This window comes from Grampus griseus (assembly GCF_964374135.1).
Source record: "Grampus griseus genome assembly, chromosome: 6".
In the NCBI taxonomy this organism is placed as follows: domain Eukaryota; kingdom Metazoa; phylum Chordata; class Mammalia; order Artiodactyla; family Delphinidae; genus Grampus; species Grampus griseus.
This window is the reverse complement of record NC_139000.1, coordinates 37,407,978-37,480,066: the sequence shown is the minus strand read 5'-3', so window position 1 is coordinate 37,480,066 and position 72,089 is coordinate 37,407,978. Positions and strand designations below refer to the sequence as shown.

The following is a 72,089-nucleotide window of genomic DNA, read 5'->3' as shown; positions in this document are numbered from 1 at the left end:
TAAAAAGGTCTCAAAATGTTTGGTGTGTGCTCATTTAGGTTCTCAAAATTAGAAGATTAAAAGGCAAACTATGAGAGAATATAAAGCATTCTTCCTTTTGAAAATTTACATCACCTAATGACTCTGAAATTGTAAAAAGAAAAAAAATAAAGGTACAAAATTATTGTGATGTTGCAGTAGAGAGACTAATAGCCCACCAAAGTACTAATCCACAGAAACCGTAACATGTTACCTTATTGGCAAAAGGATCACATCTCTGCAGATGTGATTAACAATCTTGAGATGCAGCGGGTGTCCTGGATTATTCAGGTCATCTCAACAAAATCACACGGGTCCTTACAAGGGAAAGAGCAAGGGAGGAGAGTCAGAACCAGAGAAAGAGATATGAATGCAGAAAAGGAACTTGGAATGATGTCACTGCTGGAGGGCATGGGGGAATGATGTCATGTCATGAGCCAAAGAGTGCAGGCAGCCTCTAAGGAGCTGGAAAAGACAAGGAATGGATTCTCCCTACAGTCTCTAGAAGAAATTCCATCCTGCTGAAACCTTGATTTTAGTCCATGAGACCTATTTTGTACTTGTGGCCTCCAAAACTGTAAAATAATAAGTTTATGTTGCTTTAAGTCATAGAGTTTGTGGTAATTCGTCAGATCAGGAAGAAAAACAAGACAGAATACATAGACTAATTATCTGGGGTTTTGATGTCGAAATTAAGAGATGTTACATGTAAACAAACTAGAAACATTAATGGATTTACAGTCTTTTTTGAGTCTTAGCAGAAAATAATCTTATCTACAGGCTTTGGGTAACTCACAGAATCAGTGAGAAGGCTTAAGAACCCAGTGCAGATTACAGATTATAAGCAGAAACCAAGCAAGGGAAGCTCATCTCAGGGGAATTCAACTACATCAATGCCCCAGAAGGTCTGTGATCCAACCAAGATATTGCCACTGTAGCACCCCCTCTACCATCACTGTGGTGTGAGTGATTTAATAACTACTTTTAAGTCTGTATCACTCCCTTAGAGATAGGTGCTAAGTCTAGGTTATACACATAAACTGGGGTTTTAGGGGATGGGGAGAGAAAATATTTGTTCCTTTAAGTTTCTCTCAGGATCTGTGGCATTCTCCTTCCCACTAACATTCATGGTGTGGGATTCCCTCTAAAGAAGAAGGGTACTCAGATGCTGGTAGAAAAGAAAGTGACAAATGGCTATCAGAGGGTCTGATAACCTGAATTATCCAGCGTAGTATTTAATCAAGAACTTTAAAATACTATTGTGAAGACCCATTTGTCTACAGTTATGAAAAACATAGGCAAGTGATTAAAATTTTTTTGAATGAAATTCAAATATTTAAATTAGAGAATGTTTGAAAATTGTGTTCCATATAACACTAATCTTCCTCTTCCCTCCCTTTTATTTCTTTCCTTCCTTCCTTCCTTCCTTCTTTCCTTCCTCTTATTTCTTTCCTTCCTTCCTTCCTTCCTTCCTTCCTTCCTCCCTCCCTTCCTTCCTTCCTTCCTCCCTCCCTTCCTTCCTCCCTTCCTTCCTTCCTTCCATCCCTCCCTCTCTCCTTCCTTCTGGGCACATCAGTTGAAAATCCAATGAGTAACTCTCTGGAAACAAGGCTTACCAGAGATGGGCAATCTGGGAGGATCTAGTGTGAGCTGGGTACAGGATGTCTGTGGTAATATAAGAATGAACTTTTTTCTCTCTCTCTCTCTCTCTCTCTCTCTTTCTCCCCCTTCCTCCGTCCCTCTCTTGTTTTATAGTTTGACACAGCCTCCCACCAAGAGGTAGGGAAAGAATATTCCAGTGAGGCAGAATGAACAGCTAATCCAAACAGCATGAAGGGAAGGAAGCAGGAACTTCATCAGCACGTGGAGGCAAGGACAGGAGAGCACAGATGAGAACTAGGGTCAGGCTCACTGCAGCATTCTGTCCTCAGATAAAAAGATGCTATAATGGCACTTGGTGATTTTTTTAATGGACTTTTTATTCTTTTTTGTAATTCTTTTTTTTCCTTTCAGTATTACTGAGATACAATTGACATACATCACTGTATAGTTTTAAGGTGCACAGCATAATGATTTGACTTACATGCATCATGAAAGGATTATCACGGTAAGTTTAGTGAACATCTATCATCTCATTTAGATACAAAATTAAAGAAACAGAAAAAAATTTTTCTTGTGATGAGAACTTTTAGGGTTTACTCTCTTAACAATTTTCATGTATAACATTCAGCAGTGTTCGCTATATTTAGATGACAGCTTTCTTAAGTCACACTGTTCCAATCAGGACCAGTATCCTTCTGCAACTGCAAAGTCTCTCATCCTGGGCTCTCCCTTCAGTGTCTCTCTGGGACTTGAACTTCATACGATTCCTGTGCTGAATCTCTTATTTCCTATATTCCATGTCACTTACTCTTCCTTTGTTGGAACAAGTTCTCCAAGAGCTTCTTTTAAAAGTGCATAGAGTATATGAAAGAGAAGGTTTTTGGAGACCTTGAATATCTTGAAAATGTCATTATTATTGACATTTTCTTGATAGTTTGGCTAGGTACAGAATTAAAGCTTAGAAAGAATTTTCCTTCAGAAGTTTGAAAGTTTTGCTTCATTGCCTTTTGCTTCTAGTGTTTCTGCTGAAATGTGCACAGCCATTCTAATTCTTGTTTCCTGATTTTCTTGCTTCTTCTCTCTGGAAACTTGGACAATTTTTTCCCTAGACACAGGGTCCTAATGACGGTATACTCTATTTTCATCCATTCTTCTGGGTTCTAGATAGGCTCTTTCAATCTAGCAACTCATGTCTTTCAGCCCTGGAAATTTGTCTTATTTTGTCATCCTGCTTTCTCTGTTGTTGCCTTCCAGAACAGCTATTCTTGGATGTTGGCCTTCCTTCCTCTCCTGGTTTCTTTCTTTGTGCTTTTCTTTCTGGAAGACTCCTCAAATCTGTCTTCCAAACTCTGTATTGTTTACTTTTTTAACTTTGCTGTCATATTTTCCTTTTTTTTTAATAGATCTTTACTGGAGTATAATTGCTTCATAATACTGTTAGTTTCTGTTGTACACCAAAGTGAATCAGCCATATGCATACACATATCCCCATATCCCCTCCCTCTTAAGCCTCCCTCCCATCCTCCCTATCCCACCACACTAGGTCATCGCAAAGCACCAAGATGATCTCCCTGTGCTGTGCTGCTGCTTCCCACTAGGTTAACTATTTTACATTCGGTAGTGTATATATGTCCATGCTACTGTCACTTCGCCCCAGATTCCCCCTCCCAGCCCATGTCCTCAGGTCCATTCTCTATGTCTACATCTTTATTCCTGCCCCAAAACAAGGTTCATCAGTACCATTTTTATTTTTTTAAGATTCCATATATGTGTGTTAGAATACAGTATTTGTTTTTCTCTTTCTGACTTACTTTACTCTGTATGACAGACTCTAGGTCCATCCACCTCACTACAAATAACTCAATTTCTTTCCTTTAATGGCTGAGTAATATGGCATTGTATATATGTGCCACATCTTCTTTATCCATTCACCTGTCGATGGACACTTAGGTTGCTTCCACATCCCGGCTATTGTAAACAGTGCTGCAATGAACATTGTGGTACATGACTCTTTTTGAATTATGGTTTTCTCAGGGTATATGCCCAGTAGTGGGATTGCTGGGTCATATGGTAGTTCTATTTTTAGTGTTTTAAGGAAGCTCCATACTGTTCTCCATAGTGGTTATATCAATTTACATTCCCACCAACAGTGCAGGAGGATTCCCTTTTCACCACACCCTTTCCAGCATTGTTTCTAGATTTTTTGATAATAGCCATTCTGACCGGCATGAGGTGATACCCCATTGTAGTTCTGATTTGCATTTCTCTAATAATTAGTGATGTTGAGCATCTTTTCATGTGCCTCTTGGCCATGTGTATGTCTTCCTTGGTGAAATGTCTATTTAGGTGTTCCACCCATTTTTGGATTGGGTTATTTGTTTTTTTGATATTGAGTTCCATGAGCTGTTTGTATATTTTGGAGATTAATCCTTTGTCTGTTGTTTCATTTGCAAATATTTTCTCCCATTCTAAGGGCTGTCTTTTGTCTTGTTTATGGTTTCCTTTGCTGTGCAAAAGCTTTTAAGTCCCATTTGTTTTTGTTTTTATTTCCGTTACTCCAGGAGGTGGATAAAAAAAGATCTTGTTGTGGTTTATGTCAAAGAGTGTTTTTCCTAAGTATTCCTCTAAGAGTTTTATAGTGTCTGGTCTTACATTTAGGTCTTTAATCCACTTGTAGTTTATTTTTGTGTATGGTGTTAGGTAGTGTTCTAATTTCATTCTTTTACATGTAGCTGTCCAGTTTTCCCAGCACCACTTATTGAAGAGGCTGTCCTTTCTCCATTGTATGTTCTTGCCTCCCTGGTCGTAAACTAGGTGACCATATGTGCGTGGGGTTATCTCTGGGCATTCTAGACTGTACTGTGGATCTATATTTCTGTTTCTGTGCCAGTACCATACTGTCTTGATAACTGTAGCTTTGTGGTTAGTTTGAAGTCGGGGAGCCTGATCCTCCAACTCCGTTTTTCTTCCTTAAGATCACTTTGGTTATTTGGGGTCGTTTGTGTTTCCATACAAATTGTAAAATTTTTTGTTCTAATTCTGTGAAGAATGCCATTGGTAGTTTGATAGAGATTGCATTGAATCTGTAGATTGCTTTGGGTAGTATAGTGATTTTCACAATATTGATTCTTCCAATCCAAGAACATGGTATATTTCTCAATCTGTTTATGTCATCTTTGATTTCTTTCATCAATGTTTTATAGTTTTCTGAGTACAAGTCTTTCACCTCCTTAGGCAGGTTTATTCCTTGGTATTTTATTCTTTTTGTTGCAATGGTAAATGGGATTGTTTCCTTAATTTCTCTTTCTGATTTTTCATTGTTGGTGTATAGGAATGCAAGAGATTTCTCTGCATTAATTTTGTATCCTGCAACCTTACCAAGTTCACTGATTAGTAGTTTTCTGGTGGCATCTATAGGGTTTTCTATGTATAGTATCATGTCATCCACAAAGAGTGACAGTTTTACTTCTTCTTTTCCAATTCGTATTCCTTTGCCTCTCTGACTGCCATGGCTAGGACTTCCAAAACTATGTTGAATAAGAGTGGCGAGAGTGGACATCCTTGTCTTGTTCCTGATCTTAGTGGAAACGTTATCAGTTTTTCACCATTGAGTATGATGCTTGCTGTGGGTTTGTCATAAACGGCCTTTATTATGTTGAAGTAGCTTCCCTCTATGTGCATTTTCTGCAGAGTTTTTATCATAAATGGGTGTTGAATTTTGTCAAAAGCTTTTTCTGCATCTATTGAGATAATCATATGGTTTTTATTCCTTAATTTCTTAATGTGGTGTATCACATCGATGGATTTGCATATATTGAAGAATCCTTGCATCCTTGGGATAAATCCCACTTGATTATGGTGTATGATCCTTTTAATGTTTGCTGGATTCTGTTTGCTAGTATTTTGTTCAGGATTTTTGCATCTATGTTCATCAGTGATATTGGTCTATAATTTTCTTTTTTTGTGCTATCTTTTTCTGATTTTGGTATCAGGGTTATGGTGGCTTTGTAGAATGAAGTTAGGAGTGTTTCTCCCTCTGCAATTTTTTGGAAGAATTTGAGAAGGATAGGTGTTAGCTCTTCTCTAAATGTTTGATAGAATTCACCTGTGAAGCCATCTAGTCCTGGACTTTTGTTTGTTTGAAGATTTTTTTTTTTTTTTTTTTTTTTTTGCGGTATGCGGGCTTCCCACTGTTGTGGCTTCTCCCGTTGCGGAGCACAGGCTCCGGATGCGCAGGCTCAGCGGCTATGGCTCCCGGGCCCAGTCGCTCTGCGGCATGTGGGATCTTCCCGGACCGGAGCACGAACCCGTGTCCCCTGCATCGGCAGGCGGACTCTCAACAACTGCGCCACCAGGGAAGCCCGAAGATTTTTTAATCACAGTTTCAATTTCATTACTTGTGATAGGTCTGTTTATATTTTCTAATTCTTCCTGGTTCTTGGAAAATTGTACCTTTCCAACAATTTGTCCATTTCTTCGTGGTTGTCCATTTTATTGGCATATAGTTGTTTGTAGTAGTCTCTTATTATCCTTTGTATTTCTGTGTCAGTTGTGATTTCTCCTTTTTCATTTCTAATTTTATTGATTTGCATCCTCTCCCTTTTTTTTCTTGATGAGTCTGGCTAAGGGTTTATCAATTTTGTTTATCTTCTCAAAGAACCAGCTTTTAGTTTTATTGATCTTTACTATGTTTTCTTCGTTTCTATTTCATTTATTTCTGCTCTGATTTTTATGATTTCTTTCCTTCTACTGACTTTGGGTTTTCTTTGTTCTTCTTTCTCTAGTTGTTTTAAGTGTAGGGTTAGATTGTTTATTTGAAATTTTTCTTGTTTCTTGAGGTGATATTGAATTGCTATAAACTTCCCTCTTAGAACTGCTTTTGCTGCATCCCATAGGTTTTGGGTCATCATGTTTTCATTGTCATTTCTTTCGATGTATTTTTTAAATTTCTTCTTCGATTTCTTCAGTGATCTCTTGGTTATTTAGTAGCCCACTGTCTAGCCTCCATGTATTTGTGTTTTTTACCGTTTTTTTCTTGTAATTGATTTCCAATCTCATAGTGCTGTGGTCAGAAAAGATGCTTGATATGATTTCAATTTTCTTAAATTTTCTGAGGCTTGATTTGTGACCCAAGACATGATCTATCCTGGAGAATGTTCTGTATGCATTTGAGAAGAAAGTGTATTCTGCCACTTTTGGGTGGAATGTTCTATAAATATCAATTAAATCTATCTGGTCTATTGTGTCATTTAAAGCTCGTGTTTCCTTATTTATTTTCTGTTTGGATGATCTGTCCATTGGTGTAAGTGGCGTGTTAATCTCCCCTACTATGATTGTGTTACTGTCAATTTCCCCTTTTATGGCTGTTATCATTTGCCTTATGTATTGAGGTGCTCCTATGTTGGGTGCATAAACGTTTATAATTGTTATATCTTCTTCTGATTGATCCTTTGATCATTAGGTAGTGTCCTTCTTTGTCTCTTGTAATAGTCTTTATTTTAAAGTCTATTTTATCAGGTACGAGTATTGCTACTCCAGCTTTCTTTTGAGTTCCATTTGCATGGAATATCTTTCTATCCCTTCACCTTCAGTCTGTATGTGTCCCTAGGTCTGAAGTGGGTCTCTTGTAGACAGCATATATATGGGTCTTGTTTTTGTATACATTCAGCCAGTCTGTGTCTTTTGGTTGGGGCATTTAATCCATTTACATTCAAGGTTATTATTGATATGTATGTTCCTATTACCATTTTCTTAATTGTTTTGGGTTTGTTTTTGTGGGTCTTGTTCTTCTCTTGTGTTTCCCACCTAGAGAAGTTTGTTTAGCATTTGTTGTAAAGCTGGTTTGGTGGTACTGAATTCTCTTAGCTTTTGCTTGTCTGAAAAGCTTTTGATTTTTCCATCGAATCTGAATGAGATCTTTGCTGGGTAATCTTGGTTGTAGGGTTTTCTCTTTCATCACTTCAAGTATATCCTGCCACTCCCTTCTGGCCTGCAGAGTTTCTGCTGAAAAATCAGCTGATAACCTTATGGAGATTCCTTTATATGTTATTTTTTGTTTTTCCCTTGCTGCTCTTTTTTCTTTGAATTTAATTTTTGTTAGTTTGATTAATATGTGTCTTGGTGTGTTATTCCTAGGGTTTATCCTGTATGGGACTTTCTATGCTTCCTGGACTTGGGTGACTATTTCCTTTCCCATGTTAGGGAAGTTTTCCACTATAATCTCTTCAAATATTTTCTCAGATCCTTATTTTTCTCTTCTTCTTCTGGGACCCCTGTAATTCAAATGTTGCTGTGTTTAGTGTTATCCCAGAGGTCTCTGAGATTGTCTTCAATTCTTTTCTCTTTATTCTGCTCCTCGGCAGTTATTTCCATCATTTTGTCTTCCAGCTCACTTATTCGTTCTTCTGTCTCAGTTATCCTGTTATTGATTCCTTCTCGCGTATTTTTCATTTCAGTTATTGTGCTGTTCATCTCTGTTTGTTCTTTAGTTCTTCTAGATCTTTTTTAAACATTTCTTGTATTTTCTCAATCTGTGCCTCCATTCTATTTCTGAGATTCTGGATCATCTTTACGATCATTACGCTGAATTCTTTTTTAGGTAGATTGCCTATTTCCTCTTATTTGGTATTGTAGGTTTTTACCCTGCTCCTTCATCTGTGACATATTTTCTTGCCATTTTTTTTTTTTAAATGAGTGGGATTGTCTTCCTGTCTTACTGGTTGTTTGGCCTGAGGCTTCCAACACTGGAGTTTGTAGGCTGTTGGGTAGAGCTGGGTCTTGAGGCTGAGATGAGGACCTCCGTGAGACCTCACTCCGATGAATATTCCCTGGGGTCTGAGGTTCTCTGTTAAGTCCAGTGGTTCCAACAGAGAGCCCCCACCACAGGAGCTTCAGCCCAACCCCCGGTGGTTCACTTGGGGGTTCATCCCGTCTCTTTGGGCGTCAGGGTCCCTCACCAGTGGCCGGCAGGTGCCCTAGTTGTAGGGAGACGTTAACTCGGTGTCTTTCCACACGACCATCTTGACTCTGCCCCCTGTTTTTAATTTCTAAGAGCTTATTTTTTGCTCTGTGAATGTTCCTTATTGATAGTACCTTGTTCTTGTTTCATGGCTGTGATAGTTTTGTCTACCTCTCTAAATATATTAATGATAGCTTTTTTTTCCCTCCATAAGCTCTATTCCCCCCACATTGATATTTTTCTGTTTATTTGGTCTCCATTTTCCACGTTAGAGCCTTCCACAAAAATCCAGTGATCCTTCGATTGTTCAGGGGAGCTAAAATCCTGATTGAAAGCTCTGAGTGATGGGAGCAACTTGGCAACTTTACTGTAGGGTGATGTGGGCAGGGTGCATTTCTTAGGGAGAGGTCTTACCTCTTAGCTGGTTAGTACTCCAGGGAAAAGTCTTTCAATCTCTGGAAGATAAAGGCAACAGTATACTGAAAGCCGAGTGGGTATTATTAGCTTTTAGCACTGAGCACTCAGATGTTGTTACTTAATTTCCCTGCTTTTTGAATAGTACCAGTATACTCAACTGTGTCCAGCATAGCCCCCAATCTAGCATCCCTCTCTTTCACTCCAGAAAATACATCTCCAGACTTTGGTCAGAGTAATAGTGGCACAGCCTGGGAGAACAATACTTAAGGATAGAGCTGCTTCTCAAAATGCTTTTCCCCCACCTTCCCTTATACCCCCAGTTCCAGAGGTACCTGCTTCCACCAATTCCTGAGCCTTCTGGAAAATCTTCAGTGTAAATCTAGATTCCTCTCATCTTTCCCCCACTACTGGCTTAGGATTCAGCTTTCTTAGGTTGTTAACTCATTTCCAAATTTTTCATCTGCTCTCCAGTTTCATAATTTTGTTGCTATTGTCTTCTGTCTTTGTGGGTTTGTACCTTTAAAAGAAATATCCATTTGACTCTAGTTTCAATGGAGTTTTAGATAGAAGAAAAATGATATACTGTCTCATCCCAGAAAACATTCAATATTTCTGATTCTTAACCCAATTTTCCTCAGTCTTTGTACCTTCCTTACTTCCTCAGCCCATGTTCATGGCTATAAGAGGGATGATTAAATCAGGCTAGTTTCAGAGCTGCAGTTATAAGATTATAACACATTCCTGCAAAGGTCACATTTTATTCTTAAACTTCAGCACACTTGATGGTCTTGAACTATTGGCCACATACATCTTTTTCTTCTGTGAGATTTAGCTTGCCAGCATATAAAATAGCATCTATGGTTTTTAGTACCAGGCTCCCCTTGCTTGGAGCCTCAAGGGGCATGTATTAGCAGTAAGTGTAGATCAGGGGTGCAGGACAGAGCAGGGGGACCAAGCTCTCCTTCCCACAGTAGGCTTCCAGACTGAATTGGAGCACGGAAAGGACTAACATCTCTATATCAAGCTTGGAGTTTTGATTACTACATTGGAATTCTCATCTGAATATACTATGTTTGAAACTTCTCACCCAGGGTAGGGGTTCTTATTTGGGACCATGGACTCATTGAGTCTATGGATAAAAATCCATATTTCTATCTTGGATGGGAAAAAATTACATGTTTGTGGTCAACCCCTACTATAATGTAATATGTTTGAGTGTCTGTCTTACCCACTCCACATCCCCAGTGTCTAGGATCATACCCAGGACATGATCAAGCTCAATAAATGCAACTGAATTAGTGAGGGAACAGTTAGGAGGGAGATCACCAAGGGGCTGAGAGATCATGGTAAGAAGTTTTGGGGTTTTATCTAAGAGATAAAGTATCTATTTCTAGAATGACTGATCAGGAAGAGATGATATTTATGGTAAATTAAAGAACATTAACTTCACTCCTAAAACCACACTGGAACTACTCATGACTCCCCATGAAGAGATCTTAATCCATCTCCTGAGTTCTACCCTGCTGCACAGCAAGTGGGAGATGTGCCAGAAAACTGGGATTGAAAAATGTTCATAAGTCCAAAATCCTAAGAACAGTGTGGGACTCTACAAAAATGTATGTCAAATGCCATGAAACATGGTTTGTGCACTGCCAGCCTGCAAGGTCACAAGTTAAAGGGCCTTACAACTAAATTCCCACTCTGCAGAAATTTAAGAGATATAAATTTACAAATAAATCTGATACACAGATGCAGAAAAGAAAATTTTTAACTGGGTAATTATTCCTAGAATTTGCACTTGAAAATTGATCTTACCCTGTAATTTCAAGTTGAAGCATTTGTGCCTGTTTTCCATTTTCATCTATGAAGACATATCTTAATGTCTAGATCTGGAAAGAAGAGATGTTATTTTTATTTTAAGGCTTGCAAAACAATATGCTTTGCTGGGGATTCATTCCCATCTTGAGGATTTTTGCATATACTCACTGGAGATCCTTGTCAACAGGTTACTTGTCCTACTATAAAGGTTAGTTTCAATTCAGTTAGAAATAGCCACCACCACTTTTACTGTCATTTAGATTCAAAAATCCCAGACAGAGCTCTGGTATTTTCTTAACCCCTTCAACTACTTCATCTAATCAGCCCTTAATAAATGGAGATCCTACACTTATAAAGACTCCATTCACAACTTTCCATTCTAACTTCCAGGCCCTCATTTTTTTCTCAATGATTTCCTTGTCTTTTAATCCACTCTACACAATAGTCTATCCTATATGATACCCGAACTATGTATCCATCGAAATACCAAGAAATGTGGGAGGTCAGTGAACTTATGTCAAAGTGAATCCTCTACAATGCCCCATCCCCCAGGTAATCTGGTAAATTTTGGGCATTTTATCACACACTGATGGTAGTATCCAGGGTCCTGAACAAGACCAATGCAATCAATTGTGCCTCAAAACTTTTTCATTTCTAATTGAGTGATCAAAGTGCCAGGTACTATTCCAAGCCTTTTCCATATAGTAACTCATTTAGTGCTCATAACAACTCCACGAGGAAGGTGCTGTTATCACCCCTATTTTACCAATGAAGAAGCTGGATTACACCCCTTGCTCACAGTTACCTACTAGTAGATACATGAGGCCAGGTTCAAACCAGGCAGGCTGGCTGCAGAGCTCAGACCAGTGGCCACTAATACATGCTACCTCTTATTTATACTGTCCTTGACCATTGCGTATGTGTGTATCTCTGTCAATGTGTGCCTGCAGAAATTCCACAAATCCTGCCTTAGTTAATTCTTTGAAGCAGCAGCAGACAATAGGGATAAAGCTCAGGGCATATGTCTAGTTGAACAAGTATGAGGGCAATAAGGATGCTGACCAGTTAGAAAGGATGCTACATAAGTGAGAGCAGACAGCCTCATCCTGGTTTGAAGTCGAGAGGGGAAACTTCCTGAAGGAAGTGATGCTTAAGCTAAGGCAGAAGGATGAGCAGGAGTTAGCTAGATGTGTATGGGGTGGGGGGTGGGGGGCGGGTCAGAGAAAGGAACTAATCCCTGAGGTCATAAGGCTGGCCAGAGCGCATCCTATGAAAGCCTCACTATTCCTGGCCGTGACACCCCAAGCTGGTCAACTGGCCGAGATGACAAGGCTGTGCCACAGACCGCACACCATGTGTTCATTCTTTTCTCCCCCCAGCCAGCTGCCAACTGCACAGTTTCATGTAGACACATCCTAGAACTAAAACTACTTCAGGGATACCTGCAGCAAAGCTGAAGGGAACAACCAGAAAGCCAAAGAAAGCGCGCTTCATTGAATTTACAATGCAGAAAATATCTGTAGCTCCTTAGACACTTGTATTGCTATAAAAATTATACTTTATGGGATAATTATTAATGGTTTGAAGAGAAATAAACAGTATAAGCGAAATAGAGCTGATACTATGAAAATGTAAACCATGTAAATCAAAATCATAAAATCATTATTCAATACTCAGAGGCCTACTTAATATATACATATGAAATTTCTTACACACATATACTATAAAAGCCCACAAAGACCATCACTCTGAAGCCATACACTGTACAAATATGAAAATAAATCTTTATCTTTAACCTTGATTTTATCTTCAGCAAGAGGATTGTGCAGTTTGGCTTTATGCAAATCACATTTAGTATTAAATAATCAAATGTCACATATGTCATATAAAGCAGCAAGTAGAAAAAATAAATTATGAAAATGCATGAGGCTAAAGTTAGCAGTGAAAGCTGCCTCCACATCCAACTTTCTTTTCCATGATGAAACTAAAATATTATCCAGTGTGTCAGGATACATAAAAAAAGAGTGTAGCATAACTGGTTTTAAAAGCTCTCAAAGGAAAAATTGAGCCAAGATGAGTTACTTGCACAGAACTATGCAAATGTATCAAATTAAATCTGTTAAAAAAAATTAGATACCTTTTTCTTACCAAAAATATTCTTTAAATTTGAGAACACCTTCACGAAATCAAATGTTGATAATAATCTTGATTTCCTAGCAAGGCAATGGAAAGAGATGTAAGTAGCTTTTCTTTAAATAAGATTGCTAACTGGAGCTTTAAGTTTCTAATTTGGACTTTGTTGCAAAAATATTTATCCAGGTTCAAAGAGCTACAGATGATGGCTTTGTGTACCAGAGGCACCTATGTAATCTAATCAATTTGGGTGTACCGGCCGTACAACCCAGAAGCAAAGATCAAGATGATATTTCTATATCAAAGGTACATTCTTGGGCTTCCCTGGTGGCTCAGTGGTTGAGAGTCCGCCTGCCGATGCAGGGGACACGGGTTCGTGCCCCGGTCCGGGAAGATCCCACATGGCGCGGAGCGGCTGGGCCCATGAGCCATGGCTGCTGAGCCTGTGCGTCCGGAGCCTGTGCTCCGCAACGGGAGAGGCCACAACAGTGAGAGGCCCGCGTACCACAAAAAAAAAAAAAAGGTACATTGTTATATACAGATTGTAAGACAAATATAGACACTTTGGGGGAAAATAAAGACAACACAATAACATGTATACTAACACAGTTTTGTGCAATTGCACCAAACACCTAAACATGAGTACCATAAGTCAACACATAGGTGTCGGGTCCATTCTAACCTGGGCTCTGTAGATGCCACCTAGGCAAACAGCAGTGGCAGAACTTTCGGCTGACCATGGCACAAAAATAACCACCACTCCCTCCGCGGTTCAGTTTGACAGTCCCCACCAGCAAGGCATTCTTTTCGGTCAAAAATGTAAACTTTTTTTCTGGGACCAAAAAACAGGAAACAGGAATCCACAGTAGAGTTGCTGAAGACACAACCAACTTTCCAGTTAAAAAAAAAAAAAAATAGATCTAGTAGGTAGAGAGAAGGCACACCTTGAAAAGCTAAACAACATTGTGACTATTTATAATCTATGTGTGTAACATATCTGGTCAATATGCATTAAAAATAATAACAATAAAGCTTGGGGAATTTAAGGTCTGATCATAAACATCATAAACAGGAGAAAAACTGCTACATGGAATTATTTTAATTCAACAAAAAGGGATGTTTTTAGATGATGTAGTACAATAAATAAGAGCTATTATTTCAGTTTTTTCAGCAAGCTACTTGGGGCCTAGCCCTATCACAAGGTAAGTTCAAGTCTCTGGTTGGGAATAACTTGGCGAAGGCCACTGAAACTCAAAAGCCAAACCTAAAAAACCAGGCCTCACTGACCCACCCTGGGGTCAGGTGTTGACTCATTTAGCTGTTGGAGACATTTCACTGGGGAATCTGGGTGGCAGCACAGCTTCCAGGAGGGCAAGACCCACCAGGCTGCGGGTGAGAGTAACTCACTAGTCTCCTCAGACAAAGGACTCTGACTTACCTCTCCCCTAACCACAATCCGCTTCAAAAGAGATGATTTTCCAAAACTACACGTAACGTTTCTTTCACCGTTCATTATTTAAGAAACTGAATGCTGGCAAGCAGGGAGTTAGGAGATTTGAGTTATACTGGAGATTATGCTTTTAAATCACAGGGAGGTTCGAGCATGGGTATTTTCACTTGGCAAAATGGTAAATCGTTCTAAGTACTAGTGTGCTTTTTTAATGAGATATAATTCACATACCAAAAACTTCACCATTTAAAATACACAATTTAGTGGGTTTTAGTATATTCACAAAGTTGTGCAACATTATCACAATTCCACAACATTCTCATCATCCCCCAAAGAAACCACACACCCATCAGAACTCACTCCCTGTTCCTCCCTTCACCAGCCCCTGGCAGTCACTTGCTGTTGTTTTTTTTTTTTTTTAAGTGAAACGTGACAACTTTCCTGTGCTTTGTATTTTCAGTAGCGCGTGGCTTTATACGTTTTCATTAGAATTTTTAAAATTTATTTATTTTTGGCTGTGTTGGGTCTTCGTTGCGGGCTTTCTCTAGTTGCGGCGAGCGGGGGCTACTCTTCGTTGTGGTGTGCGGGCTTCTCATTGCGGTGGCTTCCCTTGTTGCGGAGCATGGGCTCTAGGAGCATGGGCTTCAGTAGTTGTGGCTCGCGGGCTCTAGAGCACAGGCTCAGTAGTTGTGGTGCACTGGCTTAGCTGCTCCGCGGCATGTGGGATCCTCCCGGACCAGGGCTTGAACCCGTGTCCCCTGCATTGGCAGGCAGATTCTTAACCACTATGCCACCAGGGAAGCCCTTCATTAGAACTTTTAACACTTAATTCAAACCATGGACTTTATAAGTGTTCTGAGATTATAAAATACTCTCTTCTATATACAAACGATTTCTGTTGCAAAAATGTTTTCTTTTTTTATACATAAAAAAATAGATATTTCTGTCTCCACTGGAGCTTAAAACATTACCATTTTTTTCCTCAATTAAATTCTGTTCTTGTATATGAAGTGAGAAGAATCAATACTCAAATATTTTAAAAGCGTGAATGACCCGAGTCCTTATTAACTGTGGGCCATCTCGCTCTCCTTCCCACTGCTTAAAGACCTACAGAGCTGAGAGGGCCAAGGCCTGAAAGGCAAAGCTGCTTGTTTACAGACAAGGAAACGGATCTAATGTGGGCTGGTGACACGTCCAAGACTACAAGGCTAGTTTACAGCACAGCTAGGATGGTAACCCCCTTTTCCTAGTTTTCTAGTATTGAATATCGGAAGTAAATGTTATAGGTTATCTACAAAATCAGCCACCATATGAATCTAATTATGTCAGTGAATTTCTTCTATAGCTTTGATCTGAGCATGTGATTTTTTTTTTTACCACTTTAAAAACCTATATGTTATCTGGTAAGACTTTGTGAGGACAAGACAGGTACATTTAACCAGGGGGCCCAAATCATTCATTGAAACATAGCAAACAAGAGCTGAGGTTCTGGAGGGACCCCAGAGCATCTCTCAGATTCCACACACTGTAATTCTCCACACGACAGTGTCCGTAGGATGCCCCACTATGCTATGTAAGAAGCAAACAAGTCACATACATTCGGTACTCTGGAAATGAAGGCCTCATGGGCCAAGAATGTTTGGGATTTAACCATTGCAACAATTCATCTGGGCTGACTTTTTGGAACTGGTCCCACTCAGACTGGAAATGGATTTGCTGCCATCCTCACCAGTTCTTTTCTTCACTTCCCTGGAGAGAGAAAGAGAGACATATAGACAGAGAGAGAAAGGAGATTACTGAGGTATAAAACTGAACCGTAAACAGCTTATAGAAATAAAACGGCACTACTGAGCACTTGCTATGCACCAGCCAGACAGTGTTCTAAATGCTTTGTAGCTGTTGACTTATTTAATTCTCACAACAACTATGTGATTTTATTGTTCCCCATTTTATTTTTTTTAATTTTTTTTTAATGATTTTTGGCTGTGTTGGGTCTTCGTTGCTGCGAGCGGGGGCACTCTTCGTTTGCAGTGCGCAGGCTTCTCATTGCCGTGGCTTCTCTTGCTGCGGAGCACAGGCTTAGTTGCTCCGCGGCACGTGGGATCTTCCCAGACCAGGGCTCGAACCCATGTCCCCTGCATTGGCAGGCGGATTCTTAACCACTGCGCCCCCAGGGAAGCCCTGTGCCCCATTTTATATGTGAGGAAACGAAGACAAAAAAAGAAGTTAAGAAATTTCCCTTCGGTCACACAGCTGGAGAAGTGGCACAGCAGTTGGGCTCCAGCACCTGCATTCTAAGCACCAGGTCACACACTCATGCATGAACACACACACATACCCAGGTGCATACACACATGTGCACAGACACACATGCCCAGGTGCATACACATGTGTGCACACACACGCACACAGACTACTCTTGCTCTCTCCTGTGGTTTCACATGGCTTATAGTCTGCCACACGCACAGCTCACGCCTTAGGATTCTGGAACCTGGCTCCCGTCCCCAGCTAATGCACAAAAGCAATGATGACTTTATAACCATTCTGTAGTTATACACGATCATGGAGATAACAACAGATGGTTAAAATCCAGGAAAAAAGAAGTCTTCCTTTTGCCTCTTCCTAAATTTCTTTTAGAATTAACTTCTAGAGGCAGCACCGGACCTAAGACCTCCATGATCTTATGAAAGCCCCCTAGGAAGTCTCCTATCCCTGGGGATGCTTGGGAAATACACCCTTAGACAAGCTGAATGGCAGTCTCTGTGGGTGAGGAGAGTGTGGCAGCTCGTCCCCAAGATGGTCCCAAAGAAGTCTGCCTCCCTGTGGTGGTGAAGCTTGTGCGGCTGCCCCCTGGTCAGCACCGCCTCTGTGACTGCTCAGACCAGTAGAATGGCGAGGAAATGGTGTGCTGAGATTTCTAAGCCAGGCATTAATCAGGCCTGGCCGCTCTGAGCTGCAATTTAAGCAGCCCAGGGTTCTTCGCGGGAGAGAGGTAAGAGAGGTCCCGGGGGCTGAGATCCACAGGGAGGAGCATCCTGGCCGCAGACGTGCAGACGCGCCACAGCCTGTGTCCATCTGACTGCAAACACACGAGACACCCAAGGGAGAGAAGCTGAGGACTCTCCAAGCGAGATCCAGTCAATTCTGGTAATTTCAGAAAATAAAAAGTGGTGCTCTTCTAGGCAATTACATTTTGGGTGGTTTCTCACAGAGCAGTAGATCCTGGGAACTGGCATATGGCATATTCCCGGCACGGCGACGCTGTTCAATAGGAATAGAATGTAATGAAATCTATATATGTAATTTAAAATTTTTAGCAGCCACATTAAAAAATGTAAAGAGACAAGTGAAATTTTATTAATATATTTTATTTAACTCAGTATTGCAAAAATACTATCATTTCAGCATGTAACCAATAAAAATATTAATGAGGTATTTTACAATGTTTATACTGTCTTCAAAACCCAGTATTTATTTAATATATCCAGCACATCTCAGCTTGGATCAGCCATACTTCAGGCAGCTAGTGGCCACCAAACCGGTCAGCACAGCCCCAGAAGGAGCTGATACCTGCTAACCTTTGAAAACCACTACACTGTGAGTAGGAAACAAAAGGGGAACTAGTTCTTGCTGAAGGCCAGTTAATAAATGCTATGTTACGTGTCTTCACATATTCCTTATTTAATACAAATAACACTCACACCTGCTCGCACAAAATCCTGACAGGTGACAGGTGAGCATCACTGTCCTCACTTCATAGATAAGGAATCAGAGACTCAGGAAAAGAAGGAAGATACACAGTTCAATCCATAAACCCTATAAGACTCAGTTTAGACTTCTAACCTCCAGAACTGTAGGATAATACATTTTTATTGCTTAAACCACAAGGCTAGTGGGAATTTGTTACGGTGACGATAGAAAACTAGTACAACTTCCAAATGCCAAATCTCGACCATTTGGTCATTCAGTAAATGTCTGATTTATGCCAAGCTCTGGGATCCTCAACTAGTGAGTTTTGAGAGAGAGACAGATGTCTTCTAAATAAATTGTTACCAGGTCCCAAGAGAGCTGCTAACACACAAGCACAGCGTTTGCAGGAACACAAAAGGTGCACCACAGTTGTGCTGGGGCGAGGGGAAGGCAGCTTTGTGGAGACTGAGCTTCAGGGAGACTTTGACAGTGGAGCGACCTCTTGATGGGATAGGAATTCACCTTCATGTAATGAGGACGGGAGATCCCAGGTGCAGGAAACAGCATGCATGAGGCGAACAGGCATAAAAGAACTTGGCCACAACTGGAAGCAAAGTTTGCTGTGTGGATAGATTATCTTTCATTTGGGAAGCAAGATAAGAGATGCAAACAAAGGTAGGTGAGGTTGGGCTCTGAGGGACACCTACCTACAGCAAGAAAGAAAGTCTTAATTGGATTTTTATTTATAAAGATTACCCTGTTTACAGGGTGGGGGATGAACTGATGCTGGAGAAACTCTGAGGCAGAAAATGAGGTGCCTCCTGCACTACCTGGAGGAGGAAATTCTGAGGCCTGAAGCAAAACAGAGAGAGAGAGAGAGAGAATACGGACAGATTCAAGAAAGATTACAGAGAGGTCACCTAATCAATAGGGCCCCAGAACCCACTAGAGGTAGGTGATGGAGAAAGAGAGGAAGGAGTCAAGACTGATTCTGGTTGGTAGTTTCCTGAGATAGGAAATGTAGAATGAGGAACAATTTTAAAGAAAAATTAACACATTAGAATTCGGACATGTTGGGGCAGTCATGCCTATGGAATTCCCATTTGTTAGTGGATGGGAATATGGTCATGGAATTTTTTTTAAAGATGAGGATTAAAAATACAGAAATTGGAAGTCATCAGCTAGACATAGTTCTAGAAACTATGGGTGTGGAAGACATTAGGCAGAGAGAGAAAGGAAAGAGGAAGAGAGTGCAGAACAGAATCCTGAGATTACCAGCATTCAAAAGGCGAGCCAGAGATTCAGAGTAGTGAAAAGTCCCAATTTTACTCTTAGTAGCTGTGTCACTTCGAGCAAGCTGATTAAGCATTCTAATTCCCAATTTTCTTATCTGTACAATGGGTATAGTACTCACAGCATCCTCACAAGACAACTCACATCGCTCCCTTCTGGGAGGTCCAACAGCCTCTATTAGCTACATAACATATGGCTGCCTGGTCATATATTTTGTTTTCTTTTTTTCCTCTAATATTAAACTGTATGGCCTGTCTTACATACCCTGATATCCCTACAGGGCTTTGATGCTGAGCACTCATAATTATGCAGATATTATTGAACCTGAAAGCAAATATTAAGGGAAAAAAAACAGGTACCCATATTGTTCACCTGGACTTCAGCTTCTTTAATCTACCAAAAATGCAGGCACATCCCACTTTAAGGAAATCAGGAAGATACAATTTCATACAACTCAAACAGGTTTAAGGCTGGGAAAATTAAATTACCTCACCAAAAACTACCATGTGCTTCACAACTGCATTTTGAATGACTCAATCTTATGGACAGGTTTACACCCAGTGGGCTCAGCAATGGTGCTGATACATCAGCCTGAACTTTTTGTGTTTTTCTCAAATTTCAGGCCATTGATCGATTTAATGCCTGTTGAACTTGAATGTTTAAAGCCTGTGGCTCTAGTGACGGCAAATGTATTTACCAATAGACAATGGTTGGGATGAATTTCCTATCAGCCCTACACGGAAAGTGCATTTCTAGGAGAAACTTTTCCTGGGATTGAGAGGTTTTCCAAGAAAAAGCAGAGGAGTTCAGGTTGTTAACCAAACATTTATGGCCTCCCTTCGAAAACATATTTTGTTTCAGACAGTGCAAATCCATAAACTCTTCTAGTTCAAGTTTTATGACATGACATGGAATGAAAGGGACCATGCCGGGAAATATCTTATGAAATCTAAATCAAGAACTTACATGTTTTGCATTATATATAACATTCTAAAGGCTGTAACACTTTATTTTTTTTTCACATCTTTATTGGAGTATAATTGCTTTACAACGTTGTGTTAGTTTCTACTGTACGACAAAGTGAATCAGCTGTACATATACATATATTCCCATATCCCCTCCCTCTTAAGCCTCCCTCCCACCCTCCTTATCCCACCCCTCTAGGTCATCACAAAGCACTGAGCTGATCTCCCTGTGCTATGCAGCAGCTTCCCACTAGCTATCCATTTTACATTTGGTAGTGTATATATGTCCATGCCACTCTCTCACTTTGTTCCAGCTTACCCTTCCCTCTCCCTGTGTCCTCAAGTCCATTCTCTACGTCTGCAACTTTATTCCTGCCCTGCCACTAGGCTCAGCAGTACCACTTTTTTAGATTCCATATATTCGTGTTAGCATACGGTATTTGTTTTTCTCTTTCTTACTTCACTGTGTATGACAGACTCTAGGTCCATCCACCTCACTACAAATAACTCAATTTCTTTCTTTTGTAATGGCTGAGTAATATTCCATTGTATATATGTGCCACATCTTCTTCATCCATTCATCTGTCAATGGACATTTAGGTTGCTTCCATGTCCTGGCTATTGTAAATACTGCTGCAGTGAACACTGTGGTACATGTCTCTTTTTGAATTATGGTTTTCTCAGGGTATATGCCCAGTAGTGGGATTGCTGGGTCATATGGTAGTTCTACTTTTAGTTTTTTAAGGAACCTCCATACAGTTCTCCATAGTGGCTGTATCAATTTACATTCCCACCAACAGCACGAGAGGGTTCCCTTTTCTCCACACCCCCTCCAGCATTTATTGTTTGTAGAATTTTTGATGATGGCCATTCTGACTGGTGTGAGGTGATACTTCATTGTGGTTTTGATTTGCATTTCTCTAATGATTAATGATGTTGAGCATTCTTTCATGTGTTTGCTGGCAGTCTGTATATCTTCTTTGGAGAAATGTCTATTTAGGACTTCTGCCCATTTTTGGATTGGGCTGTTTGTTTTTGTCATATTGAGCTGCATGAGTTCCTTGTATATTTTTGAGATTAATCCTTTGTCAGTTGCTTCATTTGCAAATATTTTCTCCCATTCTGAGGGTTGTCTTTTCGTCTTGTTTATGGTTTCCTTTGCTGTACAAAAGCTTTTAAGTTTCATTAGGTCCCATTTGTTTATTTTTGTTTTTATTTCCATTCCTCTAGGAGGTGGATCAAAAAGGACCTTGCTGTGATTTATGTCATAGAGTGTTCTGCCTATGTTTTCCTCTAAGAGTTTGATAGTGTCTGGCCTTACATTTAGGTCTTTAATCCATTTGGAGTTTATTTTTGTGTATGGTGTGTAACACTTTTTTAAATGGTAGTTTTACCTGTAGAAACTATGCCGTTTTCACTTAAGACTTGGGTACTTTGACAAGCAAATCTGATGGCACAGTATAAAGCAAATTAAAGTCTTTACATGTTTGTTTATTTCTAATTTTCATATTTAACACATTGTTAACAGAACTCAGAGGACTCAAGCCAGGCCACAATACAATAACAACCATTTGAAAAACTCCTTGATAAGTGGTTCACAAGAAGTGACCTTGTTATCAAACGCTTCTGCACCCAGGTGTTTTGTGTTCCCAAAGAAACACAAACCTGAGTGGAAGCTACACTGTAAACAGGGTGGTGCCGGGCTGAGCCAACTCTCTGGCAGGAGCACACGGGAAGAGCACAAGCGGCCTCCAGCTCTCCTATCCTTGTAACATAGAGAATCGATTATAAAAAGAGAAATTCTGCAATCTGGGTGTGACGGTGGCACTTTGGAGTCATTTAACTGTAATATGACCCCACAAGACAATCCAGTGTTAAACAGTGATTATGTTATTCAGTGGAGTCCAGGCTGTTACATATAGAATCACAGACTGTCAGGACTGGAAGGGCCTTAGGGATCATTTTCTTCAGCACCCTCGCTGTACAGATTAGAAATGCCTAAAGGAAGACAGGGACTTAGTCAAGGCTCTTCAGCTGTTCGGGGTAGATTTAAGATCAGACTTTGAGCCTCCTGACACTACACTCCTCCAACATGCTGGGCAGAAGCCAGCAGCCATGCGGAGGGCCTGACCTGCAGCATCCTTTCCTGCTCATCCAGGACAGCAATGCAGCACCCCCTGCCTGAAGCTAAGGTAGCACCGAGCCCCTTATTGCACTAAAGTTAAGATTCTTATAAAACCAGAATCTCACAAAGGATCAGGAAAAGAACTACACGCCTAAAGTTATGTTTTTGCTTTGTCAGCGATTAAAGTATCATTGGCCTGGATTTTGTTGATACACGTTTTTTTTCTCTATTTTTTTTTTTGGATATTTAATCCCTTTAGACCAGCAAAGAATCATCTTTTCATTTGTGGCAGAAAACTAGGCAGAAGAAATAAATCTAACAGAAAACATTCTTATTTCCTAAGAATGCTGCAACGATTAAAGTACAGTTAAATCCAAGGTCTTCAGTGATGCAATTTTCATTCTAATCCACATCCCACAATATTATTTATTGTTAACACCATTGACTTAGCTTAATAATTACCTGGGTAATAATTTAAACAAAGTGCTTCCAACCGGCATGATATACAATTTGCTTTGTTGAGTTTTTTTTTCCCTTTACCTTGGAAAATGTCATAATAGACAGCTATATTCATAATAGTCTCCTGTGTTTAAAATCTGGTTCCTGGAAGTGATTCATACCCGTCAACTATTAGCTTTGTGGTGACATTTTGCAGAAACATCAACAACACCTCAGATACATCTCCTTTGTTTGTCAGTAAAGGTATTTTGCCAAAGTTCACAGTGAACAAGCATCATTACCAGTTTTTATAAAAACCATGTTTGTTTCTCCAACCACTACTGAAAGACAAGACAGTGTTTTCCAATGTAGATTCATGTTATGGTCAAGAAATCTGGCACACACAACAGCTAAGTGAAAATTCAATCCTGCATCCAGTTTTCGAAATGTAAGGCAAAACTTTACCAGGAGAGATGGAGAACAGCTTCCACTATATTCGAACCATCTTTGGCATTTGTTTTACAAAGTAACGCCCCATAGGTCTGTAAAAAATATAAATACACCATTAAATGAAGGCTTTAATTAGGTTTCCTGGAATGTTAACTTTTAAAACCAATAAAATAAAATAAAAATACTCCCCTTTTGAGTATGCTAAAACTAATAGCTAAGAAATTGAATTCAAAGTTTCAGTACTTTAAAAAAAACAGGTTTGAGCCTAGTTATTCCAGGAACAACTCCTAGTCAGAGGATTTTTATTTTGCATCCCCCCAAAAAAAAAACCCGTAATACAAAATTTCATGTTTTAAGGTTCTTATTTCCAAGAGTCACACGTGCTACCAAGTGTTCTCTATCAAATAATTTGAGAGAGAGAAAAATGATAGCTTAAGGTAACCACTCAGGAATTAAATGTCCATCTAAAGTATGTCATGAATTGGGAGGTTGGGATTGATATATATACATTAATATGTATAAAATGGATAAATAAGAACCTGCTGTATAAAAAATAAATAAATAAATAAAGTATGTCTCCTTTTGGCCAGAAGCTAACACACATTCCCCTTCACCCTATCATCTCTTCCTATCAAGATTCAACAGCCTCTCTGTCACTAAAACCTATGGACGTTTTCTAGTCCTCTATTTTTCAACCCCCCAGTGGTTATGCATATAATCATCGATCATACCACTCTCCTTCTTCAAACCCTTTAATGCTTTCCCCCATCCCTCTCAAGTAATACTGAAATGCTTACCTGGCCAACAAGGCTTAGCTTGTATGTGGCCCCAGCCAACCCCCCAGTTTTACCTGTCACCACTCTCCCTCACTCACAACGCTCAAGTTACCCTGGCCGTCCCTCTATTTCCCCAATGCTCCAAACTCCCTCCCACCTCAGGACATATGCATCTACTGTTCCCACTACTAAGTCATCCCCTACCCCACTAACCCCCTTCACCAGCCTGACTTTTACCTACCTTCTAGATTTTTAGGTAATCCTCCCTTGAAGTTAAGTGTTTTCTAACTCTGAAAAGTCGATATTAGGTTTTCCTATTATAAAACCTCTTGACATATGTATTTTCCCAGTATAGCACTTGCCACAGCTGTAATTGACCAAGTTATTTTTGTGTGTCTTTGTCTAACAAGCTGGAGACAATTTCCCTTAGGAAAGGAGAACTGTGTGTGCTGTGGGGCTGGGTGTGGGCGACACAGACCTGTGTGGGATACGGGCAGGATGTGATGGGTGCTCCGGAGCAGAGAGAAAGGGAAGAACCGAACAACAGGCAAAGACTACTGTGAAACCTTTACCCGTGAGCCCCCAAATCCACAGAAAAGCTTAAAAGAAAAAAACATGAATGTATTTCTAGTAGAAATGGGTAGTGCTGCTACCTGGCACAGCCAGGATGTTATGGGGTGAAATAGAGACTGCCTTTGAGGATGCAGGAGGGTGGAGGTCAAGAGATGCATAATAAGGAAGCAAACCTTGGGAAATCTGAGAAATCGTGAAGAGGGAATAAAACTGGCCCGCAGCCAGGAATTCTGAAATCTCTAGAGGGACACGTGGATTACATGAGTTTAATATCTCTCTGCCCCAGACAGTAAACTACGTGAGGGCAAGGACAGTCTGCTTTGTTCTCTACCCTTTGCTCAGCTCACAACGGAGTGCTTTTCACATGGTGGATACAGTTAAATATGTGTTGAATCAATCTCTTCTGTATTTCATTGCCTAGTTTTGATGTTTATCATATTTGGTTCAAAGTTCTAAAATTTAAAACAAGTAATAATTCCAACTTAAAATAGTGAGGTTGGGACTTCCCTGGTGGTCCAGTGGCTAAGACTCCGAGCTCCCAATGCAGGGGGTCCAGGTTCAATCCCTGGTCAGGGAACTAGATCCCACATGCCACAACTAAGAGTTTGCAAGTCGCAACTAAAGACCCCACATGCCACAACTAAAAGATCCTGCACGCCGCAACTAAAGATCCCGTGTGCCACGACGAACACGCGATGCAGCCAAATAAATAAATAAATAATATTTTTTTAAGATAGTGAGCTTGAAACTTCTTTTTAAAGTTAACATGTATATGCTACAGAGCAGTCCTTTCATGGTACTGACGACAGACAGCAACGATAGCAACATCAGGTCAGACTGTTATGGTAAGAACCTCTTATTTAACCCAAGGAGCATCTGGTTCCTTGTTTGGGTAAGACAAGGCACAAGAGGGCCATGCAGCCTTCTGATACAATGATAATAACGAGAGAATAAACATTACCCACAATAACAATCTGGACAGAAACAGGGTCCAACCACTATACAAATGCATAACCAAAAATAATTTTACACTATTCCAACTGAATACAAACCTTACAGAAAAGAACAAGTCTTCCAATTCCCTTCACCCCTTCACCCAGGTGACACACAGCACCACCTGCTGCCCGTTGGCACAGGGACCCTCTGGAACCAAACCCATGTTTTCAAAATAGGACACCCATTCTTTTCCTTTTACCCACATTCCAGGACTAGAGAAGGGTTCCAGGAGCTGGGGAAGAGTGAGGAGGAAGACGGGATAATTTTGCCTCCTCTTTGTCACTGACACTCAGTGGGGGAAAACGATCACTGATGCTTTTACCTCTCTAAGGGATTTAATTCTTGGTGCAGTTACTAACAGTTATGGGGCAGACAGGCATGGGGGCGGGGGCGCTGGGAGTTCTGCCTGTATAAGGACAGAAGACCCATCAAACTGAGTGGAGGTCCGTCAAACAACCTCTTCAGCTAAGGTTGACAAAAGTGGAAGACCCCTTCCAGCGTGGACCCACTCTCACTCTTACCATTTTCTCCAAGGTACCCTGGGACGTGTTTTTGTCCCTCAGCTTTAGCAGCGTCATGAAGATCACCCTTGTTTCCTACCAACACGATAGGAGTGCTCTCATGGGCTGCAGCCTACCACGAAGAAAAGGAAAAATTGTGCACACGTCACACATTGGACAAGTTATGAGGATGATGACAACAAGAACTACCATTTCCAAATGCCCCTTAAGTGCCATGTGATGTATACACAATATCTTCAAACCTCAAACTATCTCTAAAAGGAGCCAAACTTTCTCCCATTGCCAGGTGAGAAAACTGAAATTCAGAGAGGTTAAATAAGACCTTGGAAGGACCAAGGCCAGGGTGGTCCAAACTGATTCCATCACCCTTGCCACTATATAAACCAATAAAACTCAAGAGGCGTGACCACAAAACTCTACTCGGCTGTGGTGCCCACATAATTTTCCACAACTTTCACTCCAAACAGTGGTGATTACAAATCAACTTCATTACCTCAGGTATAAAATGCACAAGAATTCCCTCAGCTACAATGGGACAAAAATGGAGTCTGGGGCTTCCCTGGTGGCGCAGTGGTTGAGAGTCCGCCTGCCAATGCAGGGGACACGGGTTCGTGCCCCGGTCCGGGAGGATCCCACATGCCGCGGAGCGGCTGGGCCTGTGAGCCATGGCCGCTGAGCCTGCGCGTCCGGAGCCTGTGCTCCGCAACGGGAGAGGCCACAACAGTGAGAGGCCCGCGTACCGCAAAAAAAAAAAAAAAAAAATGGAGTCTGAAAGTTCCCCACTCACTGCTCTCTGGTTTATAGCAAAAGCAAAATACAAGGGCCCTAAAGGTCAACATTTTTCTTGAGAGGAGTCACTGAGCGATCACTCAACGTAACAGACTCTTAAGATTAATGCCCCCAAATCAGCACAGCACGCTGTCACACAGCCCCGACACTCACAGGGGAGCTGGCGAGCGCAGCGGAAGCGCTGAGAGGCAGGGTTAAGCTTGAGACCCCACCAATCCCACCACGTGGCCGCTCACTGGCTGCGTGAAGTCAGGCAAGTCTGTTCCTGGTTCTGCCTCACCTTCCCTATCTGTAAAATGAAGGGATCAGCAAGGGCACATCCCCCTTCAGCAGGCGGGATGAGAAGGGAGGACAAGCAGACAACCCTTGCTCTGGATCCTGAACAAGAGAGACAGCAGCCCTGACTGAGACGTGGGGAATGACCCTTTGCGGTGCCTAAAGACATCCAGGTGTTCATCCACTTCGGTGTCACACCTGATACAGCATCAAGAAATGAGCCTCAGGAACAAGGAATCTGTATTCGACTTCCTTTATTTTCAGACCATTTTCCTCCAACTGAACGTACCAGAGTGAAGTAAAAGCGAAAGGGAGAAGGAAATGAAAGGCTTTCCCTAAAACTGGACACCCCACCCATTAAGGTGTTAAGTAATTGCGTTCGGTGGGGAACTGCTCAGGATCCAAGGGGGCATCACGTGGAAGCCATGAATCAAATATTTGCTTAAGGGCTTCCCTGGTGACACAGTGGTTGAGAATCTGCCTGCCAATGCAGGGGACACGGGTTCGAGCCCTGGTCTGGGAGGATCCCACATGCCGCGGAGCAACTGGGCCTGTGAACCATAACTACTGAGCCTGCGCGTCTGAAGCCTGTAATACGCAACAAGAGAGGCCGTGATAGTGAGAGGCCCGCGCACCGCGATGGGGAGTGGCCCCCGCTCATCGCAACTAGAGAAAGCCCTCGCACAGAAACGAAGACCCAACGCAGCCATAAATAAATAAATAAATTTTAAAAATTAAAAAAAAAGGACTACTTAAAAAAAAAAAAATATATATATATATATATATATATATTTGCTTAAGTAAGCCAAGGGTCTGAGCGTCTAAATGACTTCCCAAAGTCATACAGGAACATGCTGGCACCTCCTTCAAGTCCTGACTCAAATATCACCTTCTGGTGTGGCTACCCTGACCACACTACCTGCAGCCCCCTGCCTCACCGTAAGGCCCGTTATCCAGCCCTCTTTTTGTTTTCATAACATTTATCACTTTCTATCATTCTACTTATTTTATTTAAGTTTGTTGTGTGTTATGCCTCCCCCACTGGAGCACAAGCTCCATAAGGGTAGGGCTCTGTTTTATTAATGGATATATTGCAAGCACGAGTCCAGTACACACACAAAGCAGGTATTTCAGAAATATTTTTGAATGTGTAAAAGAGATCAATATTGTTTGAATATTGTAAATATTCAAACAATAAATGATTTATGACAGGTAAGTAAATGGTCTTCATTTTTTATAAGATTTTGTAACCCAGTGATTTTCAATCGAAGTGTATTAATTATTCATTCAGAGGGTCCATTCACCACTGACATTCTACTGCTTCTCAACCCTCTGGCTTATCCCAACGATCTCACCATTAGTTTCTACCCATATTTATAGTGGTCATATAAATCATCCCAATACAATTTCCTCAAATTAGAAAAGGTAAGCCATGGCAAAGGTTCACTGTGATAAGTGAGAAGTCAAACGCCAAGTGGCATCTAATTTTTTCTACATAACAAATTCAAGAATTCGTCTTGAATACAGTTTTCTTCCTTTTTAGACCATATGAAAGGTAATACGAATAGCTAAAAAGGTCACTTATCATATGTAGGTGCGTATTTAGCAAATTATGGCCATGGGGCCCCTGGCACAGGCCACAGCTGGTCACTAAGGGCTATTTCAACCCTGTGGCCGACCCTGCCTTTTGTGCCTCCTTTTCTTGAATATAATCCAAAGTCTTAAAATGAAGACCAAATCCAACAGTTCCAACAATAAAATGTTTTGCTACAGATCTTAAATATCTGTAGGTATGAGTGAGCTGGGATTATCCATTCTCACCGGATTCTCCGAACTCACTGGTCTATCCCAGGGAGGTCATCTGTTCCCTTGAGTAGATGCCTCTCCTCTACACACTAACTACCCTGGAGATCCTTTCTTGACATCAAAAGATTTTTTTTTCTTAATTTGCTGCACACTCTGGTGCTTAATCAAAGGAGCAACCGATGTTGAATCAGGAGGTCCCATTTCCCCTTCTACTCCTAACCCCTAAATAACCAAAAACCAGTGTCATACACTTTCTATGCCTTAGGTTTCTCATAAAAAGTGAGAATAACATTACATTTCTTACTTCCTTTCTCAGATATGTTACAGAGATGAATACAACATGTGGGAAATTTTGTGAAATAAAATACTATATAAATGTCAACACGCTTTCATTGTGTTTATAATAATTTTAAGTCGTGATATTTCAGTTGAACAAAATGCATGTTTATTTATCATTGTCTAAGTCTTACTGCAATTTCAACCAGTCATTTCTTAAATCACTTCTCTAGTTAGAAAGAAAACACTCATTCTGGTGATTTACAGGGTATGAAATAGGCCCAACTGAAGAATCTAGAGGCTAACCTGAGATCAGACAGCAATCAGTTCTCTGTTCAGCCACCACTGCACTTAAAGCCTGTTAAAATTATAGATAATAGACTTACTCGAAAAATTGTATTAGCCACCAGTTTTGTTTTGTTTTTCTCCGGGAGAGCATGCTAAACCATGGCTTGAACTGTAGTGTCACGGTTATTAATGACTGTTGGTAGCACACTAACCGTGGTCAAAATCATTTCCTACTTTAAAAAGTATTTACCATGAAACCAAAGGATATGAAAGCTCCCCAGATGAAAGACACCATCTTACTGGAGCAAAACAAAGCACAGACAGTTACCACACATGTTTAAAATACCAACTGGTTATTTCAGTGGTACTTTGAGATACATAAATCACCCAAATCACTACCAGAAAGAATAAGGTCGAGAACACAGGTCTCTATGCTATAGAATTTGGACCTGGCACAAGCTCACACCCAGGTGGTATCTCACCTATGCCTCTAGCACACATGGAGGCCCTATTATACCTCCAATCACACTACACACCCAGCCCCATCACCCCCTTGTTTGTGAGAGCTGCTGCTCCTTCTTGGGCTGCCTGAATTTTCATTCACTGCCCATGGGGTTCTGATTTTATCTATAAGAAAACACAGAAGTTATCTTTTTTCCCCAGAAGCTCACTTGAGTAGTGTCCTTGGCTCAGTGGGAACTTGCCCAGCTACTAAGGAAGAGACCAGTACTGCCAGATGCCACTGGGAACCCCACATCTCACATCCAGTTCTTCCTGATGGCCTGGATCAGTGGCTTCTAATCAAGTTCGTTTTGACAAAGAAGAGAAAGTGCATTTTCCAAGACAGCCTGTGACTCTCCTGTGTAACTCTTTTGTTTCTCTGTTTTCACTTCTTACCTCAACCGTACCTTCCCATTCTCGTACATTGAGAAAGCTTTTCTCACATGTAACATCATACAGCAGCAAAACACCATCTGCTCTTCTGAAGTAAGACTTAAGCAATACTTCTGAATCTGGAAGAGAGAAAAGCAGATAAGTAACAGTTCTAATCAGTCAGTCAGTTTGGGACTGCCTCATTCTTCAACTCTTTGATGCTCACTTTCTTCTCATCTTCTAAAATAACCCCCAATTGAGAAGAATCTAATAGCAGCCTATTACTGTGAAATAGCCATCCCCGAGGCCTAGAATGACTTGGTGAATGGTAACAACATAAGAATCTGGGCTGCTGATTTAGAAAAGCAAATCATTTTCTCCACCAAACAATCCCAAGAATGTCTACAAGCCTCAGAGCATAGCTTGAGAGCATAAGTTCTAAAAATTTCAGCCTCAGCAGCAAGCTACCAGATCCCATGTGGAGGTACAGAGAAGGATGGAAGAAGAGGCACATCAGAGAAAAATTATTTTGGGGGTGGTGGGTAGGGAATGCTGTGCGTGGGTGGGAGAAGAACTACCCATGTGCAACACCACAGGGCACACACACAGGGTATGGGGTGCTCACCAGAGGAAGAGCACACCTCCACCCACATGTCCTAACTCTAAACCAGGTGCAGCACTTTACAGGACCTTAAATAGGGCCATGTCAACCACACATATTTTTTAAATGGCTTGTCTGTGCAAAACTCAGCAGAATTCAAAGCATTATGGAAAGCACTTGCCTCTCCTGCCCAGCCGTATCCCAGTGCTGCAGGGCTGTTAGCTCTCCATCTACGACGAGAGTTTTCAATTGAAAATCAACTTCTGAAAAAAATATACGAGGACATGGAGAACATGATGTAAATAATTCCATCGGTTTTTACTTTCAAGCCTTATTTGGATGAGACAAGGGCCAGTGCCAAAGTTCAGCGAGGTAGAGAGAAATGAATCTGGCCTTCAAGAGGAGTAACCTTCACAAACTAATTATAAGTCAGACCACAGACATGTGCACAGATGCACATCCGCAGGTTGGCTGACTTGGGGAAGGATTTGATCTATAGACAAAAGGAAAATCTATGTTCTATTTGCCCATGTAATTAAATGGACTCAGTTATATCTGTGTGTGTGCATGCACATAAATGTCTATGTATATATGTATATATGCAGGTATACTCTATGTATGTATATAGGGTACGCTCTCTAGCAACCGAACCAAATATTGTGGTATTTTTATGAATCAAACTGAAGTGAACTTTCAAATTTGTTATCTTGAAGGGTATAACAGAGAACCACAAATTTACAAAGACACCCACTGTGTAAACCCACCAAGTGGTAAACCGGGCCCAGATGTAAAACTGGGTTCCAGAAGTAAACCCTCAGATGTAAACCCCCCGAGTCGTAAACATGGGGCCCAGATGTAAACCTGGGTGGAAGCCATAACCTGCTCAGACGCCAGCCAAACCCCACGATGCTGCGCGCAGGAGCAGAGAAGGCGAGCGCCCAACGCCCCACATGACTCACACCCGAGCCCGGACCTCAGGCAACTGCAACTGACCTTGAAGCCCCTGACAGGAGGCCACCCCTCAGGTGTCTCCAGGACCTGAGGAGAGGAGCCCCCGACAGGATGCCCGGCCTTCAGGCAACTCCGTGACAGGATGGCTGACCGAGCCGTGCAGCTGACAGGGTCTTGGTGCTCTGGCCGGGTGTCAGGGCTATGCCTCTGAGGTGGGACAGCCGAGTTCAGGACATTGGTCCAACAGGGACCTCCTGGCTCCACGTAACATCAAACGGCAAAAGGTCTCCCAGAGATCTCCAACTCAAAGCTAAGACCCAGGTCCACTCAAAGACCAGCAAGCTCCAGTGCTGGAAACCTTATGCCAAACAAGTAGCAAGGCAGAAACACAACCCCACCCATTAGCAGAGAGGCTCCATAAAATCACAATAAGGTCACAGACACCCCAAAACACAACACCGGATGCGGTCCTGCCCACTGGAAAGACAAGATCCAGCCTCATCCACTAGAACACAGACACTAGTCTCCTCCACAAGGAGGCCTACACAACCCACTGAAACAACCTTAGCCACTGGGGGCAGACAACAAAAACAACGGGAACTGCAAACCTGCAGCCTGCGAAAAGGAGACCCCAAACACAGTAAGTTAAGCAAAATGAGAAGACAGAGAAACACACAGCAGATGACAGAGCAAGGTAAACACCCACCATACCAAACAAATGAAGAGGAAATAGGCAGTCTACCTGCAGAAGAATTCAGAGTACTGACAGTAAAGATGACCCCAAATCTCAGAAATAGAATGGAAAAAAAACAAGAAACATCTAACAAAGACCTAGAAGAACTAAAGAGCAAACAAACAATGATGAACAACACAATAAATAAATTAAAAACTCTCTAGAAGGAATCAATAGCAGAATAACTGAGGCAGAAGAATGGATAAGTGACCTGGAAGATACAATAGTGGAAATAACTACCAGAGAGCAGAAAGAAGAAAAAAGAATGAAAAGAATTCAGGATAGTCTCAGAGACCTCTGCGACAACATTAAATGCACCAACATTCAAATTATAGGGGTCCCAGAAGAACAAGAGAAAAAGAAAGGGGATGAGAAAATATTTGAAGAGATTATACTTGAAAACTTCCCTAATACAGGAAAGGAAATAGACAATCAAGTCGAGGAAGCACAGAGAGTTCCATACAGGATAAATCCAAGGAGAAACACTCCAAGACACATATCAATCAAACTATCAAAAATTAAATACACACAAATAAATATTAAAAGCAGCAGGGGAAAAGCAACAAATAACATACAAGGAAATCCCCATAAGGGGATTTCAGCAGAAACTCTGCAAGCCAGAAGGGAGTGGCAGGAAATATTTAAAGTGATGAAAGAGAAAAACCTACAACCAAGATTACTCTACCCAGCAAGGATCTCATTCAGATTCGACAGAGAAATTAAAAACTTTACAGACAAGCAAAGACTAAGAGAATTCAGCACCACCAAACCAGCTTTACAACAAGTACTAAAGCAACTTCTAGGCAGGAAACACAAGAGAAGGAAAAGACCTACAATAAAAAACCCAAAACAATTAATAAAATGGTAAAAGGAACATACATATCAATAATTACCTTAAATGTAAATGGATTAAATGCTCCAACCAAAAGACACAGGCTTGCTGAATGGATACAAAAACAAGACCCATATATATGCTGTCTACAAGAGACCCACTTCAGACCTAGGGACACATACAGACTGAAAGTGACAAGATGGAAAAAGATATTCCATGCAAATGGAAATCAAAAGAAAGCTGGAGTAGCAATTCTCATATCAGACAAAATAGACTTTAAAATAAAGACTATTACAAGAGACAGAGAAGGACACTCCATAATGATCAAGGGATCAATCCAAGAAGAAGATATAACAATTGTAAATATTTATGCACCCAACATAGGAGCACCTCAATACATAAGGCAAATACTAACAGCCATAAAAGAGGAAATCGACAGTAACACATTCATAGTAGGGGACTTTAACACCCCACTTTCACCCATGGACAGATCAATCAAAATGAAAATAAATAAGGAAACACAAGCTTTAAATGATACATTAAACAAGATGGACTTAATTGATATTTATAGGACATTCCATCCAAAAACAACAGAATACATTTTCTTCTCAAGTGCTCATAGAACACACTCCAGGATAGATCATGTCTTGGGCACAAATCAAGCCTTGGTAAATTTAAGAAAATTGAAATTGTATCAAGTATCTCTTCTGACCACAACACTATGAAACTAGATATCAATTACAGGGAAAAATCTGTAAAAAATACAAACAGATGGAGGCTAAACAATACATTACTAAATAACCAAGAGATCACTGAAGAAATCGAGAAGAAATCAAAAAATACCTAGAAACAAATTACAATGTAAACACAATGACCCAAAAACTATGGGATGCAGCAAAAGCAGTTCTAAAGGGAAGTTTACAGTGATGCAATCTTACCTCAGGAAACAAGAAACAGCTCAAACAAACAACCTAACCTTACACCTAAAGCAATTAGAGAAAGAAGAACAAAAATTCCCCAAAGTTATCAGAAGGAAAGAAATCACAAATGATGAATTGGGAGATTGGGATTGACATATATACACTAATATGTAAAAAATGGATAACTAATAAGAACCTCCTGTATAAAAATATAAATTAAATAAAATTCAAAAAAAAATAGAAATGAAAAAGGAGAAGTAACAAGTCACACTGCAGAAATACAAAGGACCATGAGAGATTACTACAAGCAACTTTATGCCAATAAAATGGACAACCTGGAAGAAATGGAAAAATTCTTAGAAAAGCACAACCTTCTGAGACTGAAACAGGAAGAAATAGAAAATAAGAACAGACCAATCACAAGCACCGAAATTGAAACTGTGATTAAAAATCTTCCAACAAACAAAAGCCCAGGACCAGATGGCTTCACAGGTGAAGTCTATCAAACATTTAGAGAAGAGCTAACACCTATACTTCTCAAACTCTTCCAAAATATAGCAGAGGGAGGAACACTCCCAAACTCATTCTTTGAGGCCACCATCGCCCTGATACCAAAACCAGACAAACATGTCACAAAGAAAGAAAACTACAGGCCAATATTACTGATGAACACAGATGCAAAATCCTCAACAAAATACTAGCAAACAGAATCTAACAGCACAATAAAAGTATCATACACATGAACAACTGGGGTTTATCCCAGGAATGCAAGGATTCTTCAATATATGCAAATCAATCAATGTGATAAACCATGTTAACAAATTGAAGGAGAAAAACCATATGATCGTCTCAATAGATGCAGAAAAAGCTTTCGACAAAATTCAACACCCATTTATGATAAAAACTCTCCAGAAAGTAGGCATAGAGAGAACTTACCTCAGCATAATAAAGGCCATATATGACAAACCCACAGCCAACATCATTCTCAGTGGTGAAAAACTGAAACCATTTCCTCTAAGATTGGGAATAAGACAAGGTTGTCTACTCTCACCACTATTATTCAACATAGTTTTGGAATCTTTAGCCACAGCAATCAGAGAAGAAAAAGAAATAAAAGGAATCCAAATCAGAAAAGAAGAAGTAAAGCTGTCACTGTTTGCAGATGACATGATACAACACATAGAGAATCCTAAAGATGCTATATCAGAAAACTACTAGAGCTAATCAGTGAATTTGGTAAAGTAGCAGGATACAAAATTAATGCACAGAAATCTCTGGCATTCCTATACACTAATGATGAAAAATCTGAAAGAGAAATTAAGGAACACTCCCATTTACCACTGCAACAAAAAGAATAAAATACCTAGGAATAAACCTACATAAGGAGACAAAAGACCTGTATGCAGAAAACTGTAAGAAACTGATGAAAGAAATTAAAGATGATACAAACAGATGGAGAGATATACCATACTCTTGGATTGGAAGAATCAACATTGTGAAAATGACTATACCACCCAAAGCCACCTACAGATGCAATGCAATCTCTATCAAACTACTAATGGCATATTTCACAGAACTAGAAAAAATTTCACAATCTGTATGGAAACACAAAAGACCCCAAATAGCCAAAGCAATCTTGAGAAAGAAAAACAGAGCTGGAGAAATCCTGCTCCTGGACTTCAGACTATACTACAAAGCTACAGTAATCAAGACAGTATGGTACTGGCACAAAAACAGAAATACAGATCAATGGAACAGGATAGAAAGCCCAGAGATAAACCCACACACATATGGTCGCCTTATTTTTATAAAGGAGGCAAGAATATACAATGGAGAAAAGACAGCCTCTCCAATAAGTAGTGCTGGGAAAACTGGACAGTTACATGTAAAAGAATGAAACTAGAACACTCCCTAACACCATACACAAAAATAAACTCAAAATGGATTAAAGACCTAAATGTAAGGCCAGACACTATAAAACTCTTAGAGAAAAACAAGGCAGAACACTCTATGACATAAATCACAGCAAGATCCTTTTTGACCCACCTCTTAGAGAAATGGAAATAAAAACAAAAATAAACAAATGGGACCTAATGAAACTTCAAAGCTTTTGCACAGCAAAGGAAACCATAAACAAGACAAAAAGACAACCCACAGAATGGGAGAAAATATTTGCAAATGAAACAACTGACAAAGGATTAATCTCCAAAATTTACAAGGAACTCATGCAGCTCAATATGACAAAAACAAACAGCCCAATCCAAAAATGGGCAGAAGAACTAGACATATCTCTAAAGAAGATATATATACAGATTGCCAATAAACACATGAAAGGATGCTCAACATCACTAATCATCAGAGAAATACAGATCAAAACTACAATGAGGTATCACCTCATACCGGTGAGAATGGCCATCATCAAAAAATCTAGAGACAATAAATGCTAGAGAGGGTGTGGAGAAAAGGGAATCCTCTTGCACTGTTGGTGGGAATGTAAATTGATACAGCCACTATGGAGAACTGTATGGAGGTTCCTTAAAAAACTAAAAGTAGAACTACCATATGACCCAACAATTCCACTACTGGGCATATATCCTGAGAAATCCATAATTGAAAAAGAGTCGCATACCACAATGTTCATTGCAGCTCTATTTACAATAGCCAGGATATGGAAGTAACCTAAGTGTCATCAACAGATGAATGGATAAAGAAGATGTGGCACATATATACAATGGAATATTACCGAGTCATAAAAAGAAACGAAATTGAGTTATTTGTAGTGAGGTGGATGGACCCAGGGTCTGTCATACAGAGTGAAGTAAGTCAGAAAGAGGAAAAACAAATACCGTATGGTAACACATATATATGGAATATAAAAAAGAAAAAAAATGGTTCTGAAGAACCTAGGGGCAGGAGAGGAATAAAGACTCAGACGTAGAGAATGGACTTGAGGACATGGGGAGTGGGAAGGGTAAGCTGGGATGAAGAAATTGGCATGGACATATATACACCACCAAATGTAAAACAGATAGCTAGCGGGAAGCAGCAGCATAGCACAGGGAGATCAGCTCGGTGCTTTGTGACCACCTAGAGGGGTGGGATAGGGAGGGTGGGAGGGAGACACTAGAGGGAGGAGATATGGGGATATATGTATATGTATAGCTGATTCACTTTGTTATAAAGCAGAAACTCACACACCATTGTAAAGCAATTATACTCCATAAAGATGTTAAAAAAAAAAAAAAGACACCCCTTGTGAAGAGGGTAGTCAATCTGTTCTAACGTTTCTGGTTATCAAAATAAGAACTCTTTAGAAGAAGAAAAATAAATTATAGTTTGCATATTTTCAAGTCCTTTTTCTGATTATTATGCAAATTTGAGAAACCATGACACTACCTTTTCCTTGTTCTGAGAGGTATTATTCATATATTCTGTTGTGAAGGAGGGGAGGGAACATACACCCAGCCATGATTTTGAACATAATGGCAAAAAGGCCATCAGTAAGATCACTTTATCAACATCCAATGACACCTGATCAGAAAGGCTTTCCCTGGGCACCCTGTGTAAAAGTGCACCTCTCCCAAACCTCATTCTTTCAATTTGCTTTTCATCCATTTCCTTCCTTTGGATGTAAGTTCCTTTCAGGCTGAGACTTCGTCGATTTTGTTTACTGCGTGCTCCTACTCCTACAACAGTATGTGACTCACAGCAGGACTCAGGAAATGCTTGCTGCATAAATGAATCTGTCATTTCTGGCTCTAAACTTGGTTTGGTTGATTTCGCTGGGTAAGTAAATACCTAAGTCCTTTGTTAGTCTTCCTTTCCCAAATTTAGGCCTTAGCCAAAACAGAGGAGGACTATAGACAAGGACAAACACACACACCTACCTATATATATATGTATTGTACAGAGAGAGAGAAAGGGAGAGATCCATGTATCTGTGTATGTAATTCCTAGAGAAAACAGAATCAAGCTAAAGAAGGTCTTTTTCCCATTATCCACTGACAAAGGAACCATACCCAGGGTGTCACCTGTACTCCCTCAAAATTCATCCTTGCAAAGTCTCATGAGGAAACTTGGCTTCCCCACTGCAGCATCCCCGGCCAGCACAATCTTGTAAGACTTCTGAAAGTCGTAGGATTTATGGTTACCATCCACCATGTCCATCTAGGGAAAGAAAGCCACAGTGGATGACAAAGGTAGTGCCAGCTTTCTTCCTAGTAAGTTAGATGGCACAAAAATGAAGTGTTCATGAATAAAAGTGCCCCCAAAGCCACCTGCCTGTGGTGAAAGGGCCGAGATGGGCTTTCTTGAGGAGCTAATAACAACGTGGCCTTCACTAGAAGACCCCTCGGGCTTCTAATCCAGGACGGAAGCCACACCTTCTGAGCCACCTTCATCCCTTATATCAGGAACCTGTTTTTTCATTAAAAAGTCAGCCATTATAAAGCAAAGTCTTTCATTACACATATACATCATGAAGTAAAAAGAAGAAAAATATGCACCTGAATCTACGTCAACGCTGTTATGGAACAAAGTGGCCTCAAAAGGAAACCTGTGAGAGTTTTCCCTAACTTAGTAGAGAAAAACATTCTCCTGTGTTTCACATGTATGACCTTTAAAACAATGCCCATGACAGATAAAGGTCAAATAGGGTGATATATGTATTTCTACTGAAGATCAGGCCTAGGAGAGCAGTGATTTCGGGGCTCACATCTGTGTCTGAAGTATCACCCCCAAAGCTCTCCTGCAAGCTCTGCAACCTTCAGAATCTCCTCTGCTGCTTGTACTCCACCTCCGAGTCATACTCGGAATCTTTCAGGGTAGACAAGCTGTTCTCGGGCAGGCTGTCAACATCACAATTCATCCTCCGCATGGGATCACAAAGGGCCAGCGAGCTGCAGTCCTCACCGTGTAGGGAGAGTGGGATGACCAGGTGACAAAGGAGAGGACCGCTACCTAAGGGCTGGCGATACTCAAGATGACACAGCAGTGGAATCAGACAGCAATAGAATCAAGAAGACCGATAATCTCATTCTTCCCAAGAGCCACAATGTATTCCACGATTAAGCATCAGGGAAAATAAAATCCTCAGAGCAATATCGTTCATTCTATGCAACAATCAATTAAGATAAAAACATTTAAATCAAACGTTTAATAAATGAAGCTATCTTCTAAAAATCACCATCTTTATTTCCTGATACAAAAAGAATTAGAATGCCCAGGATGCAAATGCAGTCTCAAGTTGTATTAAGAAAATGTATACAGAATATGTGAACCTTTCTACTCTAATGTGGTCAGACCATATTCTGAACAGCATATCCATTTCTGGATAATATCTCTACTGAAAAGGGATGCCAAGGGCTTCCCTGGTGGCTCAGTGGTTAAGAATCTGCCTGCCAATGCAGGGGACATGGGTTCGAACCCCGGTTCGGGAAGATCCCACATGCCACAAAGCAACTAAGCCCGTTCACCACAACTACTGAGCCTGCGCTTTGGAGCCCACAAGCCACAACTACTGAAGCCCATGTGCCTAGAGCCCATCCTCTGCAATAAGAGAAGCCACTGCAATGAGAAGCCTGCACACTGCAACAAAGAGTAGCCCCCCGCTCGCTGCAACTAGAGAAAGCCCACGTGCAGCAACGAAGACCCAAAACAGCCATAAATAAATAAATATTTTTTTTTAAAAAAGGGATGCCAAGAACCTGGATGAGAAAGGCAACTGATGACGTGAGACTTAAAACATTCAGGTCAGTGCACTCGGCTTAAGCTGTAATGGTTTCTCTCTTCAAATACTTGAAGAACTGACACAGGAAGAATACATTCTCTCAGGTTGCACAAGACAAAATAAAGGCCAACTGAATTTTTCTGGGAGTCACATACCTAATCAACATGGTGAGAAATGACAGGTAATTAGAAATGTGTCGCCCTGTGGCCATCATCAAAAAATCTACAAACAATACATGCTGGAGAGGGTGTGGAGGAAAGGGAACCCTCTTGCACTGTTGGTGGGAATGTAAATTGATATAGCCACTATGGAGAACAGTATGGAGGTTCCTAAAAAACTAAAAATAGAACTACCATACGACCCAACAATCCCACTACTGGGCATATACCCTGAGAAAACCATAATTCAAAAAGAGACATGTACCACAATGTTCATTGCAGCACTATTTACAATAGCCAGGACATGGAAGCAACCTAAGTGTCCATCAACAGATGAATGGATAAAGAAGATGTGGCAGGAATAAAGACGCAGAAGTAGAGAATGGACTTGAGGACACGGGGAGGGGAAAGGGGAAGCTGGGATGAAGTGAGAGAGTAGCACTGACTTATATACACTACCAAATGTAAAATAGATAGCTAGTGGGAAGCAGCTGCATAGCACAGGGAGATCAGCTCGGTGCTTTGTGACCACCTAGAGGGGTGATAGGGAGGGTGGGAGGGAGACGCATGAGGGAGGGGATATGGGGATATATGTATACATATAGCTGATTCACTTTGTTATACAGCAGAAACTAACACAAAATTGTAAAGCAATTATACTCCAATAAAGATGTTAAAAAAGAAAAAACAAGGGCTTCCCTGGTGGCACAGTGGTTAAGAGTCCGCCTGCCAATGCAGGGGACGCGGGTTTGAGCCCTGGTCCAGAAAGATCCCTCGTGCCACAGAGCAACTAAGCCCGTGTGCCACAGCTACTGAGCCTGCGCTCTACAGCCTGTGAGCCACCACTGCTGAGCCTGTGTACCACAGCTACTGAAGCCCAAGCACCTACAGCCCGTGCTCCGCAACAAGAGAAGCCACCGCAATGAGAAGCCCACACACTGCAATGAAGAGTGGTCCCTGCTTGCCACCACTAGAGAAAGCCTGTGTGTAGCAACAAAGACCCAACCTAGCCAAAAATAAATAAGTAAATAAATTTATGAAAAAAAATAATAAAATAAAAGTAAACTATTCTTATCTGCCCAAAGAGTATTTTCATTACAATATGTAAAAATATAAAATAAGTTATATTTTTGCTAGAGTTCTTAGAAAAACGACGAAACTAAAACAAATATACAAGATAAAATCCAGTAAGGCCACAAAAGCAATAAAATTAAATTTACAAGATGATTTTAAGTTTTTTTTAAAAATTGTTATTGAAGTATAGTTGATATATATTATATAAATGACAGGTATGCAATATAGTGATTCACAATTTTTAAAGGTTATACTCCATTTATAGTTATTGTAAAATACTGGCGATATTCTCCATGTTGTACAATATATCCTTATAGCTTATTTTATGCCTAATAGTTTGTACCTTTTAATCTCCTATCCCTATATTGCCCCTCCCCACTTCCTTCTCCCCACTGGTAACCACTAGTTTGTTCTTTATATCTGTGAGTCTGCTTCTTTTTGTTATACCCACTAGTTTGTTGTATTTTTTGGATTCTACATATAAGTGATATCATATAGTATTTGTCTTTCTCTGTATGACTTATTTCACTTAGCATAATGCCCTCCAAATCCATCCATGTTGCCGCAAATAGCACAATTTTATTCGTTTTTATGGCTGAGTAGTATTCCATTGTATGTATAGACAACATCTTCTTTATCCTTCCTTCTTTGATGGACACTTAGGTTGTTTCCATATCTTGGCAATTGTAAGTAATGCTGCTGTGAACACTGGGTGCATGTATCTTTTCGAATTAGTGTTTTTGTTTTTTTCTGATATATACCCAGGAGTGGAATTGCTGGGTCATATGGTAGTTTTAGTTTTTGAGAAACCTCCATACAGTTTTCCAGAATGGCTGCACCAATTTACATTCCCACCAACAATGTATGAGGGTTCCCTTTTCTCTACATCCTCACCAACATTTGTTATTTGTGGTCTTTTTGATGACAGCCATTCTGACAGGTGATATCTCATTGTGGTTTTGATTTGCATTTCCCTGATGATTACCAATGTTGAGCATCTTTTCATGGGCCTGTTGACCGTCTACATTTCCTCTTTGGAAAAATGTCTATTCAGTTCTTCTGCCCATTTTTTACTCAGGTTGTTTGTTTTTTTGATGTTGAGTTATATGAGCTGTTTATATATGTTGGATATTAACCCTTTATGAGTCATACTATTTGCAAATATTTTCTCCCATTCAGTAAGTTGTCTTTTCGTTTTGTTTATGGTTTCCTTTGCTGTGCAAAAGGTTTTAAGTTTAATTGTTTCTTAAAAACAAAAAGGAAGGAAGAAAATAATCATTGGAGGCTTGCAGTTCAATACGGTGGACAGAATACATGAATTTGTCTTCTTTCCCTTTTGAGACCTCATTAATATGAAATTCCAAAGGAAATAAGCCAATAAAAGTTAAAAGACATGGTGTAGGAAGGGGAAGCTGGGGCGAAGTGAGAGAGTAGCATGGACATATATACACTACGGAATGTAAAATAGTTAGCTAGTGGGAAGCAGCAGCACAGCACAGGGAGATCAGCTCAATGCTTTGTGACCACCTAGAGGGGTGGGATAGGGAGGATGGGAGGGAGGCTCAAAAGGGAGGGGATATGGGGACATGTATATGCATATGGCTGATTCACTCTGGTGTACAACAGAAACTAACACAGTACTGTGAAGCAATTATACTCCAATAAAGATCTATTTTTAAAAAATTAAAAGAATGGAAGAGGGGCCCATCAGCAGTAAAGTGATTTAAACACATTGCTGGAAAAAGGAAACTGGATGGTAATGTGCTGACAAAGAGAAGAGAGTTGGGGAAAAAGGAGGTCCAGAAGATGTGTGTTGAAGGTCCTACTGTAGAACAAAGAAGAGACAACTGGTCATGCAGAACCCCAGAGAGTGAGAAGGGGGGCTGAAAATAGAGGTTAAAATTGTATACTAAGGCACACTGCCTCTCAAGCCCATAGCTGCTCTTACTCTAGGAAAGAAGAGCAGATAAGCCAGAGCTGATTCCAAATGCAACAAGACAGGGTTTGTCTTTTTAAAAATAACTGAATGATTCCCAAAAGGAAAGCTAAGGCTTCTCTCTAAACATCCATACCCCATGCACCTAGTAATCGGGGTCCCCTGTCTGACAGCCAGCTTCACACACAGAGCTCCAAGGAAGACCATCTCTCAGAGGAGATGCCTTGAGGTAAACAGATCTACTTGCTACATCAGCTACCTAAAATGATCTGAAATTCCAAGATGACATCTGGGTAGCAAGTTTAAAAAGCAATCAGTCCAATAAGAATAGAAATTTCCTGGACTCCAAAATTAGTACTTTCAAGGAGAAAAAAACGAATTCCATGCACTGCAAAGAATAAGTAAGTTGCAAGGTATCAGTGATATCATGAAGATGGCAGTTTCTTTTTACAAGAAACGAAAAACTCAACCAGAGAATCCAAGAGAAATAAGCAATTTTACAAGAAAGTCATGAACCAAACACAAAACCAATTAAGAGGTAGCAAAACTTGGAACTGGCAGTACATAAAGGGGATTCATCTGACCACAAAGCTGGGAACCTTCTCTTTTGAGTGGCATAGGAATAATGACTGGAGAGAAAGAAATGAGTTTCTCAGAACCAGTGGCATAAGGTGTTGACAATTATACTAAATTGGCAAACTTCTGTATAGTTCTTTACAGCCTTTAACATGCTCTCCCATAAATCATCTCCTACTCTCTTACAGGATAACCCTAAGAGGCAGGCAGGAAGTCTGGTGTAAATGTGAAAGCACCACCCGTGTAAAGACAGAAAGACAACCCATTGCTTATTAGCTGAGTGACTTTGAACAAGTTATTAAACCTGGAACTCATTGTTCCCATCCATAAAAGTGGGGAATTTGCACTTTCCTCAGAGAAAGTTTGAGAATTGAATTTTTTTTAATTATGAAAAAGAGCTTCATAAACTACAAAATCAATAAAATGTTAGTTATTAGGGTGACAGGACAGTTTATTATTAATCCCCATTTACAGATGAGAAGCTAATGATCAAAATGAGGAAGTCAACTGTCCCATGTATTACAGGCAGAAATTGGCAGGTCTTGATAAGGACTCAGGTCTCGTCACTACTGACTCTCACTGTTCAGGGCCTGTTTGGTCTTCATCATATGCTGTATCAGGGCAAGAAACTCTGTCTCTTTTTGCAAACATTCTCTTAGTCTAAGATTTGGGATGACATGGAAATAAGTAAAGACAGTGGCTAGGAGAATCTGTGACTCTAGCATAAAGCAAAGGATTGGTCCATTCAAATTCTGTAATAAAAGCTTAGTATGTATGGTCTAATGACCTGTGGAAATCAAATATAAGGTTGACATTGATAATAATTTTCCAAAAAGGATATGGGGAGAATTCTTAATAATTCAGAGGTTTAAATAGCAATAACCCACAAAATGCAGTTAACTGTCAATCTCATTCAGTATAAATACTGGAAGAAGCATTAAAGGTTATCATATGAACAATCAGAGAAGCAAAGTGGTGTGCCCAAATTGCACAATGCCACTTTCATGGATGATTATTTTTTAAGCACCCGTTTTCATTTTAGCTAAGATAATTCCATTAGTTATGGAGACCATCCACATGCAGGAGGTGAATCCAGTACTGTGCTGGAGACAATGTGTACCAGCAGGTGAGAGGCTATTTATTTTAAGCATCTCTTCCCAAACTCTGTATTCAGTGATGTTGACTTGGGAGCGTGAAATTGGTAACGGCAGGAGTATTTATACCATGGAAATCGTCAAGTGCTACAAATCCCTCCTTCCCTTCCTCCCCTCTCCAGAGCCTGTTGTTATTAAACATCTACCAGCACAGCAGAGTGAAACAGACCCTACTCATTTTAGAAACCAAATAGAGCAAAGGCCAAAACCAATCACACCTTTGCTTTCACTTCAGCAGGTTCTCTCCTACTTCTTGCTCATCAGGGATCCTCTAGATCTGGAACTTTCCACAGAGAAGAGAAATATTCATTTCATTTAATAAACCTTCAATGAATACATGTACCTTGTAGTAAGCTGGGTGTAGGGCTGCATGACAAGGAAAGACCATTTCCCTACTGTCATAAGCAGACCCGGGACTTGAGGGCCCTTGGTTGGTAAAGACCAAGGAAAGAAAACTGAGGTTTGATGGACAAGTGTTCAGGGGATCAGAAATATTTATTAGATCTAAGCAAAAGATAAGCTGCCCTTAGAAACAGAAACAGAAATGAGGTGCCTTAAAAAAAAATTTTTTTTTTGCCAAGGAGTCCAATTTGATTCTGAAATCTGAGCCATCTGCTGCTTCAATATGATTCCATATATTTTTAGTTGCTAATAATTTAGACACACTGAGATACTGATGGTATCCCTCAAAGTCCAGCTGCCACATACCTACCTTTCTGAGTTTCTTTATTGTCACTGTAGATCTCCCACTTCTGTTTCACGCTGAAGTCTGAGGTCACTGAGGGCTTCCTCAGCTTTGCATTTTTCCTGAAAGAAAAAAAAAAAGAAAGATTTTGTTCACTTAAATAGGTTCTTCAAAATCCTGTGGGTGAGAAACATTTTGCGTCAAAAAGGCTGATCCCAAGTCTCCTACAGAGATGGTGAGAAGAGATAAGGGGAGTAACCAAACTTTAGATGCCCAGTACTTCCATAATGGAAACCTACAAGAGTGAAAGAATTGAGGAATCTCGCAACCTACTTATACACGTCACCTGGGGTGACACCTCTATGACCACTACTCAATTGTGATAAGAGGGCTGTAACACATCAATTAACTAGCTAATTAATTACTGTTGTGTTTAATTAAAAGCTACTGGCACAGCCAAGGGCCCCAGTGCTTGCCTGAATCCTATCATGTCATCAGGACTCAGGAAGTCCTGGTGGGTTTACTGTTTTTCCAAGCGCTTACACCTTATCTAAATTCAAATCACATCACCTGCAAATTTCTATGCACGTGCTGCCCCTTATGCTGGTATTTCTCATATGTGTCACCCCTGGTGCAGAGAATGGCAGAAGGGCACCCCAGGAGGTCAGGGGCTGAAGCTCTCATGAGTCCAGATAACTTGGAATTTTTTTTCTCTTAACACATTATGGAAATTTATATCCTATGTGCAGTATTCAAATAAAGTTTTAAGTTTATAACTACTGGAATTGAGTGTAACAAGGCCTAAATAAATGGAGAATATACCAGGTTTGTTCATTATTTATTATTAAGATGCCAATTCTTCCCCAATTGATCTTTAGATGCAATTGAAGTCCAAGCAAACCCCCAGCAGGGGACTTCCCTGGTGGTCCAGTGGGTAGGACTCCAAGCTCCCAATGCAGGGGGCCCAGGTTCGATCCCTGGCCAGGGAACTAGATTCCACATGCATGCCGCAACTAAGACCTGGCACAGCCTAAATAAATAAATAATAAATAAATAAATATTAAAAAGAAAGAAACCCAGCAGGCTTTGTTTTTTAGTTTTGGGGGTTGTTGTTTTTTGGGGTATTTTTAGAAACTGACAACGTGATTCTATGGAAATTAGAGGACTTAAAATAGCCAGGACAACTTCGAGAAATAAAAAAGTTGAAGAACTAACACTACCTGATTTTAAGACTTATCATAAAGCAATGGTCATCAAGACAATGTAACACTGGCATAAAGATAGACAACTCAATCAATGTAACAGAGCAGAGAGCTCAGAAATAAACCCAACACGAATACAGGAAGCTGATTTTGGACAAAGTGCAAAAGCAATCCAGCAGAGATAGTCTTTTCAACAAATGGGCTGAAACAATTAGATATGCACGTGCAAAAAAATGAACTTTGATCCATACCTTGCAAAATGGATCCTAAATGTGAAACTTAAAACAATAAAACTTAATAGAAGAAACATAGGAGAAAATCTTTGCAAACTTGGGGTAGGCAAAGATTTCTTAAACACCAAAAGCATGATTTGTGAAAGAAAAAATGGACAAATTGGACTTCATCAAAATAAAACATTTCTACTCTTCAAAGACACTGTCAAATTAGTTCCGCTCATTTTATTCACAAGAAAATTCTGGTTTGGAGAACCATTTCTATGGCCACTCTACTCTCCTATCTCATTTCCTTCAAACGTCCCATCTTCTAAATCCTCTTATGTTCTCACTGTCCTCAAATATTTTGCACAGCACCCAACACATAATACATAAATTTTCAACAGAGGAGACAAATATATTATCTTGGTTGACTTCACATCATCCCATCCCTTAACTACTTTTTTTTTCAATTTTTGAGACTGAAGAGCTGGGAAACAGCTTTATCCCTCCCTAGTCAAAGTATATATATATATATATATATATTTTTTTTTTTTTTTTTTTTTTTTTTGCGGTACGCGGGCCTCTCACTGTTGTGGCCTCTCCCGTTGCAGAGCACAGGCTCCGGACGCGCAGGCTCAGCGGCCGTGGCTCACGGGCCCAGCCGCTCCGCAGCATGTGGGATCTTCCCGGACCGGGGCATGAACCCGTGTCCCCTGCATCAGCAGGCGGACTCTCAACCACTGCACCACCAGGGAAGCCCCTCAAAGTATATTTTAATATCAGTCTCTGATCAAAACCAAAACTCTTTGCATTTCCTATCTAGAAATCAAACCCTGCACATCAGTCAAGTCTCTCCCAAAAGTCACCTGTTCCATGAGGCCTGCCTGCCTGCCCTGATTCAACAAGAAATCCCTTCCCCTGCCACATTTTATCTGAAGCTCTGTGTACTGAGTTTTCTGTGGATGTTTATCTTCCCAGTTACCCTATCAGTCTCCATACCCCCTGCAGCACCCAGAGATCTGACCAGCAACAGATCCTGCATTAATGAACAAATGAGGTCGGAGCCCAGGGAAGAAGGACACAGTGGGAGGTGAAGTGAAGAAGGCGGCGTTTTGTACTGGATCTGAGGCAGGTGAAGGACTCTGCTGCAGGGAGGGTAAAGAACACAGTGGTGAGGAAGGAGCAGGGGACCCTTGCCGGGCACAGGGTCAGGAAGGAGACAAACGATGGGAAATCTGATTGACAAGCTGAAAAGGGTCAATCCCCTTCTGAACACAGTGAGAAAGGAGAGATTCTAGAAAGCACAACACATTGCATCTGAAATCTACAGGCAAGAGCATACGCTCCACTTCAACCTGCTGGTTGCCTTCTCCTTCATTTTTCCTTCTCCTTTTACATTGTTTCGAATGGGGGAGGTGCCCAATATTTCCTATATAAACTACACTAAGAAAGCTGAAAAGACTAAAAACGTATCAGCTGGAGAAACTGTCTGTCCTGCAGGGATCTGTAACTAATATTTCTGATATGCAGAGATCCCTTCGTTTTCTTCCACCTCAGATTTGTGTTTTTATGGGTCGAGGTTACTGAAATCGGAACTCTGGCTGAATGGCGAAAACAATGTTGTGAATCCTAAATATATTTCAATAACAAACTAGGATGCATTTTTAACAAAAGAATATTTATGTTTAAGTTTATAAACATTATTATATGTATGTAAGTCCCCACAAATTAAGTCACGTGATTATGTAGATGAAAATGGACTTAAAATCCTGCGTAACATAGATTACCCACCACCAGCTTCTACAGAAGGTAAGGACTTGCTTGTCTTTCTAAATCTCCCAATGACGTCTTAATGTACCATAGAATCATGAGTACCAGTAAAGAGCTCATTTCCTCTCCTAAAATTAGAATATTCTGGGATATAAGTACATTCTATCTGTTCACTCAGCAGCAAATGTATTTCTTGAATTCATATTTAATATATATTGAACACCTACTACTAACTATTGCATGATTGGCATTTAACTATATTATTATTGATATTGTGGAAGAATAACTGTTGGGTGCATACGCTATAGCCGAATTTTCTTCAACAGTTAAATCTTGACCTTACACTTGAGTATATATGATACTGGCAAGAAAATCTGTTGGAGATTGTGTACAACCTGCTCTGGCCTTCTTAAAAGTCTTTCTCAAAGGTTACAAGAGTTTGCTCTGAAAAATCATGTAATTAAATGAGAATTTCTTTTCTATGATGTCTTTGAACTATCTTAAAACTATCTGTACACATGTAGAGTTTGTTTAGTTACTATACAAAAAACATTTCACAAAAAGAAGTCTTTGATCTACTTTTAATTGAAAAATCATTGATTTTTACCTACCTACCCTGCTACCTAACCTTCAAACACAAAGATAAACCAATAATCGTTTTCCAGTCTCTCTGTTTTATGCAGATAGACCAAAAAATATCAAACTAAAGCAAAATTATAGAGATTTTCTTACAAATTTTCTTCAACACATTTCCCCTTTAAAACAAAATGTTGTTGACATCTTCAATTTCAACATTTCAACAGTTAAAACCCTTTGAGACATCATCTCATTCAATGATGCCTGGGGTGTATTTTCCACATGGTAGAAGTTTCCTGAGATACTCTCCACTTCATTGCTTCCCCAGAAACCTGCAGGAAATTTTAATTACTTTTTCATTTGATTTTCTAAAGAACCGAAGGGTGATTTTCTGGAATGTGCTTTTAAAAAGAAGGTAGCCGGGGCTTCCCTGGTGGCGCAGTGGTTGAGAGTCCGCCTGCCGATGCAGGGGATGCGGGTTCATGCCCCGGTCCGGGAGGATCCCACATGCCCCGGAGCGGCTGGGCCCGTGAGCCATGGCCGCTGGGCCTGCGCGTCCGGAGCCTGTGCTCCGCAACGGGAGAGGCCGCAGCAGTGAGAGGCCCACGTACCGCAAAACAAAAAAAAAAACAAAAAAAAAACAACAAAAAAAAAGAAGGTAGCCAAAAATCCTATTAAAATCTTTTTCACACTATACCAGGATCATTTGCCCTGAAAACTAGTCCACTTTTGTGCTCCCAGAGCTACAGCCCACTAAAAGAGCAAACAACCTTCAGATCTGCAAACACTATCTCCTGAAGGAATCTGACCTCAACCCCTCAGGAGATCCAAGAAAAGAAAAGTCAGTCTTTGGGACTTCCCTGGTTGCGCAGTGGTTAAGACTCCACGCTTCCAACGCATGAGGGCCCAGGTTTGATCCCTGGTCAGGGAATTAGATCCCACATGCATACCGCAGCTAAGAGTTTGCATGCCACAACCAAGACCCAGCGCAACCAAATACATAAATTAATTAATTAATAACAACAAAAAAAGTCAGTCTTCTCTTAATTGAGTCACCACTTAACTCACTGGCTCATCAGATAAGGAAAAAGCAATTTCAGTCAGCTGTGTATTTACATTTATCTCAATTTACATTTTTCATCCCAGAACTTCACTGGTTTCCAGTTCTGGTTCCCTGAGGTATGAGCTACCCTCTCTCACCTGTGTGGATAACATCCCTTTTGGGCAGTACAACTGGCTTAAAAGCTACTAAACAAAACAGAAATACATGCTGAATGGCTTCTTTAAATGCAAGTGGTACTAAAGAAGGAGCCATAATAAAGTTATTACAATAATCTGCTTGAGTGGACAAGGAGAACCCACAAAGCAGCAGTATCTGTTTACCTCCATGTACAGTTTTTGTAGCATTTTCCCAAGACTCAAAAAGAAAAAGCATTAAAGATAATCTCAATGACCAACCATTGGGCTGGGAGCCGAAGACACAGGTGCAAGCCCACATCTTGCTTATGGCTTCATATCAGCATAAGACTATGCCCACTCTTGGCTAGACGCTACTTCTCACATGTATTCATAATATTATATATCCATGTTTTGTGTTTACCTTTCTAAATGACATAATTTCTACAAAGATAATTTAGAACTACAGTGTCTGCTTTGGGGAACGTTCAAAATGAACAAAAGGGGGAAAGGAGTTAAAATATACATAAAAACAGAAAAGGAATAAAACTGCAAAAAATACCAATTTCAAAATGATGGCAGCACTCCAGTCATCTGAAACTCACATATCTGGCACCATGAAGAATCCAAAAGAAGACTGAAAGTCAGGAAAGGATGAACAGCACCCTGTGAGACACCCCTCCTTGGCACAGGACTACATTCAAGGGGGTTTAACACTCAATTCTAGTATATCTGATCATTTTGCTTTCTGAGTCTTCAGCAAACGAAGGTACTCAGGAAGGAAGGAAGAAAGAACCAACAATAGTAAATTGTAACCTGGCAGCCTGACAGCAAAAACAGAAAATGCACACAGGAACTCAAAAAGCCAAGCTGAACTACCACCCCCCAAATCCTGAGGATATCACTATACTACAGTCCAGGATGAAACTCAGCTTCATAATGATGACCCTGAGTTAGCAAGGAAAGCTGAAGGTATTTTGCAAACAGTTATTAAAAGCAAGGCACTGGGGGACTCCATATGCTTACCAAAAGACATGTGACAGACCGCCCATGGCAGCATTCTATGTGACAGCCACAAAGTAGAAAGTACCCAAATGGCCATTAATAGTAAAATGGATAAATGAATTGTGATATCTTCACACAGTGAATACTCTACAGCAATGGAAATGACAGATCTACAACAACAAGCTCACAAGCATAATGTTGAGTGCAAGAAGCCAAACCCATGGAGTAAGGAAAAGAGCAGGCAAGAGATCGTGCCTGGGGGGTCAGGGAGGGGCTGTAGTGACTGGTTGGAAGGGAGCACGGGAGCTTCTAAGTAACATGCTGTTTCCTGACCTGGATGCTGAATACACGAGCATTCCATCGGGAAAGATTCAGCAAGCTGTACACCAAGCTCTGTGCCCTTTTCTGTATGTGTATTTGTCTCTGAAGAACACATTCACAAAATATTACACAGTATACTTGATGAAGTATAAATTTCTTGTCTTCGTGGTAAATCCAATCATGAACACTTCACAATTCAGATTTCAAGTAACCAGAGGCAACCCCAGGCAAAATTTGAAGCACATGATGTTTATCTTTCCTCCCTCAGTTCCACATTCTCTTTCTGGGGCTTTTCTATCTTTTGAAAAGCAACTCCCAACCAAGTGTGGTCACACACCACGCTCTCCCCGTTTCTCATTTCCTCAGCAGAGTTTAATACACACACAAATCTCCCAGGGATCCCGTTAAAATGCAGATGCCTCAGTAGGTCTGTGGTGGGACCTAGAGCCCGCAGGTCTAGAAAAACTCCCAGGTGTGGCCAATGCTGCTTGAGTGAGGCCTCGAGCTGCAGAGCCTGAGCAAAGACGTGATTTAAAACCTGTGCCTGCCAAGCTCCTGGGTGCTGAGGAATGCCTCATTCCGGGAATATGAGCATGGAAGTTTTAGGACCCATATCTGGTGGAACACTCTTGGCTTCCCAAAGCCTCTCAAATTGCGTCCCTATTAGCTCTACCAACTCAGGGACAAAAACTAGTAGTTGGGGACAGTAAAGTAAAAACCTGCTCCTACTCTAGGGAGTTTTGCTCCGTTTCTCATTAAAACTTCACCTTTGGACTTGTTAGCATAGTGCCTTTCCCGTAGCACTTACAGGAGGGAGGGAGGGAGGGAGAAGAAGGGAAAGAAAGAAAGGAAGTGAGCAAGCAAGCAGTTAGTTTGCCTGGGAAAGTGCAGCAATGGAAAGTGCTGGTGTGACTTGCCAGATGGCTCAGAGGCTGCTTAGATCCAAGATGTCTCTTCCATGAGGGGCTCAGTTTGCAGTTACGAATATTTTCATGAAGAGTGAGGTTGTAGGGTGAGAATGGAGGGGTAGACACCAGGGTGAGTAAGCCCTCTTCTCCCAGGGCATCTCAGAGCCATGAATACAGATAGGACAAGCCTTTTACTGGCAGATAGAAAAATGTTAGTAACTTTAAAGCCTCCCCAGAAACTTGGTATGTGGTTTTCAAGTGTTTAGGCATTTGGAAGGGGTACAAGGGGAATATAACATATGTATAGGGATTTTTCCCAGATTCAAATAAATATATGAAAATTTTCTGGTGTGTATTTTATAAGATGGAAGCAATTAAAAAAAAAAAAAAGAAAGAAATGCTCTCTGATCTCTCCAAAACATTCCCGTAATATAGGGAATCTCGAAAGTAGAGTATCTGAAAAACATTTTATTTAGTAGCTGCAATGGTTAATTTTACGTGTCGACCTGGCTGGGCTGCAGTGCTTACGTATTTGGTTGTACGTGTCTGGACGGTGCTGTGAAGGTCTTTTGTACATGAGATTAATAAAGCAGATTACCCTCCATAATGTGGGCAGGCCTCTTCCAGTGAGCTGAAGACCTTTAAATGAAAACTGATCATCCCCAAGGAAGAGGGAATTTTGCCAGCCCACTGCCTTCCCTGAGTCTCCGCCTACCGGCCCAGCCTGCAGATTTCAGACTTGCCAGCCTCCACAATTGTGTGAGCTAACTCCTTAAAATAAATCCACCCCCAGCCCCCGCCTCTATACACACACACACACACACACACACACACACATATTCACATCTTACTGGTTCTGTTTCTCTGGAGAACCCTAACATAATGGGTTATGTCATTGTACTTTCGTTGGAGTTAATCACATAAACAAATACACCAGCTTCACAGTGAATATATGTTAGCACTGCTTAAAAGAGTTGAGTAAGATTATTCAGCTTACTTGGTTGAATAAGTTGAACTCAAGAAGAACTGAATTCTTATTCAGCTGCTGAATGAGAACTTTAATTTTAAATATCATTCAACAGAATAGGTCACTTTTTAAGGGCCCAAATGCTCACATAATATAACATTTTAATTCTCACAGGGCTCATTAGGATTGTAACAGCCTGTCTACTAGATCAGAGGACTTCTGTGGACAGATTTTATTAATCCAAAGACAGCTTATTCACTGAAATCTTTTAGGAGAGAGGCAATACATTATCTTTTTAGACCAATATAAAACCTCCAGATCTGTACACATGGAATCAATCTAACGCTCATTTCTGGCTCGGTGCCTTCCTTTAGCCTCCCATGAATTTGTACTCAAGACTAGGACTGCTCAGACAGAGTACATGTTCCTAGAGCATCAATTAGCTCGTCCCCTAGGTCAATAGGTGAGAGATGCAGAAGTGGAAGTTGCATTTCCCAGCATGTCAGTGCTCTGCGCCCAAGTAACAGCCACCCAACGCAAGCCTATTACCGCCACTGAAGGCAGCCGGCTGCAAGTGAACCCAGTGCTAGGCACACTGCCCACTCCCCGGGGACTTCTTCCCGACACAGACATTCCACATGCTTTGTGTTTGTTCATTTTGTCCTTGTTCCCGTAACTTGGCAGCCACAACCCATATACCTCCATCCATCAAGTTACCTTCACCGTAAAAAGATAAATAAATAAACTGCAAAATCCTATATTTTCACTGTTTAAAACATCTACAGTTTATCCTGGACTGGTATTCTGGACTGCTGCATGTCTCTGTCTATTAAGAATGTAACGTAGGGTTTTTTTTATTGTGCTTATATCTTATTAGGATTGCTACTGTTTTTGAGTATTCTGGTTGCAAAGCTGTACAGATAGGGAGAGGTCGGCCCCATTCCTACTTTTTTTTATATATGTCTTGTGTGTGTTTGCAGAATATTAGGTTTTTCTGGAATGCACATACTACGTTAGAGCAAAAATGCATGCGCTATAATTCATTCATTAACATCCCCAAGCTACTCATATCTGCCAGACTGAAGTACAGGCTATGCCAACAGATCCCCAAGGAGGAAAAGAAAAAGTATTTGCATCACCAACACTAACACTAGTTTACGGCATGTCTGTCAGAAAACATGACATACAAATGTCCTAAAACACGGATTTTCTAAGCAAATGTCAGTTGACTCCTCAGAAATTCTTCTGCCTCAGCCAGAGCAGACTGTAACTCTGCTCTATAGGAGCAAGAATTACAACGTGACTGTGTCACATCAGGGGATGAACTGTGCGGCCAGCACGCCTAAGGAGATGGGCAAGAAGCCAGCACATGCTGCCTCAACCCCCTGACCCTCCACCTCAGGACCAGGCAGCCACAGGTGGCTCACAGCAGGGGAGACTTCCACCACTGCATTCAGGTTTCAAAATGAATAACTCACTTGCACTTTTTTGTTTTCTAGCCAGACATTAAAACAAACAAGCAAACAAAAACACTCTAGGTCAGAGATACCATTATGACAAAATGGCCACTTGAGCGTGCTCCATAACTGTGTAGTTGTAAGTGATCACAAGAGGGTATCATGGCTGAACATTCCCCAGAATGTCCCCCCAAAATTTTTAAAAATTGAAATTAAAAAAAAAAAAGAAATTGAAGAGAGTGGTTGCTACCAGTGTGGGGCGGTGGCAGGGGGCGGGGATGGAGCTCTCAGAAACTCTTTAACTGGAGTATTTCTGCCTGGTCACCTGAAAAGGACAGGTATGAGTACATTTAAGGGGAAACTCCTGACGGAGCCTGTATTTGGGGCTGACAAAAATTACAAGACACAGAGCTTTTGTAGCTATCCAAATTTCTTATCTCTATAAAAAAGAAATTTCATATTTCCATAGTTTTTCTTTTCTTGTGGTTAAGAAACATATAACATGAAATCGACCTTCTTGACAAACTTGTAAGTGTGCGGTACTGTCACCTACATGCACACTGTTGCAGAGCAGATCTCTAGAGCTTGTTCACGTCGAACGACTGAAACTCTCTAACCCACGGAACAGCGACTCTTCATTTCCCAATCCCCCAACCCCTGCCAACCACCATTCTACTTTCTAAGAGCTGGCTATTTTGATACCTCATGTAAGTGGAATTATACATTATTGGTCCTTCTGTGATTGGTTTATTTCACTTAGCATAATGTCCTCAAGGTTCACCCATGTTGTCACATACTGCAGAAGTTCCTTCTTTTTTTTAAAGCTGAGTGATATTCCACTGTATGTATACACCCCATTTTCTTTATTCATTCATCTGTCAATGGACACTTCAGCCATTTCCAGCTCTTAGTTATTGTGAATAGTGTTGCAATGATCATGGGAGTGCAGATATCTCTTCAAGATCCTGATTTCAATCCTTTTGGATATACATGCAGAAGTGGGATTGCTGGATCATATGGTAGTTCTATTTTCAATTTTTTGGAGGAACCTGCATACTGTTTTCCATAGTGGCTGCACCACTTTACATTCCCACCAACAGTGTACAGGTTCCCAATTTCTCCACATTCTAACTAGCACTTATTACCTTCTGTGTTTTTAATAACAGCCATCATAACAGGTATGAGGCAATATTTCACTGTGGTTTTGATCTGCATTCCTCTGATGATTAGTGATGGTGAGCATCTTTTCATCTCCTCAAAAATTTTTTTGCCTGAAGGACAAAATATTCCAGCAATGAAAGGAAACACCATTGTGGTACCAGAAAATATGACCTCTCATCACTAAATTCCCTTATTTTTGATCAGAAATCATTCCATTCCAATTAATTTTTTTACCTGTCTTAAAACTGTGACAGACAAGTACTTCCAGCTTCAAATGAAGAGAAGGAAAGACATCAGGGGAAAAGGTGTTCTGGATATCTCAGTGCTTTCAGAGCTCAGCCCTCCTCCCCCAAGGACACACCTATCAGGGCAGCATAATCTGGAGGTAGAAAATATTGTACAGCACCACCGGCTGAGCCTGAACAAGGTAACCCTGAAATGACAAGAATATCCAAGAGCAAAAAAGAGAGTAAAGATAGACTATCTTTGGGTCAAAATATGATCCCACAAACTTGAAAGGGGAAGAAGTAACATGATTAAAGGTCTAAGGGCACCATGGAACCACATGTTCACCGATCTTCAAAGCAGGATCACAACTGACACTTGAATTTACCAGGGCATATTCACAGGTAGGAAACAGGGGTTGCAAACTGGAAATGGTATCTTTCCCACCTCACGGAGTATGGAAAATTAGAAATTTCTACTTAAAAGCTGGATGTTTCCCCATCCTTTATAAGCTGGCATCGCTGGCAACACTGGGCCTATATCCTGCCTGTCAGCATCTGTCCGTCCCCCCAGCAGATAAAGCAGAGGCTGCTACCGGGCCCCAACTCCATTCTATCGGGTCAGTGCTATCTGCCTGGCCGCGGAGGCCTCTGAGTCTGTGAGCCCCTCTCCGTGACATCAGTCACAGCCCACGGGATGGTGAAGATGGCAACCTGAAGATAATCTGACCAGGACCTAGAATCTCTCTTGTTGAAACTGTATCATCACCACACAAGATAAGTGGAGATAATGTCTCTACTGAAGAGAGGAAAATACTGCCTGAATTTAGTAGGTGTGCTTGATTTCCGACCCCCAGTGAGACCTGGACCCAGACCATCCACCTCATGATTCTTCCCATTCATTACACTCCCTGGTGCCTCTGGAGAGCGAGCAACTGGCCAAGAAACTTTGATTTTCGACTGGGTATGATTTTTAAGCACCCAGTTCCTAGCACAGTCCCAGGCACATGTGGATACAGAAAAAAATCTTTTTTAAATGAAGTGATTAAAATGAATGACATAGGAAAAAAGCACGAAGAGTTTCTTCTGTGGGCAAATGACAAACATGATCCTTAAGACTGGGACCAATTTAAGATGAACTTCTTCCACAATATTTTTGCCCTCAATTTAAATGATGGACAAGATCAATAAGTAATGAAAAATGGAGAAACTAATGTTTTCAATCTTTTATAGTTCTTGAGGAGTTCAAGTCGTTTTAGAACAGTATTTCTCACACTTGACTAACATGTAGACCTTATTAAAGAAAATATCCCCTATGGATTGCAGAGTTGACGTAAATATTGTCTATATCATGTTACGAACTATGAACAAACATAAACAGATATAAACTAATTATAGTTCCAAAACAATGTGCCCAACACACGTTTGAAAATCAATGGAATGATAATTAACAACATTCATTTAATCCAACAAGGGATGCACTTCCACTGAAACTACATCCCCACAGCTAATGTCAGTAGGCACTGACACACAGCTTGTGTGCTGCACTTTCCAGTTACATTTACAAGATCAAAACCCCATTCCCCATCACTTTTCCATTGAGAACACAGAGACTCCAACACTATGTTGTCAATCAGTTTCATTTTACACATCACTTATCCATTGAGAACACAGAGACTCCAACACTCTATGTTGTCAATCAGTTTCATTTTACACGGACACATCACTTACTAAGCCCACTGCTGTGCCTTCCTCATCAGCCCATGACAAGTGGGGCTGTGGGTGCCGCATAACCAGTCTGAAACAAAGAGGCAGGTTTTGAAATGCTGTAGCCAGATCTGTCATGCAAGGGTCATCCAGGTGATTGCAAATGTGCTCCAAATAATTTGTTTTATATTATCATATAATGATAACATAAAATAAAAACAAAAATGTTTAGTCTTCTAAGACTCCCAAGCATACAAGACCCAAAGGGTCCCTGATTGGAGAAACATTCTTGACATGAAATGTCCATAGTCCAAGGATGTGACCAGAGGTATTTTTCCATTTATTATACTGCATCCCAGGTCCTTCAGGTGTTAGAAACTCCTAGATATTTTAAAAGGTGAAACAATAAGCTTCTTGAAGGTCAGGGTCACTCTAGTGCCTGGGACACTGGCAGGCACATGAACACTGAGGGAATTAAAGAAACATGTCTGAGCTACTGCATCTATATATCTTTATAAGACATACAAATGAAGGCCTTAAGGTTTAAATTCACTTTCCTCTTTTTATAGTTACTCTGACAAAAGCAATTATAATTTGGAAGACGCCAAACACTTACCAGTTGAAGCAATGAAACTGTTTTTCTTGTTTTTTTGTTTGTTTTTTAAATTTTTGGCTGGGCCGTGCGGCATGTCGGATCTTAGTTCCCCAACCAGGAACTGAACCCTGCCCCCTGCACTGGAAGCACGGAGTCTTAACCACTGGACCACCAGGGAAGTCCCATGAAACTGTTTTTTTGAGGAACTAATATCAATGAAATCATATGTGTCATTCCACCATTACAACTTTCCTCTGGGAAACAGTGTTTACTTCCCATTTTACAACATGGTATGAGACTAATAGTCAGATAGGAGAAGCCCGAGTACCATGATAAATAATCTCTTCCCATTTCTTCCTTCCAGCAATATACCGCAGTCAGGCCCTACCTAAGCTTTACCAAGCTACACATGAAGCAAGAAGGTATTGTATATACCCTCTTAGGAGAAGAAAGCAGACATCTGAATCACTACAGCATCCTAACCTTCCCCATCACCTAAAAGCTCTCTCCACCGTCAGCCTCTAAGCTTCCATTCACAGCACATTAGCCTGTTTCAACTACTTCCATTTTACAAATGAATAAGATCATGTAACCTGGGAAGTAACTGAGAAACAGGTAAAGATGTTTACATGCTCAAAGTGACAGGAGTAGTACGACTGTGAATTTGAACAGTGATTCAGGATAGGAGTAAATGAAAACTTCAGGTTAAAAGCCAAGCCAGAGAAGAGTCTGTGGCTCTTAGAGCATAGTCTTCCAATGATACCTCATTTTAAGCCTTTCTCTTTTTTTTTTTTTTTTTTTTGCGGTACGCAGGCTTCTCACTGCCGTGGCCTCTCCTGTTGCGGAGCACAGGCTCCGGACGCGCAGGCTCAGCGGCCATGGCTCACGGGTCCAGCCGCTCCGCGGCATGTGGGATCTTCCCGGACCGGGGCACGAACCCGTGTCCCCTGCATCGGCAGGCGGACTCTCAACCACTGCACCACCAGGGAAGCCCCTAAGTCTTTCTCTTTTTGTCCACACCATAAGGCAGAGTAAACAAGCTCTCATCAAAATCTGACAGCAAAGCTCGGAACAAACAGTGAGATCTGAGGGTCAGAGCAGGCCAGAATACCTTTCTGGGGCCAGGAGGCCAAAAAGAAGTTACTATCTTGTGATGAAACTCAAATATCAGAACCAGACGGGGTCACCACCAGCAAGCAGAGCTCAGAAAAACTAAGCCACACACAGATTCCTGCCAGGCCCAGGCGCAAGGTTTGGAAGGTTCAAGGTAGGCTGTGGTTTTCACAGACAGGTAGGCTTCTCCCACTCAGCAGTAATGACACACATAATTGTGACAGAGGATATATTGAAGGGAAAAAACAAAAAGCAACAAGCCAGCAACAATTAGAAAATAAAGATATAGAGAGAGATATACAGATAAAGATATAGATAGATAGATAGATAGATCTTTATGCATCTGTCTCTATATATCTCCAGTTCTGAGTGCATAAAAGGCAGAGAATCTCTGGAAAGCCTGTGGCTAGCACACTGATAGGCCCCAAAGCCAGGGCCAAAGGAAAGCATTACACACAGTCAAAAACACTCAGTGGCGCAGTGGTTAAGAATCCGCCTGCCAATGCAGGGAACAGGGGTTCAAGCCCAGGCCTGGGAAGATCCCACATGCCACGGAGCACCACAACTACTGAGCCTGCACTCTAGAACCCATGAGCCACAACTACTGAGCCCACGTGCCACAGCTACTGCGCCTGTGCTCTGGAGCCTGTGCTCCGCAACAACAGAAGCCACGACAATGAGAAGCCACCACAAGGAGAAGCCCGTGCATCACAACGAAGATTAGCTCCCTCTTGCCGCAACTAGAGAAAGCCCGAGCGCAGCAACGAAGATGCAATGCAGTCAAAAATAAATAAATTTAAATAAATACACTTTTTAAATAAATAAATACTGTATTAAAAAGAAACAAACAAACACTCTTCCAGGACTGAGGCTCAACCCACAATCATGCCTCAAGGCTGAAACAAACCTTTATCTCCTTGGAGAGCACAAGATATTACTGGCCATACGAGTGAAAAAAAAATATTTATCTTCAAACACTACAAACACAGTCCAAAGCACCCAGATGCTCACATTTGGAAGATACTCAAGAGCTGGGATCAACCAGAGAAGAGCTGATTTAACTCTCGCATCTCAAGCTGCCTCGGGGCCGTTCTCATTGAGTGGGAAGAGAAGGGAAACTGAGGCACTATCTAATCAATCAGTCAGTGTCTCTCCATCCGTCTGCTCGTCTTCTGCCCCCTCTCACCCTGTCCCTCTCCCTCTGTGTCTCCAGGTCACTCTCTGTTTATTTCTCTCTTTGCGTCCACCTCTCCTCTCTTCCGTTCTCATCTTGCAAAGCACCACATCATGTAGGTAAAGTGGGTTTATGAAGCAACTACACTATTGCAAAAGAAGATGATCAGAGGGAAAAGCCCTAAAGTGGAACCCAAGAAAGGGAAATGTAAAGGAAACGCTGACCGATGCTGAAACCACGCCTCTGTGTACTTGTAGCTATGTGTTTTAAAAAATCTAGTGAAGTGGGACTGGTGTTCAACTGTTGCCCTTTTCCTCTCTATTTTAGTCAACATCTTTATAGTTGTACAGACATGCTGAAGTAAACTATTTTGACAACCCATACACAGGTCACACATGGGTAGTTTTGGTTCCTTCTCCATTAAGTTTCTTGCTTCTAAATTATTCAGCAAAAGAGTCCTCTTCAACATTGTGTGTGTAGAAAAGGTGCAAATCACGTGAAACAGCTGACAGCATGGGTCCAATTTTGGCACCTGAACGAATCCCACCCTAGCCCTGTCTGGCAGGTCACCAATCACACTAACCCCTATTACACTAGATGCACCCACCCTGGGTCTGTCCCTGGTCTGGCTATTGTGGCACAACCAGTGCCCGTGCACAAACCCATTGTGGTTCCAGTGCCAGCTGGACCCTTGTGTTTCTGTTTCTAAGAATGCGGGGTTCCAAGTTAATTTATCAACGTGAATCAGTCAACAAATGACAATCGCTATCACTACAAATGGAACTGAGAAAACTCTGAAAAGCTTCAGCTCTGATCAGAGGAGAGAGATGACTTCCTGTTATGCCCTTGCCTCAGTCAAATGCTCAATGCGTGCGTGTGCGTGCACACACACATACATACACACACACACACACACACACCCTATACCCTTCTCTCCTTGCCAATCTCACAACACACCAGCGCTCACTAGGAACTTGAAAGTATAGGGAGGGAACCAACAAAAGAAATGAAGGCATCACACACAGCATGAACTAACTGCATTCTCAGTATACGAAGCAAGGAATCAAAGAACAAGGGCTTATTTGATTCATTCAGCAAATATTTATTGAGTACACTTATTGTACTGGGTACAAACCTTGCTTTCACCAAGCGAATGTCCCTGGCACCAGAAACTGGCTAGACTAGGTTATTACAAGTCTGCTCTCTGCTTCTCCCCAGACATCCTCTCCCCACGTTATGGATTTTTCTTGGCCTGATACAATCCTCCTTCCAGAATTCTCTTACACAGCTACATCACCTTGCCCATTCTGGTTTCACCTGCTGGCTGACCTAGTTCTAGCTTACTAGGAAGTGGTGACGGCCCATCCTGACCCTCTGGACCATTCACACCTGCCCAACTCAACAGGTCACTCGGACACTCCCGTCCCCAGCCTTTAAGGAAAGGAGTCCCTCAGTATTATAAGAGAAAACGAACTTAAGAATGTGTTAACACATCCCAGAGACCATTTTTATTCTTTCCCAATGCAATGTTATTTTCTCTCTAATATCGCAATTATTGATAACTGAGGAATTTAACCCAAATTTGCTTAATATTTTGATCTAAGAGCTTGAATGATCTTTGAAATGGAAACCGCCACCACATTTTGCCTCTACAGGAACCAAACATTCTTATACTATCTGATATCTGTTCTCCTCAAACTGTACATGAATCCTCCTAGGATAGGCATGGGACAGGGTCACCTGGGGGAAGATGGAGTGCCAGGTGGGAAACTAAGCCACCAGATGAAATGGCACACCTTCCCAGAGAGACAATTTTCCCCTTGAAAGGAAATATAACATTTTAGATTAAAACAAGCCCCAATATATTATAGAGTAAAATGAACAAATGCATGATTTTTTTTAAGATAAAAACTCAAGACTTCAAAGAAAGCTCCTGCTTGTGGGCAGTGTGTCAGGCTATGCCCACAATCCACGGTGTTTCCTGCAAATAACTCTCTTGCCTTTACAACTTCTTCGATGAAAGTTTTGAGAAATGTTTAACCCACCCTATGAACTTCCTGAGGGCATGAACTACGTCTCCTCTTTCTCTTTGTCTCCAGGGACCTAGGACAGTACATAAGACAGTGCCTGGCACAAAACAGGCACTCTGATGTTTGCAGGATTAATTTGGCTGAAATAATGGCAACAGCACTGTCAATAACAAAAGATTTTTTATCACATTTGAATGGGAGGAAGGGAAGGTGAACAGCTGTATGAGGACATGGAATAGAAGCAACCCAATTTACCAAACAGCTGATGGCTGCCATGTGAACAATCAGATGAAGCAACTCAGTTTATTTCTTTTCCACTTGAACAAGTACAGGAAGGCAAATATTGTACCTGTTAATCTCGCAGAAGATGGGGGTGGGGCTTAGGACACAAGTCTACCAGATGACATTGGTGCTATTAAATTTAATAACTTCTGAAGAGTTGGAAAAGCACTGTGATAATAATAATGTCACCAATGATATTAAGTCCTGGTTTGTATGCTGATCCTAAGAAGGTCATTTTGATCATTTAAAGGTTGTGTCATATATTTGCTGCTGAGACTTGACAACTCTGAAAAGTAGTTCAGTGTGTGTGTGTGTGTGTGTGTGTGTGTGTGTGTGTGTAAAATGTGGTGTGGGCTTACCTTTCCTTATTCTTAATATTGTTACCTTTTTTAACTAGCTGGACCTAAACCAAGTTACACATGAAAGATGATCCAAAGTATATATGGCTTATAGCAAAGTTTAAATTTTTCTACTTCCTTGGTGGAGACACTGCATTTTCACTCATTTGTAAATAATAGAAAAGATGGTATCACACACACTTTCTCCACACAATCCATCTTATACTGCAATGAGCCACTTTCTATGCCCAGTATTCTCGAACTCTCCAAACTGCGGGGAGAGGCTGTCCGGAGGAGGAAGTGAGGACTCCCAGCCCTGCAGGTCTAAGCGGTGAATGGGTGAGCCAGGCCACTGCTGCCTTCCAGGGCTATTTCCTTTTCTGAGTCATATGTCTCAAATATGTGAACTGCCAACCAAAATGATGCCTTTCAGACCTTCCTAATAATGACAGCCAGAGATCCATAAAATTTCAACGGAAATCCAGAGAGCAGAAAACCATTTTATCGTATTAACATGCCTGTAGCGCCTGAGGAAGAAGTGAAAATAGCTCAAGACATACCAAGACTCCTGGCAGAGATAGATGGAAATTAATCTCAATAAAACCCGACTATCTTTCCCTCTATGCCCTAAACCTGCAGCCATCCCCTTTCGCCTGAGAATTAAGTAACCTGATGTTATGTTATTTCTGTCGGAGTCATAAGAGTATAGAGTTTATTTTTCATGATTTTATCATTTTATTCTGTGATATAAAAAGCGAGAGTTTTCACTCTCAGTTTACAACATCTGGGATTAAATGCTGCTCTTTTATTAACTGGGCAAGTCCCTTAACGTCTTTAGGTCTAAATTTCTCCATCAATCAGAGATAAGAAAGTCTACGACCCTGTTTAATTCTGAAAATCAAACAAATGAGCTTGTAAAATTGTAGGCATCAATGAATATTTGTGTGCAGCAATATAAATGCACAACAATGTCTTGTTTTCTATGTAGTAGCAGGAAAACAGGGAGTACAAAAACTGCTATAGAGAAAGCCAAACTGGCTAACAGCTCGGGTCATGGCTCAGGTGCCGCTCAGGTGCATCCAGGAGGCCTGGAGTAGAAGGTGCCGTAATCAAGTCGTTGAGAAGTGGGAGCGCTCCTAAATCAGTGTCTGGGAAGATTCTCCGGACGCTGCGGATTTCACTTTGGCCTGTATAACTAACAAAGTGCCCTTTGCAGGGCTCAGATATGAGCAAGTAAAACTTTCTCCCCAAACTCTGACTCTGAACGCATTCCCTTTCCTTAACGCTAGGGCATCTCGGCTTAGGGAAGTTAAAGCGAGTCTGTGAATGGAGAAAAAGGAACTCAGAGACTAGGAGGGCTGCACGCTCCGCAGTGTAAGAGGAAGAGATGGCAGCGCCCCTGGGAGGACAGGAAACACCACCGCCACCTCCCGCCCTCCAAACTACACACGCACCTGGGGATGAACTTGGCCTCGTCCCACAGTCGTGCCTGGAAGTCCTGTCAAGCCTAGCCAGGGCTCGCTGCGTCCCAGGAGGCGGCCAGAGCCGCCGCCGCGTCCTTGTCGCCCTCGTCCTCCTCGCTGTCCCCGGGGTCGGACCCCGTCTGGTTCTCGCGGCCCCCAGCCAAGGCGCCGTCCCCCGCGGCCGGCCCAGCGGAAGCCGAGCGCAAACTCCTGGAAGGTGAGGCACAGTCGCGGACGGCTTCCAGCCTCCGGAGCCGGCCTCGGCGTCGGCCGGCAGCACGCGCAGCTGCACGCGCAGCTCCGCCCACAGCGCGCTGAAATTCTCGCGCTCCAGCTTCCCTGAGCGGTTCGCAGGCGACGAAGACGGAGCGCAGCCCGGCTAGCTCTTCCAGGTCCCCGTCCGCCTCCGTCCCGCCTGGTGGGGCCAACCGAAAGGGCTCCGGGGCGCGACTGGGCACGCGGTCCGCCCCGGCTGTGGCGACAGCGGGGAGTCCGGAGCCACCTGCTGAACCCCGGGAGCCGCCGCAAATTCGGCGAGTCGGGCTGGTTTGACCACTGGCGGGAACCTCCGGGCGGGGCGAGGCGCCTGGGTGGGTCGGGACGGCGCGCTCCGACGCGGCTTCGCGTTCTGCCAGCCCTGGAGCGGTGCCAGCGCGCCCCTGACCCCGCGCAAAAATGCCCGCCCGCGCCTGAGACCCCGGCGCGGCCGCACGCGCCTTCCCGGAGGGGAGGAGGAGCGCCCAGCTCCGGTTCCCACGCCTCCGGGATCCCGGCTGTGCTTCCCGTGCGGAGCTCTGGAGCCTGAGTTTGGGGCTGTTGGAGTTGGGGGGTCCGGCCGGAGCTGAGAGTGAAGCAGTAGGCTCTTCGGCGTAAACAGTGTTTACTCGGGTCAGTCTAGAGCTGGCAGGAGCGTAGAGAGCTAACTGGACAGAAAGGGGAAAGGAAAGTAGGGGTAGGATTCCAAATTGGTTAACGTTATGTGTATTTTATTCTTTTCTGATTCCGGAAAATTGGTAAACTTCTGTATATACAAGATTTACCAGAAGACCCCCATTCTCTGATTTTACTGGTTTTCTTTAATGCATGTCCGTCCAACATTAAGATCCAACTAGTTAATGCACATTAGGAATCACATAGATCTTCCAGATCCTCAAATCCAAATAATTTTTCACAGTTCTTGTCTCCAAAACCTGAGAAAATTAATAACCAAAATCCTTGACAGGCAGCAATATTTAAACAAGGACTGAGGTAGCTTTTAAACAAATCTTATGGAAATTATATGTGCAGATGTATGTTACCCTTTGATCTTAATTTCAACAGTGCTATTATTGTTTCTTTAATACTGGCTGCTTAATGGGTATAAGATCGTTAAAATTCATCCATTTTTATTCTTTTTTTTAAAAATCTCGTCTTATTTTCAAGAGACCCTCACTTTGTCCTATGACTTATGCTCCCTTTGGTGATTCTCATAGCTTGTGAAAATACATTTCGGTTATTTTTACTTTATCACATCAGTTCCCTCCACTTTTTAGACTTTTTTATTTATTTCCATTTCTTTTAGTAATGACTCTGTATTCCATTTATTCTCATTCTGAATTCTCTCTATTGCTTATTTGATTGTTTTCAGTGTCATAGAGGATTTGACTGACACATTTCTTCACGCTGATGTTCTTAAACAGGAAGCTAAATGCTAAACATCTGAAGAACTATTTCTTCTTGAATAGTACAATAAATAAGGTCAACACTCACAGCATCCGTCAAGCTGTAAATGCCACTGATATTCGCCATCTGTAAATTTAACTAGTCAATTATGAGAGGCATTCTATTAAGAAGCCCTGGTCTTAGCAATCTAATTGCTAAGTGAATATAGTTCTGCTCAAGTAGATAGCTAATACATTGGAATGAATTTTATTATTAGTGCAATAAAAATTGTTATTGATTTTGGGTTTATGTGTTTTCCTGTTTATTCTAAAGACTGATTTTTCCATATAAAGTAAAAAGTGGCCTCGGTAATGCCACTTATTACCTCGGTAATGCCTTTAAAGCTTTTCAGATATACTTATTAAACTGAATCTTTGAAATATTACTATCATTCTGTTAGCAATTAATAAATATCTGTATTTTTCAAAATAGATAAGTTAATATTTTTAACTGCTTTGCCAGAAATGCTTTCTTGAAGACTGCTCTTGCAACTTCCTTCCTTAACTCACACTGACCTTTGCACTCAATTCTAAATTCTTATATTCTTTGACCTGCTTTGTCCTTTCAATAAGCCCCTTCACTGAGGAGTCTCAAGAAACATGGATTATTCCAAAAGTCTGTGTACACACCTTCTCATTTCCACTGATTTTAATCTACTCCATTTATCACAACAGTTATCATAACAACACAACAAACACCTAGTGATTTAAAATAGCAGCCATTTTATTTGCATAATCTCACTGCCATCACCTTGGGCAGGGCTCAGGTAGGTGGTTTTTCTGCTGGCTTGCCTGGGATCATATAGTCATGGTAGCTTTACTGTGGCTGTGTGGTCTTAAGAGCGCCTCACCCATACGTCTGGAAGTTGGTGCTGGCTGTTAGCTGGACATGTGTCTTCAGGAGGCTCACACCAGCTTTGTCACATGGTGGCAGTGTTCCAAGAGGTTTAGGACCAATGCACAAATGCTTTTCAAACCTCAGCTTGTGTCATGTTTGTTGCTATTCCATGGATCAAAGGAAGTCACATGGCCAAGCTCTAAGTCAATGGAGGAGGGGATTATACAAGGTCATGAATACAGGGAGATGTACTTTATTGGAGGCCCTTACTATAATAATATACCATACTTAGCCTCTAACACATTCTCTCAGGCTCCTGTCCTGCCAACCTGCTGTTCGTTCTACACAACCACAGCTGGACAGTCCTTCTTAAACACCAATTATTCTGTCATTTTGGAGCTTAGTGTTTCTCAGTCAGTGGTAATTTTGTTCCCCAGGAGACATTTGGCAATATCTGGAGACATTTTTGGTTGTCACAATTTGAAAAGGGGGAGATGCTAGTATCTGGTAGGTAGAGGCCAGGGATGCTGCTAAACATCCTATGATGCACAGGCCCAGCCACCCATAACAAAAAAAATTATCTGGTCAAAAATGTCAGTAGTCCTGAGGTTGAGAAAGCCTGCACCCAAGCTCATCAATCCCTAGAGGTGTCCCAGTAAAAAGAGAACCAAGGGTAAGCTCTTCATCTGGGCATCCAAAATCCTCTACAATCTGGTCCCACCTTATACTGTATATACAAACATTTCTGCTTTAGTCTCCATCAGGGCTCCTCCTGTTCCCCAAATATGCCACACTTGATTACATGACTAACTTGATAGCTCCCTATTGTCATGACAAAATGTAAATACTAAACATCCTTTAGCTTTTTTCACTTCTCCCTAACCAAACCATTTCCCAGCCTTAGGGGAAGAGTTGGATCCTGCTTTTCCGACCAAAGTTTCCACAATTTCATTATGACCTGTCGCTTACAAGGACATTGCTTAGCATGTACTATGTCAGCTCAGGCCACAGGAATGCTTTTTTCTTTTCTTTTTTAGTCTTTTGCACGGTTTTATTTTTCACGTTAAAACTCTGATTCATCTGGAATTTATTTTGGGTCAGGTGTGAGTTGTAGATTCAACTTTATTTTTTTCTGAATTTCTGCCTAGTTGTCTCAACACCATTTATACAACAATCTCTTCGCCATGGATTTAAATACCACCTTTAGCATATAATAAATTCCTGTACGTATTTGAGTTTATTTCTGGACTTTGTAGTCTGTTCTATTGAGGAATCACTCACATTTTGAAAGGACTCTTCAGCTTATAAAAAGATTCTTAAAGGAGTCCTATTGGGTTGCTTTTCGTCTTTTTAAGTATTTAAAGTACCTCACAAGGTACTAAGGAATGCTTTTGACTATCCCTAGAAATATACTCAGGGGAAGGCAAAGATTACATAATCTATCTTTACTACTTTGAAAAATTAGAGGAAAGAGAGGAGAAAAAAGAAATAGGAGGCATTTATTTTCTATTTTAGCATCCAGAAACAGCTAAAGGCAGTGCACAACTATTTCCTTGGCATGGAATATTCTCCACAGTAACTCAAGTCTAAGGGTGTGGCATTGTCTGCAGTTTGTGAAAGGGCCCTATGGAATACATGGGCTACCTAGAAGACACTGCAGTGCCCTGACACAAGTCCTGCTGAAATCAACACATCTGACATTGCTGTAGTACACTGTAGTACATATAAAACCAGAGTGTATACAATTAAATATTTGTGAGTTATAAGAGAGAAAATATTCCTTTCAGAGTTATCCAACTTATTCTTGTCTCATAATACATTAAGTGACTGAAGAAAAGTAGATTGCAATGTACCATAGTAATCTCAGGTAAAAATTTAAATGCATTACAAGCAAGCAAGAAAATACAAACACTTAAAATTCTGTACTTTTTAACTTTATCATTATTTAGAGGGGTGGAGAGGGCAGAGATGTTTGGCATGCAAAATGCATTATTTTTGTATGAGATGTCAAAATTTCATGTGCAGTTACCTCTTGCTTACCTATCTCCATCTAAATTTTAAAATAATTTATATCTACAGCTGGCAGAACTTAAAGTGATGTCTGTATTATTGATCAATCTATGACTCAAAATACTGAATAAAGTAAGGTTACTTCAAAAAATCTTGTATCTTATTTTAATTGGGAAAATTTCTGGGCATATTTAACTAAGTATATTTTCAAAGTCTTTGTTGCTAGAAATGCTATTTTCCTGAAAACATTAGCAGGTAAGGGCAGACGTGTTGTGAAATACTTTGACTCTTTCATAAGCTTTTATTTTGCACAGGTCAGAAGTGATGGTACAGCTGGTAGCTTCGGTGCCTCTAAAAATTCTTCAAACCCAATAAAAACATAATAATTCAACTTACAGGAGAAGAATTAAAGTCATCACAAGGGAACGGTGATAGGATAAAGGAAGAATGCACAAATTTTATTAATGGTAACTTATTTAACATTTTTTAAAATAAGAAAATACCAACTGACCAGAACCTTGTGCAATTTTGTCTGGTTGTTAAGTTTTTCGGTTCCTCAGCAATTTAGAAGAATCCTATGATAAATTCTGCTTAGAATGTATTAATTTTCCCTTTAATGAAGAATTGCCAAGCCTCCTTTTAGAAGGCAAAAAGGACCAAGGTTTCATGATGTTTCCCATCTTATTTCCCTGCCAGTGATTTCAGCTTATGTTTAGTGTTAAACTGAGGGACTCAGTTTGGCCTTGGTTCCATTTCTGCTCTTTCTCTAGTTGGTTTCTGATCAAATTTTTTTTTTAGTATAATTGTGAATTGCTCAGCTGTATGTATGTGTGTGTGTGTGTGTGTGTGTGTGTGTGTGTTTGTGTTTAACCATAAAAAGTCCCAAAGCCTTTTTGACAGTAGGCAGGATTTATAAATTATAAATAATTATAAACAGCTATTAGGAAGCTATGTTCATTTTAATATTGGTAATATTGGAATGATAATTATGTCAATATTTCCTTGTTAGCAATTTACTAATTATTTTAGAGCTGCTCAGGACACACTCAACTTTTTCCAAAACTTGTATTCTAACAGTAGGCAGATCATGTTCTAAGACCACAATGAATTTTTTCCTAGGGAAGCCTATGAATTTTATCTCAAATACTCAAAAATTACTTTTAGCTCTAGGGAATGCAGTGTGTGCATTGTTATATCAGAGATACATTTATATTCATGCAAAATAATGGAGAAATATACATTTCTGTGTGACATGAAAGTTGTTCCCAATTCTATATAAGATGTTAAAATATTAATCCCTTTTTTTAGACCAAAAAAGATTAAAGCTCCTATTTCCAGAAGTACAAAATTAGACGAAAGATCAGTCAGAAAGAGATCTATAAAATTCTAAAACCATTCCTATTCCTCTGGAAAGCATTATATAATTCAGAATTCAAAGGATGAGATATTCAAATAAGGCTCTTTTCACCAATACCCAAGAGCCTCAGCTTAGCAATGAACTAAGATACTCATCTTTTACTAATGTAGTAATTAGAAATACAGAATCAGAATTTCTAATGTTACATGTATTCCTTAATTTGTAAGTCTTTAATGTTATAGAAGATGAGTGAATAAAATGAAAAGTTAGCTTTATAAAAAGAAAAAGTAAGAGGTCACATTTGCACCGTACAATGAGATAGAATTCTTGCCTACCAACACATTTGTTGAGAATGCAATACCTTTAGAGATGATTTTTTTAAATAATGTATACTTCATTGTCTTTTAAGCTCTCAATTCATGTCTTCCAGTAATAAACAAATTATTAGTTAATTTTTATAAGATTTTACAATTGGCAAAAGAGATTTCCAATATTCCAGACTATTCCAATATGTTGTTTGTTTTGAAACCTAAAAAGTTCCAGGGCCCCATATACAAGTATTTGTTCTATGTATTCCCCTATTTGTTCTATGGATTCCCCCATGTCATGAAAGATTATTAC

At 40.9% G+C, this 72,089-nt stretch overlaps 1 pseudogene across 1 annotated transcript; it reads right to left on the bottom strand.

Moving 5' to 3' along the window:
• Positions 1-16,042: 16,042 nt before the first annotated feature.
• LOC309824134 (ras and EF-hand domain-containing protein-like) lies at positions 16,043-67,351 on the bottom strand (annotated as a pseudogene). Its single transcript has 11 exons — positions 67,313-67,351; positions 65,555-66,486; positions 45,907-46,001; positions 39,283-39,527; positions 38,850-38,984; positions 38,588-38,735; positions 31,314-31,395; positions 30,556-30,671; positions 26,218-26,335; positions 23,373-23,449; positions 16,043-16,145 (listed from the first exon to the last, which is right to left on the bottom strand). The product of its transcript is annotated as a ras and EF-hand domain-containing protein-like (transcript).
• Positions 67,352-72,089: the final 4,738 nt, after the last annotated feature.